The sequence below is a fragment of the Mytilus galloprovincialis genome, chromosome 1 (genome assembly GCF_965363235.1).
Source record: "Mytilus galloprovincialis chromosome 1, xbMytGall1.hap1.1, whole genome shotgun sequence".
NCBI classification, from domain to species: domain Eukaryota; kingdom Metazoa; phylum Mollusca; class Bivalvia; order Mytilida; family Mytilidae; genus Mytilus; species Mytilus galloprovincialis.
The window spans coordinates 5,158,964-5,220,791 of NC_134838.1; the positions used below are offsets into that span (position 1 = coordinate 5,158,964).

The window sequence follows — 61,828 nt, forward strand, 5'->3', positions numbered from 1 at the left end:
CAACAACATATTAGATGCTTTGGATCGGGCTGATATAGGAGCAAAAATAGGCAACATAAGCGTCGTAGCACCAACTTGCGCAGACGACATAGCGCTGCTAGCTAGTAATAAACATGAGATTCAAGCACTATTATATATTGTACATGATAGCACAAAGAGAGACCTTGTGACAATAAATCCAAATAAGTCTGATTTAGTGCCATTAACAACAAAACTTCTCTGTTCAACTTGGAAATGATATTATAGATCAAAAGTCAGAAACAAAACATCTAGGACTAGTCAGAGACTCCAAAAATAAGCTGAATATCGAGGATAGGTTGAAAACCGCAAGGAAAACTGTATACGCAATGTTAGGTCCAGGCCTTCACGCACGAAAAGGAATGTCACCTATAGTAGCACTTAAAGTATGGCAAACATATGCAATTCCAAGATGCTTGTATGGTATAGAGATAATGAATTATACAAAACCTGATATTCTAAAGCTTGAAAGACTTCAACAACAGGTCTGTAGACAAATTCAGGGATTGCCAAACAGAACAGCAAACGCCGCCACATATGTTATGCTTGGGGTGGAGCCAATACAGGCAACTGTGGATCGTCTTGTCCTTACTTTTTTCGGAGGCATTATTCAGGATAGTGCTAGCATCGAATTTATGATCATAGAAAGGCAACTATGCATGTCACTACCAAATAGTAACAACTTTATAAATAGATTAAAAGAAATTTTGGATAAATATGGTCTACCAAAGGCACAAGAAATAATGAACAGTAAACCAACAAAAGAGATTTGGAAAAGAACTGTAAAAAAGGCACTAAACATACATTGGGAAAAACAGTGGTTAGTAGAGAAAGAAAATAAAACCACTATGCAATATCTTGATATAAATCAACAGCCCATTGGAAAGCCACATCAAATCTGGCAGCTAGTACCAAATACAACTATCGAAGTGAAAAAGGTCGAAATTAAAGCAAGGTTAATCACAAGAACTTACACATTACAATCAGACAGAGAAAAATTCACAAGAGGTCGAGAAAGTGACAAATGCCTGCTATGTGAAACTAGCCGTGAAGATACACATCACTTCCTGATAACGTGTACTGCATTAAAGATGGAGAGAGATAAACATTTGTCAGTTCTTAAATCCTACTTGAAGAACAACACACCAGTTGGAACATTTGACAGAGTAGAGGAACAAGGATTGCTTGTACTATTTATTCTTAATCCATCAGCAACAAAGTTTAAAGAACTATTCAAACTGAAGAAATCAAACTGTAAAGATATTGAAGCTATTACAAGAACATTATGTTACAGTCTTCATATAAAACGTACTTTATTAAATCAGACCAAGGCTTGATTGGATTAAAAATTTATCACATATATATATATAAGAGCATTATACTTAATATCAGAATGACAATCTAAAGTGAAGGATATTTTGAAAGAATAACAAGTATCAAAGGACATTGTATATATTGAGAATGTGTCGTTATATAGTAATCAGGACATTAGAACTTGTGTACAGAGTGATGACTTTTATATGGGTAATGGTGCTACTAACAGGTCCCTGTAAATATTCATATACATGTAAATATTCATATACATGTAAATATTCATATTCTTATTCTTATCCTTCGGGAGTGCTCCTTAGATAGGAGGAACATACCAGTAACAGTAACAGATGGGATACATAAGCACAGAGTTGGGTCAAAAGGATATCTCAAAAAACAGACTTAACAGTAAAAGTAATATTAATAGAGACAAATAAAAGAATAATATAACACGTTATTAAGATGATAAACAACGTCAGTACACAAAATCTATACTTCAAGACCATTGTGTACCATTTGTGAAGTAGATACGGAATATTTATCAACAAGTTCTGGGTACCTTCCGATGAACATTTTTAGAAAAAGGACGAGACGTTCTTTGACATACCCCTGGTTCATCAACTTTCTGCTTAGACACTGGTGACGTTTTACAAAGTCTGAGTAGGAGCTGCAAGCTCTTGAATACCGAATAAGTTGGGAAATGTATATTCCATATGCAGGTGAAGTTGGTATATTGCTACTAAGGTGGGGGAAATAGATAATTTCAAAATCAAAATAGTCTCGTTTGTCATAGATTCTGGTACTAAGATGACTATGTATGTCAAATTCGAGGTATAAGTCTAAAAATGAGGCGGAGGAAGCAGTGTCTGTTGTCTCTTTAATTTCTAGTTCTGGTGGATATATTAATGGAACTCAATCAGAAAAGTTCGGATTGTTTATGGAAAGAACATCATCAATATATCTGAAAGTGAAATTAAATAATTTGGCTTCTTTGATCTTCTTGTTTTTGACAAGTGGCTGAAGGAACTCCGATTCATATGAAAATAAGAAGAGGTCAGCAAGGAGAGGCGCGCAGTTCGTTCCCATAGGAATGCCGACAATTTGTTGAAAAAGTCTACCTCCATCATGATCATGTTCATATGCATTTAGTTGTGGTACATCTTACAAAGTTTTACCGATTTATTTTGCAAAGAATTCCGCTGAAACCAGTGCTAGGGGGGCGTCCTAAACTGGCAATGATGTGAGATCTTTTTTGCTCCGTGTTGAGATGAAGAACAACAATAAAAGCGTTATTCCTTTGCTTCGTGTTTTTCTTGCTTTTTTGTGCATTTATTTGTTTTGTGTCATGGAGGGAATATCCATAGCCTTTGTCTTTTTTTATTATGTAATACTTAGCCCCGTAAATCATCCATCAATCAATCGAAATCATTAAATCAATACAATATATCATACTATTATCATGTTTGCAGAGTTAGACGTATCATGAGAGATCGAATTGAACTTGCAAATTCCCGCCATTGTGATGGTGTAGATCCGGATAATGTAGATGGGTATTCACAGAATCAAGCAGGACTTCATTTAACACCAGCAAATCAATTGGACTATAACAGATATTTAGATACAGCTAATCCATGTTTATACTTAAAGATTCCTTCTTCGTCCTTGTCGAACTGTGTTATAATATTACAACAGACTGGTGAACTATATATATGTAGTTTTAATTTCCTCTCACAATTTTTGATTCGACGTTGACTCATCATACTCTTTTAAAAGATATATACGAACTTTTTATATCAAAATTTACAGGTTGATAACAAGAAAATCCAATAACATCTGTACAAAGGTTTTTCGATTGGGCAATCTTTATTTCAGCGTCCAACTATTGTTAATCACGTGCACACAAGGTAGGATACCAAGGTAAACGAGATACGTGTTTCTTATTTAATAATTACTAGAACACACCCGCGAAATCGCGGGCATATACAGCTTGTGAACGTAGGATGATTTTTTTGTAAAATATATTATGTATGGAGAATTTCATAAATGGTATCAAAAGCCCTCTCCCTTTTTACAAAGTCCGATATTTGTTTCCTTTCTGATAAATTCAATTATTTTCGTGTGTCTGGCCTCAGACCACAATTATTCTTCTCCTTTGCTACAATGCATCTTTTGGTAAAAGTCAAATTGAATTAAAACACGCTTCAAACATGAAATAAATGTGACTGCTTATATATAATTTTATTATATTAGTCTAATAAAATATGCTTCTAGGACAATCCATCAGTGCTTTTTCTTTTGAGAGCATTAACTGCCAATGGTAAGATATGAATCTTGTCAGACTAAGACCAACTAAGGCTTATTTGAGGGGTGGTTGGAGGGGTCCTAATTCTGAAATCCCGGGCTTAAAAACATGAAATACCGAGATGCAGAATTTATATCCTGAAATCCCGAATATATTCCCGGATCCCGTAAGGATCAATCTCCAAATCTCGAGCTTAAAAACACCCGATCTCCGACATCCCGAAAAAGGTCCTGTCTCCCTCTAATCTCTACCCTACTTTCATTTTTTTCAAATCACTACTTTCACTTTCAACAATATTTTTTTTATGCCCCAATTATTGCCATTATGTTTTCTAGTCTGTGCATCCGTGCGTGCGTTCGTTCGTCCGTCCGTCTGACCCGCTTCACGTTAAAGTTTTTGGTCGAGGTAGTGTTTGATGAAGTTGAAGTCCAATCAACTTGAAACTTAGTAAATATAGTGCCGCGATGTGGCATCCGTGTACTATGCCGGGACACATTCTTGTTTCCACATGTTTTCTTTATTGTAATATATATATGAAACTGGTCTGACCCCTTAAATAGTAAACATTTCAAAGAAAACATTTACAGAATAGAGTCTCTATATGGGTCAACATTTACAATTAATTCTCCATAGGCGGTAATGATAACGTTTTCCTCCGTTGCTTAGTCCATATCGTTTACTTGAACATTTATGATGGCTCATGTCGAAGCTGATACGTTTATACATGTCTGGTTAAATTTTCGGGGTGGAAAGTGAGATTACTTTTATTGCAAATTGCTGGACCCCGGAAGATGGTGAAAAATGTCACTCTCCTCATGAAATAATCCCAAAATTCTGATCATAAAATTCAATAAAAAAAAATTGTCCTTTCTAATAATTTATTTCAGGTCAAATCTACATATTTCTTTTCTCATCACATCAGCTCTATAAAACAGTTCTTATTGTTCATTTATGTCCATTTTTAAAATCACAGCAATTGTATAGTGGACTAATATTTTTTTTTAATTACGTTATGTGAGTTTCTCATCTCAAGGTCTATTAGGAATCCTGACCCATATGTTAAAGTAGTATAATCGTAGTTTACATGTAGATAAACGCGAAAAATAATTGTCCTCTCTAAGGCTGTATAATAGTTATGGTTCTTGCGATGTAAACACCATGATATGGAGAACGCTCTGATTGGCTTATTCGTATTTCATTTTTGTTTTCTATCATATGATTGGTTGTACTTGTGCATGTTCCAAATCGGAAGTCTCATCTGACTAAAAGTCAATCTGATGACGGAATCAATATCCGGACTCCTTTTTTGTCGTTTTTCTCCAAAAATAACTCAATCTGGATAATCATAAGAATGGATGAAAAATGCGACTATGCATGTTACCTATAGAACACAGAGGCATGATGATTAATTTATGGCGGAAGGAAGAGAAGCGACACATAAAATGAGGTCTTCTCGTTTAATAGTATACCGGGACACATTCTTGTTTCCTCATGTTTTAGTTATTTTAATATATATGCGACTGGTATGACCCCTTAAACAGTAAACATTTCAAAGAAAACAGTGACAGAATACAGAGAGTCTCTATATATTAAAGTAGTATAATTTTAGTTTACATGCAGAAAAACGCGAAAAATAATTGTCCCCTCTAAGGGAGGTATACAAGTTGTGGTTCTTGCGATCTAAACACCATGATATAGAGAACGCTCTGATTGGCTTATTTATTTTTTCAGTTTTGTTATCTATCATACGATTGGTTGTACTTGTTCATGTTCCAAACCGGAAGTCTCATCTGACTAAAAGTCAGTCTGATGACGGAATTAATATCCGGACTCCTTTTTTGTCGTTTTTCTCCAAAAATAACTCAATCTGAATAATTATAAGAATGGATGACAAATGCGACTTTGCATGTTACCTATAGAACACAGAGGCATGAGGATTAATTTATCGTGGAAGGAAGAGAAGCGACACACAAAATGAGGTCTTCTCGTTTAATAGTATAGATAAAGTAAGATAGAGACAAAACGTTGTAAACCCTTAGTTAAGGAGTCCGTGTTGTTTTTGTATCCCTATTTGTGACATTTTGTTCACGCATAATTGTCAATAGAATGGAAATTGCTGCGATTATCGTACAAGTGAGAGGTTTAACGCTATAACATCAGATTGAATCCACCATGTTCTACATTTGAAAATACCTGTACCAAGTCAGGAATATGACAGTTGTTGTCGATTCGTTTGATGTGTTTATCATTTGATTTTGCCATTTGATTAAGGACTTTCCGTTTTGAATTTTCCTCTGAGTCCAGTATGTTTATGATTTTACTTTTTTTTTTTGTAAAAGAATTGCAAAATGAAACATTTAAACCGGACAGTGTGAAATTCAGTGTTTAAATACTACATCCCGATCAAACACTGAAATCTTTTCAAAGGTTTTGTTTTCAGTAAGGACTTATTTACAATAAGAATACGTTCTGATAAATAGTAACAATAAAAGCAAATGGAAATAAACTAAATATCCAAATAATTTTATCGATTACCCTATAAAAAAGAACACGAAGAGTACAGCAGACTTTAGAAGTCTTGTTTAAAATTGGTTTAGAATGTTGCTATGAGCATAAATTTTCTTAGTTTCGACTTCAATTTAGTTTACTTCTGTTTGTATACCTTTCTTAAAGGGCACTAGCTACGAGATATATAAAAAATCTAAAGTTTTTTTCTGTTCAATCAATAATGAAAGTGAAATAGTGAAATAACAATTCGCTTTTTGCAGCCAAAAAGATTCAATTTTGTCAAATTACGCTAAGAAACATTGATAATTAGTAATTCACTTGCAAGTGAATGAGTCGACCTCTTTAAATCCGTATTCCTGTGAACTTCAATTTAACCCCTAGCTAGAGATTGACAACGCATGCATTTAGGAGATAACTGTATTGTATTTTAAGCTCCGACGGCATCAATTGGGGATTTGATGGTCGCAAATTAAGTTTACTGGCGACGCGTTAGCGGAGACAGTAAACGGGTATTTGTGACCATCAAATCCCCAATTGATGCCGTCGGAGCTTAAAATACAATATTGTTATCTCCATTCTAATGAAACTGACAGAAAACAACGTTAAAACATGTATTTAAAATCTGTCATATGCCGTCTGCGTACATCCCATAGCATCAATTGTCAATTGATGCCATGTAAATAAGTGACGTTATCCAATCAAAATGAACGTTACACACGTTGTTGCATTAGAATGTACGTGTACTGGTTATTTAAAGAAAAATCCAATTGCACGTGTTGGTTTAATCTATTCATATCTTTACTTATGTTTACATCGCTTATATGGTCATCTGAGGTCAAATTGATAGGTAGTTAGATGGCCATGTGGTTTCGGGCTGGGACTTGATCACCCCAGTCGGCGCACCTCTGGAGGTTGTAGTGGACAGCGCCGAAACAGCCGAGGAAGGAGGATTCACCTGAAGACGGAACCACGCATCTTTCCAACAGGATGTATTAAGGTAATGTCATTGTCAATAATACCACATCTTCTTTTTTATAGACCTATAAAAATCCAATTGCACGTGTTGGTTTAATCTATTCATATCTTTACTTATGTTTACATCGCTTATATGGTCATCTGAGGTCAAATTGATAGGTAGTTAGATGGCCATGTGGTTTCGGGCTGGGACTTGATCACCCCAGTCGGCGCACCTCTGGAGGTTGTAGTGGACAGCGCCGAAACAGCCGAGGAAGGAGGATTCACATGAAGACGGAACCACGCATCTTTCCAACAGGATGTATTAAGGTAATGTCATTGGCAATAATACCACATCTTCTTTTTTATAGACCTATAAAAATCCAATTGCACGTGTTGGTTTAATCTATTCATATCTTTACTTATGTTTACATCGCTTATATGGTCATCTGAGGTCAAATTGATAGGTAGTTAGATGGCGTCTGGACTAAAATACACACGAAACGAACCTATATATTATCTACCCCATGCTCTGTAAACTGTTTATTTTAGACTTTTGATAGTTTGGATAAATTTTTTACATTGTTATAAATCAAATATGAGAATTTGAGTCAAATCGGTGACCACGAATTTGACAGCTAGTGCTTCTTTAAAAATGCCAATAAACCGTTTATGTATGCATATTAAGATCAGAGTAGTGTAGAAAAACAATCCATTGTTTGTAACAAAGATTAACTCTTTTCAAATTAACTTAGTAAGCTTATTCCATCGAACCTTATCCAGTAGTTCACATTGCATGCGAATACATTGTGCAGACAGCAAATACATGAACAAAATTTAATTTCTTTAATGTTATAGCCTGCTCAGACACATCATTTGAATCGTTATATTACGATAAGACAATATTTATATATTGAAAGTTTTTGCGAAAGAACAGACCGGCGCACTCGAATACTACGAGGTTGAAATGGGTTAATTGTGGGAAATTAAAACATGTAGGACTATGTGGAATACTTTGAATGCACTTTAAATATTGTTTGTACATGGGGTTTTTTCCCAATTTTTCTTATCAATAATTATATGCACATATTAAAAATTGTTAAATTTGTTTTCGTTATCACGTATTTATGAAATTAGTTTTAATAGATTTATGTAGTTCATAATAACCGATTAAATTCGTGATCACCATTTTTTGTCGAGCCCGTCAGACAGTTTTCACTTGACCTCGCCTTCATTTCATGGATCAGTGAACAAGGTTAAGTTTTGGTGGTGAAGTCCATATCTCAGATACTATAAGCAATAGGTCTAGTATATTCGGTGTATGGAAGGACTATAAGGTTTACATGTCTAACTGGAAGGTGAAATCTGACCTTGACCTCATTTGCATAATTCAGTGGTTATAGTTAAGTTTTTGTGTTTTGGTCTGTTTTTCTGATACTGTATGCAATAGGTCTACTATACTTGGTGTATTGAATGTTTGTAAGGTGAAAATGTCTAGCTTGCAGATGGCATCTGACCTTGACCTCATTTTCATGGTTCAGTGGTCAAAGTTAACTTTTTGAGTTTTGGTTTTTTTCCCTAATGTTATATGCAAAAGGTCAACTATATTTTGTGTATGGAAATATTTTATGATCTATATGTCAGTTGCACAGGTTTTATTAGACTTTGACCTCATTTTACTGGTTCATTGTTCGGTGTTAAGTTTTTGTGTTCTTAAACTATAAGAAATAGATCAACTATATTTGTTGTATGGTAGAATTGTTAGCTATACATGCCTGCCTGGCATGGTTCATCTGACCTTGACCTCGTTTTCATGGTTCATTGGTCAATGTGTAGTTTTCTTTGTTAATGTTAAGTTTATGTGACAGTTGTAGTAATCATTATATTTAGGACTATGAACATAATATCAATGATTAGTAAAGAAGGCGAGACATTTCAGCGTGTGCACTCTAGTTGTAAGCGGATAAAAAACATGGTGACGAATTGTATTGCGCTAAAAACTTATAATTTTAAGTAATTAAAGTTAATTTATAATTCTTGATTCCTTATGACATTATTAACCTTAAAATTGAGAATGGAAATGGGGAATGTGCTAAAGAGACAACAACCCGACCATAGAGCAGACAACAGCAGAAGGTTACCAATAGGTCTTCAATGCAACGAGAAATTCCCGCACCCGGAGGCGTCCTTCAGCTGGCCCCTAAACAAATATATACTAGTTCAGTGATAATGAACGCCATACTAAACTCCAAATTGTACACAAGAAACTAAAAGTTAAAATAATAAAAGACTAACAAAGCCCAGAGGCTCATGACTTGGGACAGGCGCAAAAATGCAGCTGTGTTTAATATGTTTGTGAGATCTCAACCCTTCCCCTATACCTCTAGCCAATGCAGAAAAGTAAACGCATAACAATACACACATTAAAATTTAGTTCAATTTACTTTTGTTTACGGAAATTTGTATCTATTTTGAACTATAATTATTTACTTTTTATACTTTTGACACATTGTGACTTGGATGGACGTGTTCTTACTTCTAAAATGCTTTGGGATCGACTTCTTCTTTTTATAGCCTGTTTCTCTGGGTATACTTTGAAAGTCCCATGTGATAAAACATAATACTAAAAAATAAAATCACAAAAATACTGAGCTCCAAGGAAAAGTCAAAAATAAAAGTCACAAATCAAATGGCAAACTACGTACCAGCAAACCAACCATAATACAGATAAATCATCATGTGCAGTACTGATAATGTTGTCCTGTCGATATAAAACAAGTAATACTGATAATGTTGTCCTGTCGATATAAAACAAGTAATACTATTGATTGTAGGAGAAGGCCAATACTGATAATGTTGTCCTGTCGATATAAAACAAGTAATACTATTGATTGTAAGAGAAGGCCAATACTGATAATGTTGTCCTGTAAATATAAAACAAGTAATACTGATAATAATACTGATAATGTTGTCCTGTCGATATAAAACAAGTAATACTATTGATTGTAAGAGAAGGCCAATACTGATAATGTTGTCCTGTAAATATAAAACACGTAATACTGATAATAATACTGATAATGTTGTCCTGTCGATATAAAACAAGTAATACTATTGATTGTAGGAGAAGGCCAATACTGATAATGTTGTCCTGTAAATATAAAACAAGTAATACTGATAATAATACTGATAATGTTGTCCTGTCGATATAAAACAAGTAATACTATTGATTGTAGGAGAAGGCCAATACTGATAATGTTGTCCTGTAAATATAAAACAAGTAATACTGATAATAATACTGATAATGTTGTCCTGTCGATATAAAACAAGTTTTATTAACCAACTAAGTACATTATTGCTAAAAATGACTGTTTATCAAAAATTACATATTTTCTGTAATGGCCCTGTTTTTCTGTAATGGCCCTGTTTTTTTCTGTAATGGCCCTGTTTTTCTGTAATGGCCCTGTATTAATGCCCCGTTTGTCTGTATTAAGCCCAGTTAGGGTTTTTAATAAAGTTAATAAAATTAAGTTGTAAAGAGTATAATACCTTTTTGTATTTTATTTAATTTAGTAACCAGCAACCAGCATTAAAGAACCATATAAAGGGATCACTGTTCATCCTGTTTTTCAACAGATACTTCTTTCAACTTGATATCTTGGATATTTGGTATATTTAAAGCTTTATCACGGCGAAGTACAAATTATTATTTTTCAAACTGAACTGTCATTAAAAGAGAAGGAGAGTACATCAAGTTGGCAGCAACACATACATTTTAGTTCAGTTGGTTAATAAATGTATTAAGAAATGGGTGTTTTTATAATGACCCTGTTATATGTCCTCGGTCAGTAATAATGGCCTCGGATGTCTGTAATGGCCCTCGGCGTTGCCTCGGTCATTACAGACTTCCTCAACCATTATTACTGACCTTGGACATATAACAGGGCCATTATAAAAACACCCATTCATTAATACTATAATACTATTGATTTTCGGAGAAGGCCAATACAGAAAAACCCGTATTGGCCCATGGGCAAATATGGGCCATTCACTTGCGGTTTCAATTTTCTCACGCTTAAGCTTACTAAACTTTGGATGTATCGTTATACATAAAATACATTTGCGTCATATTTTGAACTTAATATGATAAGGACAAATTCGAATGATGTTCAGGGGTTTGAAATGTCTAGAAACCGTAATATTTCCGAGCCTTTTCGAATACGACATTCGAATATTATCACTGTTTCATTTCCGTTGGTCAAACATCGAAACGCTCACGATTCATCAGAAACTGTCTGATTTACTTTTCCTACGTTATATTTTATATAAATAAGTTGGACGAGATATCAGAAATTCAATCGTGAATCCGAAAAGACAAGTTCAGATAAGATTTTCTGTAATTTCTTCATGGTAAATTACTTAGTTAAATCGCAGAATTAATAAAATTTCAAAACAGTGATTTGAACTGGCTAATTCTCAATCAGCTGCAATGGCTCTCGACTTTTCGAGTATCGGGTCCAATACAATCAACCTCGAATTTATAAAAGGACCAATACAACAACAGCCAGTTAATAACACTATAATATCATTAACTTTCAACAGAAGACGCATTAAAATTCTTCTATCCAAGTATATTTTCACTTAGTCCGAGATTACTCTGACGTCCAACGGCTGTTTTGCCAGACAAGCTGGAGCCGTGGGACGTCAGAGCTCGTTCCATATCAAAAAGTGGAAAGTTAAAATGCCAGAACCGGTGGGTCACTGTGAAAACTGTCTAAATATGAGAAAATGAAGGATGAAAGGTAGGTGAAACTTACACAAATGAAGAGATAAATGAAAAATGAACAAATTGATACCCGATTTATATAATTCCAAGGCCGTCCGTTGGCACCAGAAGCGACGAAGCAGCGCATCTATATTGGGCGGGCAAATATCAATTTTTTGATATGGGACGCGCTCTGACGTCCCACGGCCCCAGCTTGTCTGGCAAAACAGCCGTTGTACGTCAAAGTAATCTCGAACTAATTTTCAAAAGGGTTGTGCACTATGTTGTACGATTTTTAAAAATTACTTTACAGAGGCACACGGCTATGGTTTAGCTATCGGACCGAAGAACGATTTAAGCCAACTTAGTGACCTTGTAGGCGACTTTGACTTTGCAATAGACGAATCCTGTATGACCTATAACGAATGTTACCTGTACAAACCGTTTATGCTAGAAAGGTATTTTAAAAACATATTTTACCTACCTTAATAAGATACACACTTTACATATTAAAATATAATGGAAACTACACAACATAATTAAACAGTTTATTTTATAACCGAACTGTATATAGTGCGGATTCTGATTCAGTAAGAATTTTTAACATAACCATTAGTTGATTTCTACCGTCCGTTAACTATTTGTATCACTTTTAATCCAACATTTGAGGTTGAATCAAGATTGTTCAAAATTCAATAGAAACAATGATTTAGATTGTAAACAAGAAACTATAAAAACAAATGTGCCGAAAGATATCAAAGAGTCATTTAAACTCATAAGTCGAAAATAAATGAAACGTCATTGAAAAGAATTAAAAGACAAAAAATAATACACCAAACACAGCACAGATACTAAAGACTGAACAACACGAATGCAATAAGTGCATTATAATGCTTGCTTTCATATCAGCGCAGAATATATCCAAGAACGAAGACTGACACTCGACTAATTTTTAGAAGAAAAAAAACATATTGATTAAGACTGCATATGCTATATTTTCACTATCAGTAAAAGTAGACAAACTTGTCCTAATATCAAAGAAGACTGCCCTCGCAAATTGGTTTAGAATTATGAATATCTAGAAAAGTTTGGTTGAAATGAAATCGGCAAGGATTGAGTAATTTATTTCTAATTGTGGACATCAACGATACCGTTGTCAAAACGGAGCATTCCGGCACATATATCTTTAATTGGATCAAGATTTTTCATAAAGGCTTTTAATACTAGCTTATTTTGTTTTCATTTTGGGTCAGTTTATTGTTAAATAAATTAATTAATTTAGTCAATTGTGTTGAAAATCGTCAAAATTGTTCAAAACATGCAAATATTATAACAGAAGTAATCAACTGCGACGCCACCCAATAATTATGAGTGTCAAGATTATATAGATCAGGATGATTAATCTCTAGATATCAAATCAAATGTTAGTTGATAAAAAAACAAAGGATATGGGGTATCCATCCATGACACAAAACCATTACATGGACAACAAGTCACAGTGAGGTCTTCAACACGAGCAAAAAACTATGACCTCACTGCAAGTTTAAGACGGCCCGGCCCCTATCACCGGCTAGAGCGGAATTCTTTGCAAAAATTACTTGGATAGCTTTTGTAAGCTGTAACCCACCCAATCGGGCCTGGTAAAAAAGAACATAAAGAAAAATAGTATATATTTTATTGATATGGTTATATTCATATATTAACTGTTTATAAGATTTAGAATTTTTGAAATAATAAGGCTTTTCTACCCGAGGCATAGATAACTTCGCTGTATTTGGCAAAACTTTTAGGAATTTTGGTCCTTAATGCTCTTCAACTTCGTACTTTATTTGGCCTTTTTAACATTTTGGATTCGAGCGTCACTGATGATTCTTTTGTAGACGAAACGCGCGTCTGACAAAATCACAACTCTAAAATGTAACACACACAGAAACGAACTATAATAAAACAATGGCCAAGTGTCTGACTTGGTACAGAACATTTGAAGAAAAAAAAACTGTAGGTTGAGTGAGAGGTTTAGCTAGCTATATAATCAGAATTTGGTGGGGTTTGTGTTGCTTAGTCTTTAGTTTTCTATGTTATGTCTTCTGTGCTTCTATTTGTCTGTTTGTCTTTTTATTTTTAGCAATGGCGCTTTCAGTTTATGTTCAATCTATGAGTTTGACTTTCCCTCTGGTATCTTTCGTCCCTCTTTCAATCATCCATTTTCTACATAAGAAAATGCCTGTACCAAGTCAGAAATATGACAGTTGTTATTCATACGTTTTATGTGTTTGAGCTTTTGATTTGGCCTTTCGCTATATATTTTGAATATCTAACTGTCACTTTTGGCCCTTCGTAAACATAGAAGACAGGAAATGTACCCAAATTCCTTTTAGTCACGTTTGTATCTACCTGTTAACTAATTGTCGGCTTAATATTAGCCAGATTGAGAGATCAGGGGGCTTTCACCATTACCCTGTGCCCTTTGTCCTGAAATTTTGACAATTTTTACCTGAAAAGTGACAATCTTAGCTCTCCGTAGATATCGAAGATGACGTTATTCTGTGAAATCCTTTTGATACAATATTTATATATACAGAGTCTATATTCGTTAGATTTTAAGGACATTGAAAGAACAGGTGGACCTCACCGTCATTTAAGAGGTCTCAGGTAGGTTTTCACTTTATATTTCTTTTTTTGGGGCTTTCCATATATATTTCTATTTATTTTTCTAAATGTTTCTAGAATGGTCGGTTTTTGTTTTTTTTTGTTTTGTTTTAAGAAATATAAGATATAACATTACAGTTTTGATGTCGTTTTATTGATAAAAATCTATCTTACATAAAGACACATATGCAACTTACAGCCGTGATAACAACTTGAAGGGGTCATAAAACGATTTCCTACGTATCTTTTCACTCCTTTCAACTATGAAAATCATGCTTAAATGTTATTAAATATTATATTTTTTTGAATGATTTTCAACCGAATTTGAATATCGAACCGACTGGGACAAAAACATCATTATTATCAAAAATAATACATAGTTTTGCAAACAGTAAATTTTATAAAATGACTATACAATAGATATACATGATTCAACTGAAGTGGTGACCAGCTATAGAATAAAAACGAATACATTACAAACTCACAGCCGTGTTTGCCAAAGTCATTGCAGCGCCCAAAGTGTCGTCACATTTGAATTTCTAAAACGTGTTCTGAAAATTAAAAAAGAATTTTATTAATATTAATATTAATATTTAGAAGAAAAACAGATGTTGATTTGGGACTGTATATGCTTTAATTAACCTGGAGTTAAAATAGACAACCTCAACCTGATACTTAAAAAACCTGCCATCGCAAGTTTGTTTTAGGAAGCCTGCATATTAGGAAAAGTTGGGGTTGGTGTTAGTAAGAGAACTATTTGATAAATAAAGATAACAGTAATATACCACTCTTCAAAAATGATAAATCGATTGCCGAGAAAACAAATCCGGGTAACAAACTTAGGTAAACACATCAACTATAAGAGGGAAACAACGAAACAAAAGAAACACTGACGTGCAACAAAAACAAACGCCAGATAGATTTCAAATAAATAGCAGAAACAAGAAGCATTGACTTTTTATTGGATCAGAAATTTTTGTATCATTTATCACTTTGTCATCTTGGTAGGCACCGTAAGTCTTTCACATCTTTGATGTATTTCATTTTAGGCCGTATTTCTGCTTATATCATGTTTTGAACTCACGACCTCGGTGTTGACCGGCAATTGATACAGTACTTCGGCTTATTGGACTATTTGACCACAAAAAGCCCATCATATTCAAAAGAAAATTCAAGTATATAAACAAACTTAAATGTTTACATGATAATCTGGATCAAGTGAAAATGTATATATGTTACCAAGTTATAGCCTCTTTTCTCTCTTGAAACTCTTCTGTGGAGAGTCAGAATAAAGAAACAATCGTCAAGAAGAGTGAAGTAAGTGTCCATATGAATGTCCAGTGTCTTTCAAAATTAGCTCCCTATATGTTGTCAATAAAAAATCAAGCTTCTAGACGATGTCATTTTCTGATACCATTTCAGACGGGAACCCGGTTGAAATAGAATAAAAGAATCAAAGCTCTTTGTTAGAGAAGGCGATCGATGCTTACTGTAATGTTTACTATAGTAACACAAATTTTAAACGTTAATAGAAACAAATAAAATGACATTTTTGCTCAATTACGAAGTGTTTTATTTTAAAAACACCATTTGCATAAGTTTTCAATGTATCTATTACACAGTTAAGCAGAACAATTAGATATCAAGTCGACGACATGGGTATCTATCAAGTTGGATGTAGAAAATGCATAACCTCCGATTTTTTTTTTTAATTACCACGGACGGAGAACATATCAATCTATTAGTTCTATTCGTGTCTGCACTTTCATTATGTGAGTCAAGAAAAAATTCCCAAAAATGGGTAACAATTGTATCGAAAAGAGAAAATCGAGTGCACTTTTTTTATGTTAAGACCTGTTTGAGTTGAATATTTTGTCTTGAAAACGTATAAAGTAAGAGTATTTGATACATCATCTCGCTTCAGATTCTATCATTTTTATATATCAAGGCTACAGGTTGACTTTATAACATAAAAAAATCACAGTACTAGAAGATGAAAAATATGGGTCATGTGAAATAACTTTCTAATGAATCACAGAGAAGGTGTTTTCGAATAGATAGTTTTACTAAAAGTACTTGATGAGAGTCTTTTAAATAGGATGTTGAAAATGCATATCTTCGAAAAAAAATCTTTTATGTGTGATAATTAGGGTTTATAGTCTTCAACCACTGAAAATTTGTAGTGTGCCCTTCCACAAAACATTTAATTAGATTTTTTTTTAAATGTTTAGGAATTTTCGAAAATTCCACCAGACAATAGTTTTATGTTGACTAAATGCAGACAAGAACATTAACTGATGCTCATTTGCTAGTAGATACATTTGTCTTTTAAAAAACAACAGACATTTAAGGATCATAATGGTGCTATGTGGATAAATTTATCGGTTTTCGAGAGCTAAATGACAGCTCGTCATTCCTACAATTGCTTCCATTTCTACGATTGTAAATGAACTGGCGTAATAAGGAGATAATTTCGACGAAGTAGAATCCTGACTGTTTTGATTGTTTCAGATTATTTATTTTGAAGTTTGTGACTTTTAATCATATAAATATATTTCAATGGGTCATTCTTTATTTAAAAACAGAGAGGAATGATTCTTTCGGTCTGTGTTTTAGATTATAATGAGTAATTACCTGTGTAAGAGAAGTATAATATTTTTTATACTATAACATGGAAAGAGTTATTTTGTATGTACTCTAAACCATCGTGTGTGTGTTTTTTTGTTTGTTTGTTTGTATCAATAAATGATTTATATCGTTCATAGAGTAGGTTATTTCACGATAATTTGGAAGAGCTTTCATGGAGACTTAGACAAGACTTAAAGTTGTCAATAATGACCTCTATTTAAGTTTCATAGCTTCTTATCATATCACCTGTACTGCGCGTATATTATGTCATCGGCTTACTTACACTTACAAACAATATGTTAAATCACATAACGATAACTTTATTCTGAAATCTTTTGATATAAATAACTGATAAGAAAATTAAACATTGAATAAAGATACACAACAGACAAGATATCAATGCTTGGCTTAGACATGATACCGACTTTGATGATTTTTACTTTTTGCATGGCATTAGCAAATGCATCGTGGTGGCACCCACATCCGCACATGGCCTGGAATTATGTGATAGCCGAACATAATATCAAAACTGATATCCATGGAAACATGTTTGTCGTTGATTTGTTTGATGTACCTAAAAACATTATTGATGAGCTTCACAGGTATGTCATATTGTTGGTTTCAAAATCTCTATTCTTGCTAAAAAAATACTTTAGGGGGATCTGCTCGAAAAAAGGGGGAGTCAATTGATTTTGCTTCTGTTACACAAACCATTTAAAGGACGGACGACACTGCAAAATACCGACTTCCAATAATTTACTGAAAAAGCATTTCTTTTCCTGCCGTTAAACTAAACACAAGTGTAATTTCAATTTATTAGGTATCTGGTACCGACTTTTATATTTAAATTTGACTGCTTATTTTCTGTTTTGGTTTACTAATACGGAGTTGATTATATCAATGGTCAACTTTTAACATTCTAGTCTCAGCATTGTCTCGTTATGTGTTAACCGTCCATTATATCTATACTTCTATGTAATATTCATTTCTCCAAACAAACTGGAATGGGATTAAAGTTATATGCCACTTCTCTGCTGGAACGAAAGAAGATTGGCGAACTGATGCCGGCCAGTTTCCATCTGATGGACTTGGAGCATCTAATAAGAACTGGACAGATGAGACATGGGTGGACATCAGAAATATTCAGTGAGTAAATAGAATTTTTGCAACCCCTTTGATGAATGTCGCAGAATGCGAGACATAAGGATTATGATCTTGAGGCACTGCTGGCGTCTTATAATATTTGTATAAAGCGTTATATTTCCGAGGATAAAAGCCCTGTATGTTTCAAACCGTATATACAGATGCCTTATATAAAAAATGATATGTCTATCATATGTCTAGTGTCATCGAACTCATTTTAAGCGACTTGTTAAATAATAATAGTTTTTCGTTCAGTATGCGTAATATTATAGAATAACTAAATGTTACGCACGTAATAAATCTGAGATGTATTTGTCAGTTAGGAGACTTTCTGACTTTGGTCTCATGTCGTGGTTCGTTCACAAATCAAAGTTTCCTTTAACAGTTTAGTATTATATAAATAAATAATTTATTAAAAAGTAAAATAACAAAAATACAGAACTCCGAGGATCTTCTCTGACAATTGACCTAAGAGTTAGCCCGTTAAAATGAGTGAATCTGGTTAATAGTATTAATGTCCCATTATCATGCCATTTTCAGGCATATTTATTAAGATGTAGAACTCGATTTAGTTTACAAATAATTCAGCTAAAACCAGTGCTACGAGCTTTCTTACACTTTACTTTGTATGTATTTATTTTGTGTCATGGATGGTTATTTCATATCTTTTGTTTGTCTATTATGGAATACTTAGCGACAAAAGTCAATCATTCATCAACTAATTAAAATCATGAAATAAATACAATATATCATAATATTATCATGTTTACAGAGTTAGACGTATAATGAGAGAAAGGATTGAACATGCTAATCGCCGCCATTGTGATGGTGTTGATCCGGAAAATGTAAATGGATGGGAACAAAATCGAGCAGGACTTCATTTAACACCTAATGATCAATTGGACTATAACAGATATTTAGCTCAAGGTATACATGCATATACTTTTACATTTATCCTTGTTAACTTTGTAATAATGTTACGACATAGTAGTGACATATTGAGGCACTCATACCATATCTTCTTATATCTACATACATATATTGAGAGCTGTCTCATTGGCACTCATACTTATCTTATATCTATATACATATATTGAGAGTTGTCTCATTGGCACTCATACCATATCTTCTTATATCTATATACATATATTGCAAGTTGTCTCATTGGCACTCATACCATATCTTTTAATATCAAATGCGTTTTGTTTAAATATACTACTTCACTTTTTTGGTCTTTTGAAAAATGTTGTTTGTGCTGTATTTAGACCCTTCTACAACGAAATTTGTTTTACATGCACACGTATAAAAATTGCGGTTTTTATCCAACGCAATGATAGGTTTGAACGTAGTTTTCAATTTAGACTTGTTTATATTTTTTCGTTTGGGCTTGTATCATATTTTCCCTCCGGTTTATATGATCCGTTCATCCTATATTGACTTAAAATTCAAGAGTCTATCTAAAAATGAGGGTACATTTTATATGGCCTTCCAAATACCGTTCCGATCCCTAACATCACTGAAGAGACATTTGTTGTCGAAATCCGGCTCCGGGGTACAAAAAAAATATTAACACCTTATGTTTGTGGCATAACATCGTGGCCATAAGTTAATTGTTTTCTGTTTAGTATTAAATTTATATTAAGATCCATTTTGTTACATCTTGTGATCAATTTTATTTGGCAATCGCCAATGGCAGTCAGCAGGGTTAAAGAACATCAGTTGTTCGACCTGTTAGTCAAATGCGTTTTGTTTAAATATATTTCTTCACTTTTTTTGTCTTTTGGAAAATGTTGTTTGTGCTGTATTTAGACCCTTCTACAACGAAATTTGTTTTACATGCACACGTATAAAAATTGCGGTTTTTATCCAACGCAATGATAGGTTTGAACGTAGTTTTCAATTTAGACTCGTATATATATATATATATATATATATATATATATATATATATATATATATATATATATATATATATATAAATTGCAAAATCCTGTAAAAGAAATAATTAATAATGTTTCATAACATAAAAATGGTAGCATACGCTATAATTGTATCACTTTGTTATATTGTACGGCATATTTTGTTAATACTGAACAAAAAGGTAAAACATGCTACACACAGGAACGAGTCATCAGTAAGTTGTAGTTCTTATTGACAAAATATTGGTTGAACTTGGAGGTATTATCGGCATTCATATTGGAACGAACTGTGCGTCTCATATTGCCGACCATTTTTTTTTTATTTGTAAAGAGGATCAAAGAAGACAGGTCATTTAATTTCACATTCAGATATATTAATGATGTTTTTTTTAAGAATCTTTATTGGTCGTTTTCAAACTACAGTGCATATGTACCAGACCATAGGAGTATTCGGATTGTACGCGGACGGTCTAGACAGTATGTGTACTTTTTTCAAAATACGCATACGGTCATACTATACGCGTACGGTCTGCCTTATTTATAGAATAAAATTTAGAATGGAAATGGGGGATGTGTCACAGAGACAACAACACAACCATAGAATAGACAACAAGTTGGTCACATTTATTAGATATACAGATCTGTTTAATAAATTTCTATTTGTATCCATCTGATGATCTGTTTGTATGTGTTTGTCCCAGGTCAGGAGCCTGTAATTTAGTGGCTGTCGTTTGATGATTTGTTACATATTTGTTTTCGTTCATTTTTGTACATGCATTAGGCCGTTAGTTTTCTCGTTTGACTTCTTTTACATTTGTCATTTCGGGGGCTTTTATAGCTGACTATGCGATATGGGCTTTGTTTATTGTTGAAAGCCGTACGATATCCTGTAATATCTGTGTTATTTGGTCCCTTGTGGAGAGTTATCTCATTGGCAATCATACCACATATTTTTTATAGCTAGAAAATACAATTAAATATATAATTACTAACACATAAAAAACATAATTACGTCACCATATGTGGCGTTGATACATTCGTGTGACGGACAGTTAATTCGTTTTGTGTACTGTCCTAAATTGTTTTACGTATTCGTTGTTATTCTGTGGTTAACATGTCGAAATGTATTGTTATATCATTCATTTATGTTTTCCTCTGTCCTGAATGTTTTGCATTTATTTGTACTGTATTTTTGTCATATCATGTTGTCATTTTAGCGGTAGATTTAACATTGCCTTAAAAGTGCGAGGTTTAACTTGCCACAAAACCAGGTTCAACTCACCATTTTTTCTTAGAATATCCTGTACCAAGTCAGGAAAATGGCAGTTATTATCTTATAGTTCGTTTCTATGTATGTATCTATGATGAGTTTAATGTTGCATTGTCGTTTGTTTTTTGTTGCACTTGAGTGTTTCTGTTGTTTCCACGTTTTTCTCGTATTGTTGGTGTGTTTCCCTCGGTTTTAGTTTGTAACCCGGATTTGTTTTCTCTTAATCGATTTATGACTTTTGAAGAGCGGTATACTACTGCTGCCTTTATTTAACCTGTAAAACAGTATATCATTTTCTTTCAACAGAAATCGCGCTTAAGCTCATTCTGTGCAATATATATAGTTATATTGAAACGTCCACCAGCAGTGGCATCGACTCAGTGGTTTAAATAGTTATCAAACGTATCAGGATTATAATTTAGGACGTCAAACGCGCGTTTCGTCTACATAAGACTCATTAGTGACGTTCATATCAAAAATCTATAAAGCCAAACAAGTAAAAAAGTTGAACAGCATTGAGGATCCAAAATTCCAAATAGTTTTTCTTGAGTTTTGCATTTTTTTTAATCTTTTAAAAAAATATTTGCAGTGGCACATGCAAATGGTTTAGCTGTAGGACTAAAGGACGATGTAAGCCAACTTAGTCACTTGGTGGTCGATTTTGACTTCGCCATAAACGAATCATGTTTGGAAAACCACACATGTGACCTGTACGAACCCTTTTTTCGTGCAGGAAAGGTATATTAAGAATATATAATTACATTAGATGTATGTTTCATTATAATACGTTATTCTGATTGGCACTGCAATCTCGCGTTTTTCCTTAATCAACTTTATTACACAATAAAATGTATCATTCATGATGACACGAGGTCCCACTATATCGTGCACATGTAAATTGAATAACAACTTGATAAAAATCGTATGTTCATGATCCTAGCTAAACAAAAATGTAATCATAAGTATTGAATGCTTCTTTTTGTAACTTCCGCGCTTCATACTAAATGTACTTCGGGCAACGCTTTTACACCCTTATAATGATTCAATTCTTAAATAACATTTTCATTATTCAGCTACGGATCTATACAAATCAAAAATATTTGTTTTATAATGTGTGTTTTGGCAAAACTACATCAATACATATTTATAGTTTATGGTATATTGATGGTAATAAGTCCTAACATATCTATATCGAGTCATTTTCATTTAGAACGATAGGTCATTCTTTCGAAGAATCAACTAGGACGATACCATGTTTCAAGGAAATATGCCCCAAGGCATAAAATAAAGACATATGAGAGGTCATAATCTTCCTTGATAAAAATGCAAACTGTGATTTACTTCAAAATTATATTCATCGTATAGTTTTTTGTTGCCTATTGGGGAATTTAGTTTTTAAAGTTCAATCTAAGATATGTGTAAAAAATCGTCATTGCCTGCATTTTAATTTTAGAAACAAATAATATTTAGTTAATACTCTTTAGTCTCTTATGGGTTTCTTATGTAGTTTTTATCCGTTTGTTTTTTTCTTATATCCAAATTAAGACTATGTTTAAAGTAATTGGTAGTTCAATTTGAACTGATGAATATATCCAAATATCAAGTTCTTTCAAATCATCATATTCTTTTGAACTAACCATAATTAAGTGTTTTTATGTTTTATAAGGCAACTAAACATGTAATACTCATAGGCGTAAATCTGTTGGAACCCCACTAAAATTTCTTCACTATAAAGGTTTGAGAGAAAATTAATTTGTTGTACTGCTGATTTGGTATTAAAGTTATAATCCCGTGTTTTATGGAATTTCCAAAGTTGAAAAAAAAATCAAGAACTTGTTCTATAAAAGTCGAGGAGATGGAATCGAAAAGTTTTTCAAAATCAATGAAGAGTAGAATGCCTGCGATATCATTTTGTCAGTGTAGATTATTAAATCATATATCAAGCTGATATTTTCACAAAAAACTCAGTTATCAGTTATAAATCTTGTCTGGTCATCGTTAATTACCAGGATGTCAATGAGTATCGATTACATTACCAAACTGGTATTCGACTAATCGGTTTCATGTAAGAGTGATGTTGCTTTCTTAAGTTTAGACAATAAATGTTTTGATTTAGAGCACCACCCGTGAAATTATATATTATTCAAAATAAATAAATATAAAAAAACGATATATAAACATGAGCATTTTTCCACGTCTGACACTTTTAGCTAACCTAAATCACTCCCCTACCTCTGTACCGTCAGATCATATATTTTCATCAGCAGGAATGTCAGTAGTTACCTATCAATTACTTGATTAGATTATTACCACTTTACATAATTAGTACATGAAGTAAATGAGCTATTTTTTATGATATAAAATTCCCTAAACTATTATTTAGCTCTAGGTAATAATGCTAAGGGTTTTACGCTCAAAAGAAAACGAAACACAATACATAAAATGTGTATTAGTTTTTATTTTGTAAATGTTTTATCGAGCGAGTTCTCGATTATCGCTCTGTAAATCCAATTAGTAATCGATTAGTAAATCTTCACCGAGTTGACATCCCAATTTATTACAAATAATATATAAGTTAAAAAATACAAAATATATATCTTCAAATCAATAATACTAGAACACACCCGCAAAATCGCGGGCATTAGGAGCTTGGTTGAAAGTATGTAAACTGTTGATGGGAGAATTTTTGTAAAATATTTTGTGTCTAGAGAATTTCAGTAATGCCCGCGTCACACTGTCCCGATTTTTACGCCGATGGCAACACGATTATGGAAATTTTCAAAATCGGGACTGATCGTATCCAGATCGGACTATTCGTAGTGCTATCTTTAACCATCGTAGAACCATCGGCCACTTTTTCTAGCCTTCGGGGACAACTTCGGGAAGGGTTCTAAATTTTTTAACATGTTAAAAAATCCCCGAAGGTGCGTCCGATGTTGAGGGTTCGTATTGAGTTCGTATCACCATCCTCACCATCGTAATGTCACCGGGAATGCATCTTTGAACATCGTATTGCATTCGTGTTTCCATCGTTTCCATCGGGCAGTTTTGACATTACGATGTCTACACGAATGAATCACGAAGCTACCCGAAGGTCTTACGATGGCAACACGACTTCGTGAAGACCTCGTAATCCCGTCGTGATGCCATCGAATAAAAGTACGAAGGTGACAAGATGGAACTACGACGGCAATTAATCCAGCTAAATGTAAGTTAATTTTCGCGCTTAAATACATTTAAAGTGCCATGCGCGATATGCACTGGTCAGTCTAATACGACAGTTAAGAAAGACGTTCACAAAACATGGAGCTCATATCATATGATTCTATGAGAACAAGAAAGGCGACAGCGTTGTTTCTATTAATTCAAATGGAACAAGAAGAGCAGGTATTACAGGCTCAGGATTTACTTTTACAAATAAAATATTATTTTTTGTCAATTTTTCATATCAAATAACATAATGAAAATCATAAACGCGCCTCGTATACCAACACTGTAGGTACACGTATATAGGGAAACCAACTTTTTCTTCATTATTCTGATTTTTTATGTATCGTCTGAGTTGTTGTCACACGAATGTTTACTCCATAAACATTTTGTTTTCTATATGTCATATTTTGCCGCATTTGTTGCTTTCCCCACATCCTTCCTTTAGTCTATATTATTATGATATTCTCCTGGAAAGAGCTCTTTTTGAATAAAAGGGATCAACGAACCCATTACCGTACCTTTAAGATAGATCAGTAAACATGGGCATAATTATGGGTGATTATTCAGATTAGTGCAAACATTAAACAGTTCAAACAAGGCAATGCCGAGCGTGGCATCCCCTCGTATGTAACATATTGGGGACAAATATGGACACTATATTTGTATATGACACATGCAGAAAATGGTGAATACGCATATTTGATACATAAACTATTTTTTTAGAAATCAACCAAATTAGTCAGTAACTGGAAATACCCACGGTCTTCCGTCTTATGATTAAACCAAAAATTAAATGTACAATATAATGTATATTCAATATTGATCAAACAATTTAAAACGCGTGATGACTTCGGCGTATAATTTAAATGCATCGTAAGCTGTACACGACGTCTTTTAGACATCGTATGGCCATCGCGACATCATCGTAAACCATCGTGTAGCCTTCGTGATCCATCTTGTAGGCTTCGGCTGAGATATGAAGCTTAGATACCGTCTTCGGTCAACCTTCGTATGTACATCTTTTGCTATCGTATATACTTTCGGCACCCTCGTATAGACTTCGTTATTCATCGTACTTGCTTCGGTCACTTTTGGGTATTTTAACGAGATCGGGACCAACTTCGTACGAACTTACAATTTTCGCATTCGGGTGTCCATCGTATATAAAAATCGGGACAGTGTGACGCGGGCATAAAAGATTTCATGTGTTTGGAGAATTTCAGAAAGGGTATCAAAATTCATAGGTAATTGGAAACAGTTTAAGCCTCCAAAATCCAAAATCCGTTTTATTCTTTTTTTGTTAAATTCCATTTTTTTCGCGTTTCTGAGAGTTTGTATACTATGAAAATACGTATACTATAAATACAGTGTATTTCACTATTAAATATCAATCTCAAGTTTTTCTCCTAGGCGATCACTGTTACATTAGATAGAGAGTAAAATTAAGAATGGAAATGGGGAATGTGTCAAAGAGACAACAACCCGACCATAGAAAAGACAACAGCAGAAGGTCACCAACAGGTCTTCAATGTGAAATTCCCGCACCCGGAGGCGTCCTTCAGCTGGCCCCTAAACAAATATATACTTGTTCAGTGATAATGAACGCCATACTAAACTCAAAATTGTTCACAAAAAACTAAAAGTTAAAATACTACAAGACTAACGAAGGCCCGAGGCTCCTGATTGGGACAGGCGCAAAAATGCGGCGGGGTTAAACATGTTTATGAGATCTCAACCCTCCCCTATACCTCTAGCCAATGTAGAAAAGTAAACGTATAACAATACGCACATTAAAATTCAGTTCAAGAGAAATCTGAGGCTGGTGTCAGAAGATGTAACAAAAGTAAATAAATAAAATGACAATAATACATAAATAACAACAGAATACTAGCAATTAACTGACATGCCAGCTCCAGACTTCAATTAAACTGATTGAAAAATTATGATTTCAACATATGAATATCAGGCACATTCCTTCCCGTTAGGGGTTTAGTATCATACCATCATAACATATATGAGAATAACATAACCCGTGTCATGCCAACAACTGGTTTTTGAATAAATGTATTTAGTTCCGATGCAAAGACCCTTTAAGTGAATCAATATTAACGCCAAAATATGCAATCTTTAATGACCTGACAACAGTATCGTAACTATATCCCTACTTAAAAAGTATATTTAAAGGTTTTGTTAGTTTCTGAGGTGAATACTGACATTTCTGTGCTTTATAAAGAATATTTCCATAAAAAATGAATGTGAAATACCTGAACGTATAAGAAGTCTGCATGTTGATCTATATTTACGAATGATGTCCTTATACCGATGATAAAATTTAGTAAATGTTTTGACTAGTTTGTAATATCGAAAACCTTGGTGTAATGATTTTTCAGTAATACATAAATTTTTCTCGTTAAAATCTAAAACATTGTTACGTACACGAGCGAATCGTACAAGTTGAGATATATAAACACCGTAAGATGGTGACAAGGGAACGTCACCATCTAAAAATGGATAATTAACGATAGGAAATGAAAAATCATCTCTTTTATCATAAATCTTAGTATAAAGCTTTCCGTTAGTGATATAATAGATATCAAGATCGAGGAAAGTGTAGTGGTCATAGTTAGTATTAGCTTTAAAGTAAGTTCAACAGGATAACTTTCTTTAGTATACATACTGAAGTCGTCATTATTGAGAGCCAAAATATCATCCAAATATCTAAAAGTATTATTAAATTTGTTTATCAGATGTTGTTTCGATGGATCTTTGCTGATTTTTGTCATAAATTGTAACTCATAGCAATACAAAAACAAGTCAGCAATAAGTGGTGCACATTTAGTCCACATTGTAATTTCGATAACCTGACAATATTCGGAATCTCCAAAGCGAACATAAATGTTATCTAGTAAAAATTCAAGGGCAGATATAGTATCAAAGCATGTCCAATTGACAGTTTTTTTTTGTTTATTGCTACTAAAAAATGACCTATTAGAGTTTGAACATATATATTCATATTCTGACTTTTTAAGGTAGCACTACAGTCTAACAATGATTTTTTGAAGATAATTTTTTTATCACATAATTTTGAAATAAGTATTATTCTGGACAGTTTGTAAAAATCCCAAAGTCATTATCATATCACAACAGGGAGTAAATTGGTAATGAACTTATGTAAATAAAAGCACATGGTAATTAGTCTAAATATATAGGCATTTGGGAGGGGCTAATATGTCAATCATCTGTTGATACCAGTGTCCAGCTGCTAATCCCTGACCACAAGATACATATTGTAGTCTTATCTCATTGTTTTGCAACAAAAAATATTTATATAACATGGAAGTGAACAAAGAAAAAGAAAAAGACTATAGGGAAAAAATCTACCAAAAATGAAAAAAAAAAATACTATGGAAAAGAGTGGGAAATTATTTTTAAAAGCCTCTGACTGCCTGTATAAATTTCTACTCTTTGGTCTTCTTCATTTAAATACAGTTTTATGCATTTTTTAATAAATTATTTTTAGTTTATGTGTAATTTATCAGTTCCATTAAATTAAAAAAATCATGTGGGAAAGTGTATTTTCAAGAAAACGGTGGTCTTGATCTTTTTATGAACATGTTTTTTGATGCACACTTTTAATGTTCTAGCTAATTTCAGACATAGTTTATTTCTTTTTTTAAATTTAAATGAAAATCATTCTTTATATTCTGAGAATAATGATGTTAAACATTGATTAAATGCAGCTGGCCAATCATGTTATTCTCTTATCTTAGACTGTCTGGAAAGAGGCGGAGCGTTGTCTATGTTGGTCAAATCTGTGACGTCAAACTCCCGCCAAATGCCAAGTTAGTGTTGGACATTTCACATATAATGCAAAATTTACAGCATTAGAGCATCAAAGACACAAAGTGTGTGGTTCTATTGATATAGTAATGGTATCAGAACACTCCTGGGGTGTTCCCAGTGGAATGTTTGTATTTATATTGACTTTATAGGGTTCTAAGGGGGAAATTCAGTTTTTAGGTCATTTCTCAGAACAATTTTTCATGAGAATTGTAAGGAAAAAATGAAAATAGAAACTTTATGGGTACCCTCTTTGGCTTGACCTTGATATATATGATAAAAGGGTGTATTTTCTACAATACCGTGTCCCAGTTTTTGGATAATTTGTTTCTAAATGAATTGATAGGTCTCCAAAGATGAAAGGTGAAATGAGGTTTGGCACCCAGCAGTTAAATCAATATATCTTCTTACTGGAGGCATATATCAAAAATCTAAGACACGGTTTTGGAAATTGTATATGGTTGATTAAAGGGATGAAAACAAATGTTTACTACCATTTGACATGAATGTGCCATTTTCATCCAAGTTGGAAGACCACTTTTTTGGCAATTAATGAGCTATATTTTGAAATTAATCAAACCAAAAATAAATTTATATATAGATTAAGAAAGAGTTATATTTCAGCTTTAAAATGAGTTAAAGATTTTAAAAATCCATTGAGCAGTTCTGGAGAAATTAATATTTAAAGACTGTTGATTGGAGTCAGAAATTTCTGACTGTAGTGCTACCTTAAATGCCCATTTTATTAGGTGTGTGATTTTTTTTTTCTTAATGAGAATGTGAGGCAATGTGGTTTATAGGGTAGAAAAATCAAAACTTTGAACAGATTCAAAATCACCAATATAAGCATGCAATTTATCAAGTACTTCCAACGAGTTCTTGATACTCCAAAAGTAATTAATTCCACTATTTTCGAAGGCCTTATTTGAACAATTTATTATCAGGTCTATGATTGTACAAAGTGTACTGGTAATACGAATAGACAATTTAGTTGTGGAACAATGGCTTGAAGACGAAATAAATCTATATTTGTAAGGTGTTTTGTGTAGCTTCGGAAGCCAATACTTAGTTGGGACTTTCATTGTATTTGGTTCTGCTTGTAAAGCGGTAGCTAAAAGTTAATGTTTGTTACAGATGTCGTTTTCTGAAAATGAAGTCAGTTGGGATGTTGGTGAATTGGTGATTTCTTTTTCAGAACCTCAATGTAAAATTTACGTCAAACAATATTACTATTATTAACAGCTTTATCGGCCGGGACAAAAACAAATTCCTTGGCTAGTTCTTTTAGTTTTGTTTGATACGAGAAATAGGTTTATGGTGATTATTGTAAATAGTAAAATGTTCTTTAAAATGTTGAATACGTATATCAACTATGTTACTGAATTAAAAAGAGTTCAAAGATTTTTTGTCAGCTTTTTCCCGTTTTATCCATTTCAAACAGTAAGTACGGAGTGAGTCAAGGATGATAATACGACACTCATTCCAATTAATAATTGATATTTAGGTCCTTTACTGAGGAATGATTTTAACTCTCGGTCTTGAACGATGTTAAGATCTCCTGTAATAACATAGGAAATGGGTCCATAAATGTATTCGGAATTACTACAATTACATAAAGTAGGTGTATTTTCACTGATATTAACATCTTTACACAATTGGCTATAATTAAACACAAATTTCCGGGTAGATTTCTTGTAAATATAAAAAATAAGAGGGAGCTCAGTATTGACATACTTTATTTTAATAAAATGTTTTTATGATCTACAGGGCGATCAATTTTGGGAAACAGTTATCAAAATTGTCATTGAAGAATATGAGTCTGATCCATCTATTGATATTGAGACAGAGGATAAACAGTTTAATATAAGCTATCAGCTTTTATGGGATATGATTAAGATGAAAGTACGTGGAACTTCAATCTCATTTTCGTCTTTCCAGAAGAAGGAACAAAATAATAAAGAAAAAGAATTATCAAACAAGATATCAATATTAGATAAAAAAAAAAAAACTCATAGAGAATAACTTGCCATTAGTACACAAAGAAAGGGAAGGGTTGGAACTAGAATTAAAAGTAATACGAGAAAAAAATGTTAAAGGGATAATTACAAGAGCAAAGGCAAGATGTAAAGTAGAGGAGGAAAAGGGAAGTAACTATTTTTATTATTTGGAAAAAAAAACATTATACAGAAAAAATTATTCCCAAACTTATTCTGGAGGACGAATCTGAGATAACGGATCCATGTATTATTAGAAATGAACAAAAACAATTTTATAAAAAATTGTATACTAGTTCTAACCCATTGTTACTTGAAACTCACAGGAGCACATTTCTTCAGCATGACTTTCTTTTTATTACAAAACCTATCGAGGAAGAGGTAGTATCATGTGAAGGACCTTTATCAGTACAGGAATGTCTGTCTTCTCTTAAACATATGAAGAACTCTAAATCTTGGTATAGATGGATTCACTGTTGAGTTTTATAAATTTTTTTGGAATAATATTAAATTACCACTAGTAAGATGTTTAAATGAGGCTTTAGCATATGGAAAGTTCTCTATCACTCAAAGACAGGGACTCATTACCTGTATACCAAAGGAGGGTAAGTCAAAGTTTTATCTAAAGAACTGGCGACCTATCACACTGCTGTGTGTAGACTATAAGATAGCTACAGCCAGTCTAGCAAATAGATTCAAAAAGGTCTTGGTAAACATAATTAGTCAAACACAAAAAGGTTTTTTTAAAGGTAGGTATATAGGCGAATGTACTAGATTTATTTATGATCTGTTGGAAAAGATGGAAGAAGACGACATTCCTGGACTTTTACTTTTAGTCGATTTTGAAAAAGATTTCGACACAGTCTTTTATATATGAGGCTTTGCAGTTTTATGTTTTTGACCATACATTTATAAATTGGAGTAAGGCTTGCTACTGTGATGCCTCTAGTGCAGTGTTGAATAACGGTTATATTTCATTCATTAAAAGGGGGATCCGTCAAGGGAGTCCTCTGTCTCCTTACCTATTTATTTTAGTGCTAGAATTACTAAGTGCAGCTATTAAAAATGAACCTGATGTTGCGGGTGTAACAATTAATGACTCTGAATTTCTGTTGAGTCAATACGCTGATGATTCTTCCGTAGTCCTCGATGGTGACCAAAAATCCCTAAATCAGTGTTTATACTTGTTTGATAAATTTTCAGAGTGTGCTGGACTTAAGTGTATAAATGTTGACAAAACCGAAGCCGTATGGATTTGGTCAAACAAGGGTAGTATGGGAAAACTTTTGCAAGAAAAAAATCTTGTTTGGAACCATTCTGGGAGGTTTAAACTATTAGGTATATGGTTTGAGTTTGCTAAAATGGATAAAACTCTATGTAATTTTACAGCCAAGATAAACAGTATCAAGTCATTACTTAATACTTGGGCTTATAGAGAACTAACATATATTGGAAGGGTTGTAGTTATTAAGACTTTAGCTCTTCCCATTTTGGTTCAAGTTCCGACTGTCCTTGCTAACCCCAAAGAAGGGGTTTTGAAGGAGATTCAGAATATATTTTTTAACTTCTTATGGAAAGGAAAACCTGATAAAGTGAAAAGGGCAGTGATTATGTGATGGTGGTCTTAAGATGCCTAATATTTATTAGTTTTGCTATAGTGTAAAAATGTCTTGGCTGTATAAATTATTAGATCCCCAAAATTACTCTCCTTGAAAAGTCTTGCTACTTAGTTATATACAAAAATTTGGGGGGGACAAAATTTTACACTTAAGTCAAGAAGGTTTACTTTATTTAGCAGAAAAAGTTAATCCATTTTGGCATGATATCCTAGTAAATTTTTCCAAGTTAAAAAATAAGCTGAAAGCTGAAAACAAGACTGAAATTTTGACCCAGTCCATATGGCTGAATCCGAACATCAAAATGGATGGCAAGATGATTTTGAGGTTCAAATATATTGAAAATAGTATATTCTTCATTAATGATCTGATGTCAGATAATAATACATTATTCTCATATGATGAATTTAAAAAAAAGTGTATGATATCAATACTAATTTTGTAGAATTTTATAGTATTTTAAGTGCAATTCCAAAGAGATGGAAAAGTATTATAGAAAGTAGTTCAAAACTGGAAATTATTGAAATTATATTAATAGATAAAGTTAAAAAGGAACCAAAATCTTGTAATTTTTTCTATACATTATTTTTGGAGGATAATAAAGTGATATCTTTATCTTCCCGTGAAAAATGGGAAAGAGATTTAAATATGCAAATTGAGGATTGGGATGCTATTTATTCCATGCCCTTTATTATAACCAGGAACTCTTTTTTGCAAAACTTTCAATTTAAGATTGTTCATAGGATTCTACCATGTAATTCATTTTTATTGAAATGTAAATTAAAAGAAACTGAACTTTGTACTTTTTGTTCAGAAATTAAAGAAAATATTTTTCACATTTTTTGGGAATGTAATGCATCACAAAACTTGTGGCTATCCGTTATAGATTGGATTTAAACTTATGGCATTCTCCTGCCATTCAGTGCAAAAGAAGTCATTTTAGGTGTGTCTGTGGATTTTGTTAACAGTAAAACAGTTAATAATATTTTGTTGTTATTCAAATATTACATATACAAATGTAGATGTAAGAACATATCCCGCACAAAATATGGAGGAGTAGAATATTTAAAATATTGGATTAATATAGAAAAATACTCTGTATGTTTCTTAACAAAAAGTAAAAATGGATCAGAAATGGCATTTGTTAGAAGCAGCTTTTATTTAATTCATTTGTTTAATTAACGAAATCATTTGTAATATTATATCTATATCTTATTATATCCATATGACTTAATTGATCTATCAAGTATTACTTTATTTTTAAAATGTGTATCGAATACTGTAGTATGTAATTTCACATGTTTCATCATCAAAAATAAAATAATTACAAAAAACATTTTGGGAAACAGTTTAGAATAACAATATGCCATAATTATTAGAACATTTCATACTGAGGACTGATATTTGAAATTGTGTTGCAATTCTTTAAAATTTTATTTAACTTATTAACCGGTAATGAACAGAGCTTTGTTAACAGATAATGTCTGCCGTTGTTTTTTGAAATAGAAATGAGGTCCGAAATATTGGTATGATTGGTCCGAAATTTTCTTTGATTTTTCTACGACCGTGATAACGGTTTTTACGAACAGTTTTAGAAACTATATCCAAAATGTTAACCGAATCGGTCCTTGATATAATACCGATTCCCATGATATTATTATTAAGACCGAGAGGGTAGACTGTCTGTAATTTTCTAATCCAATTTGATTCAATTATTTTCCATGATCGTACAAACTTTGAATGAGATTCACCAGGCTGCTTATTTACTACTAGATATTTAATAGGATGATTGTGCTTCTTAAGGTGTTGATAAATGATACTTTTGAATTTATTGGGTCTTTTAAAACGATACAGATAATCTTGAGTCTATCAACGCGATAATTATTGTCCTGTCTGCGCGAGTACTGTTAAGAAATTTATGTGCAAGTTTAAAATCTGAAATCCTGTTTAACCTAAAAGCGAAATCGCGGGCCCTTTAGCTTGGTTGAAAGTAAATAAAGTGTATTTGCTATTAAATATCAATTGCCAGTTTCCTCTCCTAGGCGACCACTCTATATTATATACAGAGTCTCTATCAACTCGATAATTATTGTCCTGTTCCCGAGTTCAGTACTATTATGAAATTCATGATGTTCAAGTTTAAAAACGGAAGTCCTGTTTGACTTAAAAGCGAAATCGCGTGCACTTTAAATTTGGTTGAAAGAATGTTCACTATTTTAGGAAGAATTTTTGTAACAGATTTTATATCTGGAGAATTTAAAAAAATAATATCAAAAGTCGTATAGATACATGGAGACAGGACAATATTTTAAAACCCTCTCACTTTTTTCAAAGTCCGTTATTATTTTATTTTATGTCATATTCCATTATTGTCGCGTTTCTGTATACTATGACCATACGTATCTATATTATATATATATTAAAGTGTGTTTAATTTTCTATAATTTACTATTAGTTCGAAGTTTTGCCTCCATGGCGATCTCTGTTATCTTATATAGAGAGTCTTTATATGTTATTGTATTATATTAAATAAATCATAGTATACATGCAGATAAACGTGAAATAATTGTCCTGTCCCCGTCCGAGTACTTATGAAAATTATGTGCAAGTTAAGGTATAATAGTAATGGTTTTCACGATCTAAAAACCACGATTTAGACTACATTCTGATTGGCTTATTCATTTTTCATTATGCGATTGGTTCTCAATGTTAAAACGGGAAGTCATGTCCGATTTAAAAGTCGGTCTGATGACGGAATCAATATTCCGATGCTTTTTTTTTCGTTTTTCTCCCAAAATAACCCAAACTGAATAGTCATAAGAATGGATGACAAATGGGACTATGCATAATGCCTATAGGACATAGAGTCATGATGATTAATTTATTGTGGGAGGAAGAGAAGCGACACACAAAATGAGGTCTTCTCGTTTAATAGTATAGATAAGGGAAACTACCAAATATGGTATAACAGCTTATTTTATAACCGACCCGTATTTAATACGGATTTCTATTCAAGAATAATTTGTAAATTTAAAAGATCTCTTAAAAATCAACGGGTAATTCTACTTTATCTTGGAAAAAATAATCAGTTTCTGATTACTATACTCAATTAATTAACAAGTTTCACCGACAAAACTTTTTTACATCCTAACCATGAGTTGGTGTCTACCGACAATTATCCATCGGAATAACTTCCAATACACCATTTCAGGTTAAATCGAGGTTCGTTCAAATTCGATTAAACCAATGACACGAATGTTTATCATTAAACTATCAAAGAGAGACGACAGATATCAAAGGGACATTAAAAAAATGACTGTGTCATGAAAAAATGAAAAAAACAGAGACAGGTTATAGTATACAAAACACTGAAACACAACACAGAAAATAAAGGCTGAGCAACACGAAACCAAATAAAAACGTGGGTGATCTTACGTAATTCGGAGGAGAAATCAGATCTTGTTCTACATATGTCAACCCTGTTGCTCATGATAGTTCAAACCTGATGACAATTTCAATTCTGTAGGTCACATGCGGGGAAAAGAAGACAGGATACATTTATATTTACTTTACTTAACACATGATGCAGTGTGGATGTCTAAACAAAGTGCGTAATAATGCTTTCTTTCACATCCACACAAAAAATATTTTGAAGAACTCAGACTGACACCCAACTACCATTTATAACAAAAGAGACAGATTTTGATTTGAGACTGCATATGGAACATTATGTCAAGGGACACTACCATCGAAAGTGTTTTTAGGAAGTGTGCGCATTAGTAGAAGTTTTGTTTAAAAGAGGGACGAAAGATACCAAAGGGACAATCAAACTCATAAATCTTAAACAAACTGACAACGCCATGGCTAAAAATGAAAAAGACAAACAGAAAAACAATAGCACACACGACACAACATAGAAAACTAAAGAATAAACAACACGAACCCCACCAAAAACTAGGGGTGATCTCAGGTGCTCGGGAAGGGTAAGCAGGTGCTCCGGCAGGGTAAGCAGATCCTTAAATTAGGAAGAAAACCAAATAACAACGTGATATTCAAGATACAAGTACGGCTGATTTTTCCAAATCAGGTATTTTTGTATCATTTATTGTTTTGAAATCTTGGTTATCATCGTTAGTACTTTGGTTTATTTAATTTCAGCCGGTATTCCACGTCCAATACGTGAATTCTATCAGAGAAGGTCACCAAAGGAAAGAAGAGATATGCTCAAACCGACCTCCTAACATGAATACTTTAATCAAAGTTAAAATGGATAACTGGAAACTTGCTTGTTGACATTTTTGTCCAGTAAAGAGCGAGCAATTTCGCGGTGTATTTGTTTATTAATTGAAATTGTCTTATCAAACAACTATATTGTTTCTTTTTATTTGTCCAATACTGTTGAATACTTTATATGTGTCATCGTGATATGTTTTGTCCCAGATGGGGGTTGATCTATAACCTTATGCAAGCGTACTTGAGGAGAACATGAATATCATTTTAAAAAATGTATTAATTGTGTTGTCCCAGTTTGAGTAATCAGTATTACCAATGTTATGTCAACTGATTTTGCGGAGCATACATTTTAATTTGCATACGGACAGTCTATTTGCTGATTTGTGTGGTGAGGATGATTGCAGTTATTACTTTTTATTGAATTTTAGTCACCTATCAGAGTCAACAAACGGATATACAAAAGAATTGAATTTATGATATAGGACGAATAATTGGACACTGCGTTGATGAGTGTATCCTAAAACACCTGTCTATATATGGACTGGTCTTTAAAAAGCGAACCGATTAAACCCCGCCCAGTCAACGAGAAATAAACGAAGTAATAATATTTACGATAACATAATCAAAGACTGAAATCGGAAAGCATAAAATTATTAATTACTAATACTTGGACATAAACGGAACCGTTATCGACGAAGACCATTCAGGAAGAAACATATTTGATTAGTTTTTAATACTTTTCCCACCTCATTTTTGAGTCAATATGATAATGAATTAGTGCAGTAAATTTTTCAATGATATGAACATTATGACACAAAAAAAACATATGAGATGAAAATTATGACAAAGAAAATCAACTGCGATGTGACTTAGGTCCATCTTATGTTTTTGAGAGTCACGATTTATGCAAGTTGTAAAGGTTTAATTATCAAGAAGGTAAATCTAATGTTAGTTGATTAATTTGAGGAGAGATTTCTAAATACTTCTGCACTTTTCTGATGCTATCAGACGACTGAAGGCCGCAGTGACCTTTATACCCTACTCATGTAATATGCAGTAGAAAAAGGAAAAAATACAAAACTCATTGGTCAAAAATAAACTGATAATGCCACGGCAAAATTGAAAACGACAAGAAGTCAAACAACACTATACAAAACACCGCATAGAAAACTAAAAAGTGAGCAACATCAACCTCAATAAAAACGTGTTTATGTAAAATAAACGTATATTATAATCAAATATATCGACTAGTATGTCAAAATGGTATATGTACAAAAATACTTTTGAAAATTGTTAGGAAACTCTGGGATTTTCTGGATTTTTCTTTCATCTGGAACACAACAACTCCAGAATTAAAAACTACAGATGTCAATTTACTGGAATACATTCAATCTATTTTACCGAAATGTACTAAAAAATAGCAAAATCAACCTACGGGTAATTGTGCTTTGGTGAAGTGGAACCTTAGATTTTTCATAATTATCAACAAATACCAACAGATAATAAAAGAAAGGTGTGTTACTTTTGGGATGCACGTTTAAGGTTTCTTGATAATGAAATAAAGAACACAGTTAAAAGAGGAAATCGTGAGTAAAAGTTGATTCTGAAATAGGTCGTCTCTGAAACTACTGGACCAAATTTATTCAAACTTGGCAATGATCATAATTGGAGTATATAGTTTAAAAAATGTGTCCAATGACCCCAATTGTTGGCTGATATCTCTGAAACTGAATAATTTAGAACAAATCTGACATTATGTAAAAATGTTGATCAGGTTGAGATCTTCCTCCCTACAATTTTCAGACGAATCAGACTAGTTGTTTGTTAATTCAAAGGACATTTTGCAGATTTTGCTTATTACCTTGAATATTATTATAGATGGAAATAAACTATAAACAGCAAGAATGTTCAGCAAAGTACGGTATACAAATAAGACCAACATTGGTAATTGGCCCCTTAGTGACTTATTGCCCGTTATAGTAAATTTTTCGTATATGTGTGTAGTCTTTACAAAAGAGGGACGAAAGATACCCGCGGGACATTCAAACTCATAGACTGAAAATAAATTGACAAGGCCATGACCAAAAAAGAAAAGACAAATAATTGTACACAAGAAACATCATAAAAAACTAAACACAAAACAACACGAACCCATCCCAAAACTGGGGGTGATCTCAGGTGCTTCGGAAGGGTAAGCAGACCCTGCTCCACATGTGTCACTCGTCGTGTTGCTCGTGTTATCACAAACCTGGTAAATAGCCTTATTCGGTAGGTCACATTCATGAAAAGGGAAGGGGATTGTAATTACGACGTAAGGAACATATTCGATATCATCTGTGAAACGATTTCATTGATAAAAAGTTCACAAATAATGAATAATCCAATAGAACGTGGCTGCATCACAGACAGCTCATTAGGTTTATTCAGAACGAGGGGGAATTAACAACATATCCCGAGGGACGTCTTCAAAGATAGACAACCGGATTGAAAAATGGAAAGTTGTCACCGTCAATTGGAAAAGATAATTTATTGAGGTAAGTTTGGAGAGACTTTAAAATAGTCGAAATTTTTCATTTATGATCAGGAAGAATTTATTGTATTTCCCAATGCGCGTTGCATTTTACATTTACTAGTTTGCTAGTCAAAACTTATGGATCCTATGGATTAAATTTAGACAAACCAATGTAAGGGTTGACAAGGGTATATAAATATGATTATCCATGGACTTTTCCCGTCTGATAGTAAATAAAGTAAAACAGTAGTACACCGCTGTTCAAAAGTCATAAATCGATTGAGAGAAAACAATTCCGAGTTGCAAACTTAAACTGAGGGAAACACATACCATAAGAGGAAAATAACGAAACATTAGAACACTAAATTGCAACAAAAACATACAATTTTTCATCTGATGAGTTAAGTCTTTTTCAACTAATTTTTATAGTTTGTTCTTATGTTCTACTGTTATACCACTGGCTGCCCAAAGTCAGGAGCCTGTAATTCAGTGATTGTCGTTCGTTTATGTGTTACATAATTTTGTTGTTCGTTTTTGTTACATAAATTAGGCCGTTAGATTTCTCGTTTGAATTGTTTTCATTGTCATTTCGGAGCATTTAATAGCTGACTACGCGGAATGGGTTTTGCTCATTGTTGAAGGCCGTACGGTGATCTAAAGCTGTCATTTTCTGTGTCATTGTGGTCTATTGTAAAGAGTTGTCTCATTGGCAATCATACCACATCTTTTTTTTTTTTATATAAACAATGCAACAAACAAAGAAACGAACTATAAGATAACAACAACCATATTCCTGAATTGCTACAAGACATTTTAAGAAAACTAGTGGGTTAAATCTGGTTTCGGTCTAGCCAAAACTCCGCGCAATGTTAAATATACAGTTAAAATGATAAAATTGCATGACGGGAATACAGTACAAATAAATACAATACCACCAAAAACAGAGAAATATATAATTAAATAAAATAATAGTAAATTTCGACATGTTAACCACAGAATAGCAACGAATAACTAAAATTAATTTAGGACAGTACACAAAAACAGCTTAACGGTTACCTATACTTGTTATTGTCTGTGTCACTTGGTCTCTTGTGTAGGGTTGTCTCATTGATGCATGATGCATACTCAGCAACATCCGGTCAAAAGAAGAACGTTGAATTTGATATCTCATTGAGGATGAGAGAAGAAATACGGGCGATATTTTGTCGACATAATGAATTTTTTATGCGACTGTCATACAAGTGAGAGGTTTAGCTAGATAACCAGATTTAATCCACAATTTTATTACATAAGGAACTGTCTGTACCATGTCAGGAATATGGCAGCTGAGGTAATCTATTCGTTTGAGGTGTTTGAGTTTTTGATTTTGCCATTTGATTTGATTTCCGTTTTGAATTTTTTGTGATTTTCTTATTTACAGAGGAATCCGTTGGTGGACTGTTACAAGATCAACTATCTATTTCTGTCTATGTAATATAACCTCAATTTGAGTGGCAGTCTAAAAAAATGTGCATTTCGTTCCGTCTACCTTCCTTGCAGAACCTGCCTATTGTGTTTATTATGATTGTGTTTTTTGTGTGTTTGGAATATATGAATCATGACATTATGGAAGCAACAATCATCCATTCAAGTTAAGAAATTTACAGTTCCGAAATTGACAAAATAAAATCTGATTGAAAAGGTAGAGATAAGCAAATGTTTTGTAATTTTAAAGTACCTGTAGTGGTTTTGAAAAATCAGATTATAAATGGGTTAATTATAAAATATATCCCATGTGAATATAGGAATACGTGGGTACGAAGTGGGACACAGTTGTTTCTATTATGATACCGACTGTTTGTTGAAAAACATGTCTACCAAATGTTTATAGAAAAACTATGCAATCAGTATTCGTCTCAGTTTTTTATGTCAATCTTACATGTTGTTTAAATCAGAGTTTTTATTCTTATAATCTTAAAATGTTTATAAATGTATTTTATTTTGTTCGTTTCAAAACAGACGATTGAATCAACTGTAGAGATTTTTGCGAAATAAAGTTGGACCTTAAATTTTACTTTGCCTTTAGTCTATTTATACAAAATAATGGTGAGGAATACATGTGAGTAGGAAAGCAAAGTGAAATATTTGGCTTTAAATCTAAACTAAGAAATACACGTTTGACATTTTGAACTCTCCTTGTCTTTCTTTTGCAACAAAATTTGGTCAAAAATTTGGTGAGGCAGATGCCTCCCTACCTCAATTTGGCACAACTTTTTTGGAATTTTGGGTCATCAATGCTCTTTAACTTTGTACTTGTTTGGCTTTACAACTATTTTGATCTGAGCGTAACTGATGAGTCATATGTAGACAAATAAAATGCATCATAGATACCAGGATTAAACATTTTTATTAACGCCAGACGCGCGTTTCGTCCACAAAAGACCTCATCAGTGACGCTCTAATCAAAAAATATTTAAAAGGCCTAATAGAGTACGAAGTTGAAGGGCATTGAGGACCAAAAAACGCGCGTCTGGCGTATACAATTATAATCTTAATACCTTTTATAACTATCAATAGAGGCTACACAACTTGAGGGCATTAAATGATTAATTAGATGATCCCAAGAAATTCAGGTGAAAACATATAACGATGCAACATATGCAGTAATCAAAATAATACAAATAATATGACCAAAAAAAATCAATAAAACAAAACAATCAGGAGGATATTTTTTACTGAAAAAAATTAACAAGCAATTTTCCAGTTTACCGTCCCATGCTTAATTAAGGTATTCATGTCATGAGGTCGTTTTGACGATGAGCATATCTCATGTTGCTTCTGGTGACCTTCTGACGTAGAACTCACATACTGGATGTGGAACACCGGCTAAAATAATAATAACATGTAAAATGGTGACTTTACTTAAAAGAAAAAGTAATAAATGATATCAAATTTCTAAACTAATCAGGAAAATATGTGAGCAGTTGTTAGTTATGTTATTAGATTGGTGTATTGTTGACTTAAACTCCAATTAAATCTTTTATTCGTACATCCTAAAATAAACCTTCGATGGCAGCCTTGTTTGAAATTGAGTCTAAGTCATCTAAAACTTCAACGAAAGGAGAATGTGGCAATTGCAGTACCAATCAAGATTTGGTGTCTTTTCAGATATGACGTAAAAGTCACTCTCAGTTCTTGAAGACACTCTTTTTGGATTAAAATGAAAACATTATGACGAACTTCATATAGACACCACCACTGCATCATGTGGTAAGTAGAGAACACTAGAAATATTTGAATCACAAGTTGAGTGTTTATGGGAGAGTTTTTTTAATAAACAATTATTACTGAATCAAATCAGCATTACAGGTCGGCGAAAATATAAACTGTCATATTAAATAGTGTTTAAATTATGTAACTGGTTTGATTTGTAAAGGTGTCTATTTCAATAATAGTGGGAGATATCATGGAAATAATTGTGCAAATCATGATACAAGCATGAAATTTGGTATAAAGGTTGATTAAACGAAAAATTTAAAAAATCAGTTGCTGGCCATAAAAAAAAATCCATTTTTTCAAGATGGCCAACGCTTATGTTGCAAATAGCGTCATATCCTATTGGCAGCATTTTGTAAATCCTTTGAAAGCAGTGTAAAGGTATAATCCAATGTAAAAAAAAGGTAGATAATAGTTCCTAAAGTACGAATAAACAATACATAAATGATGATAAAGTGACTTCCGGTTCCACAATGGCGGCCAAAAATGTTAAAAATGTCAAATTTTCTTTTTCTTCTAATTAACAAGAGATATCACCTACCTTGCTAAAATCAAATACCTAGTATGGTTAGAAAGACAGGTTGCTTATCTTACATTCATCTGACAGTTGACAATACAGAACCCCGTACAAGGAAGGTCAGAATGGTAGAATTTACAGTTACCAACACAGCTGTATTTCTTGCATCCGCATTTCAAAACTTCCTGATATGAGTATGTAACGGCAGCCAAAGAAATCAATTTTGGTTTCCAACTGTCATTGTTTTTTCTTCATCCAAATCCAGTGTCCATGAATTGGTACGTGTACCTGTCGAATGCACAAATCCGATTGAGAACACCACGATATACTGCTTTTTTATGTGCTCCGGAAGAGAATCTGTAGTAGGCGGAATAGCATCATTAGATCGTTGCTTCCTGGCAAATAATTTAAATCGTGCCTTGTTAACAGCAAAAGTTGATATTGCCAGATACTATTAAAAAAAATGCTTCTATGATGTCCATGTCGGTGTCTTCATAAAAAATTACCTGACCTATTAACTTTTCCACCAACTGCTGACACAGAATGCATGGAAGGAAGGAAACACAGCTACATGTCATGAACAGGAAGCCATCGAAATTCTTTATCCCTTCAAAAACCTCTCCAAAATTTGTCAATATCTAATATTTCGAATTATGTCATTCCTAATACTACTACATCTGTGTCAGTACTTCTTAAAATAACTTTTATCCACCATTTTCAGCAGCAGAGTTATCATAAACAAACATCCGTATTGAAATTCCAAAGACTATTTTCACCTTGAGTAAAATTAGCATTTTTATTAGTTTCTAGAGCAGCAATTTTGTCGGTGAGAAACTTTAACAATTCCATTTTCTTGTCATCTTCACAAAGACAATTACTCCAAACCCTTTGCGTTCTACCCGAACCAACAACTTTTCGTCTAGCACCAGCACCTTGCCTTTATCTTATCCCAGACTTAAAATTCTTCATTTAGTAACCAACAAATACAATGTCTTCTCTTGAAAACTTATCGATGCAATATTTTATACAAGGCAGTATGACACCATTTGCATAGTCATCAAATATGTGTGCACGTAGTTGTCCTGGAATCCCTCAACGATAAATGCGTCAGAATTTGGATCAGTTAATGGCAAATCGCACATTTTTTCAAGTATATATTTGCTTCGATTTAATTCAACTGTTTAAAAGTGACATCCTTAGACAAAGACAGAGGATTAATTTGGTTTTCATGGATAAAGTAATCTTACAAGTCAAACTGTCTCCTTTGACAAGAAATGTAAATTCTAGAAAAGAGATGTCAATTACTTTTCATGTTCTGCAGTTTTTTTGACAAGAACATTTCCAGTTGGTTTTTTTTACATCTATAATAGTAAATTGTTCTTTTTTTTTCTATCTTGTTAGTAAATCGGGTTTTCCTTTGTTTTGCATTTGCTTCAAAAAATCTTCGTATTGTTTGGACCCAATAACTTTGAGTTTATATACATATCTTACCTACTTCAGAGTTAACAATTTCATTATATATAATTTGTTTCGAAATGGCACCGTCTTACGCCAATATTTTCATGGGCAAATTAGAAAAACAAATTATTGTAGCATCTCTATCCAAACCTCTGTCTTGGTTCCGTTTAATTGATGATGTTGACATGAATTGGATTGAATCCCAACAAAAACTGGATGATTTCATCAGACATGCAAACAACGTCAATCATTCAATAAAATTTACGTATGAAATTTCCGACTCTAAAATATCTTTCTCAGACACAACCACATCTATAAAGGACGGTGTCATATCAACAGACCTCTACTGTAAACCCACAGATAAACATCAGTACCTTTCTCCTCAAAGCTGTCACCCTAAGCACTGTACAAATAGTATCCCGTACAGTCAAGCTCTCAGAGTAAAGCGGATTTGCTCCTATGAGGAGGCTGTCACGAAACGGTTACAGGAACTTCGCGGATTTTTGCCAAACGAGGCTACAAGAAATTGGACATAGATAAGGGGTTTGCCCGCGCTAACAATAAAAGCCGCAATGACCTCTAACAGTACAAACGGAATAGGCGCAGCAAAATAGTCCCGTTTGTTCAAACATACAATCCAGCCTTTACTAACCTTTTACGTTTGATCCGTGCCAATTGGCACATTATTGCCAAACACCCTAAATTATCCAAGATCTTTCCCAATCCTCCTGTCTTAGCTTTTCGGAGACCATCAAGTCTAAAACTTATTTGTAAAAGCTGACGTCTCCTCAAATAAAAGATGTTCAATTGCAGAATGGTGCAAGTCATGTGGTAACAGACGTTGTCTGACTTGTCAACAAATACTTAATACTCAAACATTTACTTGCCACTCGACTGGGTCTGTGTACACTATAATTTGCAATGTAACTTGCAAAACCCAGAATGTTGTATACCTCCTTCAGTGTCGATGTGGCATGCTGTATGTTGGCGAGACAGAGTAACCATTCAACAAACGCATGAATGGTCATCGAAGTGACTACACTTGCAAGCCCGACCTACCCGTAAGTCGTCATTTGAGATCACCTGGGCACAAACAAGCTGATCTCAAAAACCTTACCATTACAATCATAGACCACAACGAGGGTTGGTCGAAGGTCGACAGAGTTGCTCGGAATAGATTTTGGATAAGAAAGTTGAGGACAGTTTCCTCAGAGGGCATAAATGAAAAAACATAGAATGAGTCACTCATTTTCCTGTCATCACTTGTTTCCAGTAACTCCGGCTTCCGTACTTACTTTACAGTTTGAAAATTTAAAAAAAAAAACCAGTTTAAATCACAGGGCTCCATTCTTTTGGGATGGATGTATAAGTACGTAGCCACGTTCAATTATATTACTTGATTAGATAAAACTTATTTTTCTAACCATTATTAAACTGCTATTCGTTTGGGAGGCTTTAACATGTAGTTTCTGTTGCAATTGCCCTACCGTTGTCAAATTTGCGATATTATACCAACTTGGATCGGTTTGGGCATTTTTGATTTTTTTCTTTGAGGACTGCCCTCCGTGCAGTTATAACATCTAAACTGTCACAACCTTTGGCAATTTAGAGTTGTGCCAGTTCACATCGCAAATAACTATTTTTATTTGGCATATCTTTGTAATCTTTGCGCCGTGTTTGGAAATCTTAAAATTGTACCAGCGTCTGTGGTGTCCGCTTAAATTGTATATACTTTCAAGATTTTGATAATGCTCTAATTTGAATATATTGATATGATTCATTTGACATCGTGATATTATTGAAGAAGGATATCTGTTATCCGAAATATCTAATATTTGTTCATTTTATAGTTATTTAATGGTGATGTTGTACGCTTTTTGACTTGTTATATATTATATTTTGTAGTGTTCAGAATCATATTACATGATCCATCGCCCTGTAAGATTAATCGTTGACTATTTATTCAGTCATTTTATATAGAGAATAATACATGGCAAAATCCGTATCATATGTCGTATCATCCCGAGACATCAATATTAGCCCAAGGGCCTTTGGGCCCGAGGGATGATATTGGTTGAGGGTGATACGGCATGTGATACGGATTTTGCCATGTATTATACACTTTATCATATATTTCAACAGAAGAGTATTATATTATATGAACTGTTTTCTGATCCATAGCACTGGGTTACCTTCAGTTCTACTTTTGTCTTGTTTCAAAGGCCTTAAAAGAACTGCTCAATTACTTATCCGAAGCACCTGGGTTACCTTACAATTTGCGTGCTGTTGTTTTAAAAATATTTTGTTTATTATTGTATTAATTTTTGTGTATTGTATTTTTCATAGTTGCATTTAGTGTGCCAAAAAATATGAAAACTTGACGTTCGTGACGTCACATACAATATGAAAACTCGACGTTCGTGACGTCACATACCAAACAATGACATCATTCAAAAAATTTACCTATTTTGAGGGAAATTTTTTTTAAGCAAAAAAAAACCAAAAATGACTATGTAAAAAAAAAAAAAAAAAAAAAAAAAAGTAGGGGTGTGATAAAGGGTATGCGATAAAGGGTAGGGGTGTGATAAAGGGTATGTGATAAAGGGTGAGCATCAAAGTTGCGCGATATGGATTAAACAGCAGGCTATTTATCACATATGCAAAACTACTGTATTTACTACTAAACATATGATAAATATATATATACATTGAGTTACTTAGTTATTGTCTCCATTTGTTTTTGTTGTTGTTATATGTCACAAACTGTCAAATTATTTGGCATTAAAACTTTGAATTGAATTCAATTGAATTATAAGAGTCAATTTTTACAAATCTGACGACTGTTCTAGAGATGGATTTCCAAATATGTTCATCACTTTAGACAGCCTTTGACGCTTATCGAAAGAAATCCTTTTGTGTATACGTAGAGTCTTCATGGTGTCGTTCATCCGTTGTAGAATTACTCAAACCACTAGATCTTTCAAATTCATCTACCAATTTACTGACGTCTGGTCCAGCTACCATCCATCGTTTTATAAGGATCTTCGGTTAAACCTATGACAAACATCGCCCTTCACAATTGCATTATTCTGTTTTTGTGCTTGGTCAATTGAGATATTAGAAAACAATTTGCCGGTCTTACGTAAATGAAATTACCATTTGAACATAGATCCAAATAATATGCCGTTCTATGTGTTGCAATATCTGCTTCAGTGAAAGCACATGTTCATCCATTAACGGGGTATCACTCAATATATCATCCAGAATTTCATAACAAGCCAATTCAATGTACAATCCACCAAATATGACGATTAACTTATCTTCTCCATAATAATCTGAACATTCCCACTGAATTTGATTAGCCAATACCAAAAGTGGTTGATCTGCAGCTTTAATTGATGTTTGCTTGGGGTTTAGAAAAGTTTTTTTTTTTTTACCTTATCCATCGAATGCTTGGTCATTGCAACTGAATGGATGTGTTAAAAAAAGTGACAGCATAGATGTTACACTAGCTTGAATAAATGAACATAGATTTTTTTGGGCAATGCAATGACGACCAAGATATGTTTACGAAATCCAAGTCCTCGTCTGTTAAATGAACTACGATATGTACGATTTACATCAGTGTGCCCTGGTAAAGCGTGCAAATCGGTCTTTGTGTCTATAAATAGTTTGCGCATGCGCAAAATTGATAAACGCATGTGTTTCATAACCTTTTAATACTGTTTTCAAACCAATTCATAATTTCATTAACAATCCAAAAGCAATAAGTACCGTATAGCGGGTTATTTTCGCGGGTGTAAAATTTCGCGATTTTCATTGAATAAATAATACGAAATATTTTGGCGGTTATTATTTTGGCGGATTGAAAACTTTTATCAATACCTTTGTATGTACACTTCTAATTTGGAGGGATTTATTTTGGCGATTTTGCTGTATTCGCGAAAATAAGCCAAAATGTACACCCCGCAAAAATAACCCGCTTTACGGTATATAGTGAATAGTTCAAATGTTAATGTGTGAATTTTGTTACATTTTCGGGCATGCGCAAACCCTGAAATGTCAAATATGTATTCCTAGTATATACGTCACAATTGAAGGAATGCAGCAATCAAACCTGATAATATTTTTTTAATAAAAGAAGGTCAAATAAAAAGTTTGACAGAAAAATAAGTATTTTCGAACTGGCAAAAACAGTCATGTTTAAAAAAGGCCGTGGCCATATTGAAAAAATGATTTTTTTTTATGGCCAGTATTTTTTTCTTAAAAAGTATATAAAAATGATACTTCGTGCTAATTTTCATGCTTGTATCATCATTTGCACAATTCCCTCAATTTTGCTTGCTAATATCTTCCACTATAAGGCAACTATACATTAATTTCTGTGCCATTTGGTCTCTTGTGGAGATTTTTCTCATTGACAATCATACCACATTTTCTTTTTGATATATACTTATTTATGTATACCTTCCTAGCATCAAAAAATGGTTTGTACCGGTTACACTCGTTAAAATCCATACAGGATTCGTTAATGGCGAAGTCAAAATCGCCTACAAGGTCATTAAGTTGGCTAACATCGTTCTTCAGTCCGACAGCTAAACCATTGCCGTGTGCCTCTGTAAATTTATTTTTAAAGGTCTCAGTAGAAAAATATAGTGTATAACACAAGAAAAAATTTATTGGACCGATGAATTTTAGCACACATTGTTTTATCTCTTATTTTATCAATACCTTATAAATGGTTTGTGCCATAGCAGTAACTAACTTCCCATCGAACTAGAGATAAAGGATACTACAGATACAGTAAAGTCGGCTTCATATCTTGACTTACATCTGGAAATTGACAATGAGGGTCGGTTGAAAACAAAACTTTACGACAAAAGAGATGATTTCAGCTTTCCAATTGTGAACTTTCAATTTCTAAGTAGCAACATTCCAACAGCACCTGCATACGGGGTATATATCTCCAAATTGATAAGATATTCCCGTGCTTGCATTTCCTATCATGATTTTCTTGATAGAGGGTTGCTGCTCACAAGGAAGCTATTTAACCAAGAGTTCCAAATGGTGAAGTTGAAATCATCCCTTCGTAAATTTTACGGACGCCATCACGAGTTGGTTGACCGTTATGATATAACCGTTTCACAAATGATATCGGATATGTTCCTTACGTCGTAACTACAATCCCCTTCCCTTTCATGAATGTGACCTACCGAATTAGACTATTTACCGGATTTGTCATCACATAAGCAACACGACGGGTGCCACATGTGGAGCAGGATCTGCAATATTGTGTTGTCATTTCAATGTTATATTTAACTTTGCCATTAAAGTGCGAGGTTTGGCATGCCATAAAACCAGGTTCAACCCACCACTTTTATTCCCCTTTAAAAGTGTCCTGTACCAAGTCAGGAAGATGGCCATTGTTATAATATTGTTCGTTTCTGTGTGTGTTGCATTTTAACGTTGAGTCGTTTGTGTTTTCTCTTATTTTTGAGATAAGACGTGGCACGGTACTTGTCTATCCCAAATTCATGTATTTGGTTTTGATGTTATATTTGTTATTCTCGTGGTGTTTTGTCTGTTGCTTGGTCCGTTTCTGTGTGTGTTGCGTTTCGGTGTTGTGTCGTTGTTCTCCTCTTATATTTAATGCGTTTCCCTCGGTTTTAGTTTGTTACCCCGATTTTGTTTTTTGTCCATGGATTTATGAGTTTTGAACAGCGGTATACTACTGTTGCCTTTATTTACCCTTCCGGAGCACCTGAGATCACCCCTAGTTTTTGGTGGGGTTCGTGTTGTTTATTCTTTAGTTTTCTATGTTGTGTCAGGTGTACTATTGTTTGTGTGTTCGTCTTTTTCATTTTTAGCCATAGCGTTGTCAGTGTTTTTTAGATTTATGAGTTTGACCGTCCCTTTGGTATCTTTCGTTCCTCTTTTATTCCACAAATTGGGTAGGATTAGTAAAATGCTATAAGAATTATAATGTATTTTTATAGGTTGAAAATCTAAGAAGTAAAAAATATCTTTTTTACTTATTATCTCCACAATTTTGAAGAAGATTCCTTATGTTACAAAGAATTAACTATTTACATAGGCGACAATGGTAGCCTTTTTTTGCTCCTGCGTTTTTACAATCAAAGATCCATTGAAAAAACTTTCGAATTCTGAATTATCAAATTGAAATGGTAAAACACATATTGTGCCGCAGCTTTTTTGATAGAAAAATGGTATTTTTAAGGATACTCAACGGTTCCGGAATTTTCGAAATAGTATGAACGAAGAACACCCCTTGCTAAATTTGGCACAGAAAATGTTGCTTGTTACAGAGAGTTTTCTCTAAATTTCTCGCTATTTCTATACAAATGGCCAACACCCATTTCTCACTATTTCAATTTTGATTTTATATTTTACGTTACTGTTAAACAATGGAAATCTGGTAGGGTGTATTTTATTATTTGAACCCTCCAAGTCAGCTATGACATAAGAATACTTTGGACTTTCCTTTACTGTAAATGTCTACCTCCAAACCTGTTTGAATGCTCTTCAACGTTTCATATGTCTATGCTTCCAAACTTTTGGTCTCAATTGTACTTTATGAAGGTTAATTACGAAACGATGTGTGCATAGTTATTAAAGGTACCAGTATTATAATTTAAAACGCCAGACGCACGTTTCGTCTACATAAGACTCATCAGTGACGCTCAGATCAAGATAGTTATAAATCCAAACAAGTATAAATTTAAAGAGCATTGAGGACCTACAATTCCAAAAAGTTTGTGCCAAATATGGCTAAGGTAATCTATGCCTGGGATAGGTAAACACTAAGTTTTCGAAAAAGTTAAAGTTTTGCCAATAGGAAATTTATTGAAATGACCATAATATTGATATTCATGTCAACACCGAACTGGGTCGATGCCACTGCTGGTGGAGATTTATTTCCCCGAGGGTATCACCAGCCCAGTAGTCGGCACTTTTGTGCTGACATGAATTATCATTGATATGGTCATTTTTATAAATTAACTGTTTACAAAATTTTGAATTTTTAAAATACTAAGGCTTTTCTACCTCAGGCATAGATTATCTTAGCTGTATTTGGCAAAACTTTTAGGAATTTTGGTTCTCAATACTCTTCAACTTTGTACTTTATTTGGCCTATTTAACTTTTTTTCGAGCGTCACTGATGAGTCTTATGTAGACGAAACGCGCGTCTGGCGTATATACAAAATGTTGTCCTGGTATCTATGATGAGTTTATCTACTTGGCTGGTGATACCCTCGGGGACGAAACATCCACCAGCAGTGGCATCGAACCAGTGGTGTAAATCAAAGGTACCAGGATTATTATTTAATACGCCAGACGCGCGTTTCGTCTACATAAGACTCATCAGTAAAAAAAAAGTTATAAAATTATAAAAAGTTTTAATGAATAGGTGATATCTACCTCTATATTCTGATATCAAAATTAAGTTGAACATCCTTAAATGTAACACATGAATACTTAACTTGAATGTTGAATAAAGATAAAATTGAGAATGGAAATGGGGAATGTGTCAAATCGACAACAACCCGACAGTGTATATCGTTGTTCAATAGCCCTAATTCGATAATTAAGCAAAAACAAATCTGAGTTTCGACTAACGCCAAAGGAAACACATCAACTTTGACACAGTATTGCAAATTTTAGACAAGGGTAAAAAGTGAGGAACGTCGGCAGTTGTCCTTTCGGAATATAAATCTTCATATATAAATGTATTACCTGTCGCTAAATATCTGTTAAAGTCCAATTGATCATCTGGTGTTAAATGAAGCCCTGCTTGATTCTGTGAATACCCATCGACATTATCCGGATCTACACCATCACAATGGCGTGATTTGGCGTATGCAATCCGATCCCTCATTATATGTCTTACACTGAAAAACAACGTAATGATATATAGATATAGGAAGATGTGGTGTGAGTGCCAATGAGACAACTCTCCATCCAAATAACAATTTATAAAAGTAAACCATTATAGGTCAATGTACGGTAGGAGTCCTGGCTTACACCAAACAACAAGCTATAAAGGGCCCCAAAATTACTTGTGTAAAACCATTCAAACGGGAAAACCAACGGTTTAATATATATATATATATATATATATATATATATATATATATATATATATATATATATATATATATATATATATATATATATATATATATATATATATATATATATATATATATATATATATATTATTATTTACAGATCTAACATTGTTGGGTTGATGTTTAGACGAGTTGTTTATATAGATATATATATATATACAATTCGTTGTTGGGTTAATGTTTAGACGAGTTGTATATTTTTACAAAAAACGAAAAAATTAAAAAAGCTTTTCCCTACAGAAAAATTCCTGAAAAGTAAAAGACAGCCTTTAAATCTTAAAAAGATTTTAACAAGGGCTAAGTTTTATGACCCAAATGGATTACAATACAACGTTTCAAAATGTAATGACCCTAGATGTGGTCTTTGTGAATATATGGCAACCGGCCCGCAAATAACATTGAAAAACGGCCAAACCATTGTTCCAAATGCAGACATGAATTGCAAAACGGAAAACCTTATTTACTGTATTGTATGCAGCACTTGCAAGGAATGGTACATCGGACAGACTGGTAATTCAATTTGTCAAAGAGTTCGTGTTCACAGACAACAGATACGAGATCCATCCACACGAATGCAAGATGTGAGTGAACAATTCGAAACGTGCAGTAGTGGAAAATTTACCGTATATCCGTTCTATAAAATGAACGAATCGAACAAATATAAAAGACTGGCAAAGGAAGCACACTTTATAAAGGACTTTCAGCCAAAATTAAACGAATCTACGTAAACACGTTTGATTTATCTCCCCTTACCGTTATTGTAACGTAATAAACGTTACCAACGGCAGTGTCGTCAAGGACATTGTTAAAACGTCGCCTGAAGATTGCCAGAAGGCATGAAAGCGCTAGTGACAATATTTTAACGAACTGTTATTATTTGATGTGAAATGTAGTTTGCAAATTTAAAAAAATATATATATATAACTCGTCTAAACATCAACCCAACAATGTTAGATCTGTAAATTTGCTTTCGCAAATTGTTTGTTCTTCCCTCGCTGGGATTCGAACCCATGCTACTGTGATATCGTGACACCAAATCGCCTGCACTGCAGCCGTCCCGCTAGACCACACGACCACATGGGCTCTACATAATAAAGCTTTCGGTGGCCGTGTGTTACCTTTCCTCGTCAGTTTTAATCTAGCGTCGTACTACAGTACATGATATATAAGGCATGGAGATGTTAGTGTTACAGATCAGCTCAATTATCTATAGTAAAGGATCCTACAAATTAATGTAAGATACAGTCACAGAAAATAATTATATTTAATACTAAACAGAAAACAATTAACTTGTGGCCACGATGTTATGCCACAAACATTAAGTGTTAATAATTTTTTGTACACCAGATCCGGATTTCGACAATAAATGTCTCTTCAGTGATGTTAGGGATCGAAACTGTATTTGGACGGCCATATAAATTGTACCCTCATTTTTAGATAGACTCTTGAATTTTAAGAGTCAATATAGGATGAATGGATCATATAAACCGGAGGAAAAATATGATACAAGCTCAAACGAAAAAATATAAACGAGTCTAAATTGAAAACTAACGTTCAAACCTATGATTGCGTTGGATAAAAACAGGTCGCACAACTGATGTTCTTTAACCCTGCTGACTGCCAAATAAAATTGATCACAAGATGTAACAAGATGGATCTTAATATAAAAATTTAATACTAAACTGAAAAAAATTTACTTGTGGCCACGATGTTATGCCACAAACATAAGGTGTCAATATTTTTTTAGTACACAAGATCCGGATTTCGACAATAAATGTCTCTTCAGTGATGTTAGGGATCGAAACGGTATTTGGAAGGCCATATAAAAAGTACCCTCATTTTTAGAAAAAGTACCCTCATTTTTTATATCAAAAGCACTATAATAAATGTTCTTGTGTATAGAAATATACCGGAAATGTTGGATTTATTAGTAATCTATATATATATATATATATATATACCAATGGCAGTCAGCAGGGTTAAAGAACATCAGTTGTTCGACCTGTTAGTCAAATGCGTTTTGTTTAAATATACTTTTTCACTTTTTTGGTCTTTTGGAAAATGTTGTTTGAACTGTTTTTAGACCCTTCTACAACGAAATTTGTTTACATGCACACGTATATAAATTGCGGTTTTTATCCAACGCAATCATAGGTTTGAACGTAGTTTTCAATTTAGACTCGTTTATATTTTTCGTTTGGGCTTGTATCATATTTTCCCTCCGGTTTGTATGATCCGTTCATCCTATATTGACTCTTAAAATTCAAGAGTCTATCTGAAATTAAGGGTAAATTATATGGCCTTCCAAATACCGTTTCGATCCCTAACATCACTGAAGAGACATATATTGTCGAAATCTAGATCTGGTGTACAAAAAAAATATTGACACCTTGTGTTTGTGGCATGACATATTGGTCACAAGTTTATCGTTTTCTGTTTAGTATTGAATTTATATTAAGTTCCATTTTGTTACATCTCGTGATCAATTTTATTTGGCATTCGCCAATGGCAGTCAGCAGGGTTTAAGAACATCAGTTGTTCGACCTGTTAGTCAAATGCGCTTTGTTTAAATATACTTTTTTCACTTTTTTGGTCTTTTTGAAAATGTTGTTTGTGCTGTATTTAGACCCTTCTACAACGAAATTTGTTTTACATGCACACGTATAAGAATTGCGGTTTTTATCCAACGCAATCATAGGTTTGAACGTAGTTTTCAATTTAGACTCGTATTGAAATTTGTTTTACATGCACACGTATAAGAATTGCGGTTTTTATCCAACGCAATCATAGGTTTGAACGTAGTTTTCAATTTAGACTCGTTTATATATACGAGTCTAAATTGAAAACTACGTTCAAACCTATGATTGCGTTGGATAAAAATCGCAATTCTTATACGTGTGCATGTAATACAAATTTCGTTATATACAACTCGTCTAAACATCAACCCAACAATGTTAGATTCCCTTGCCGGGATTCAAACCCAAATCGCCTGCAATGTAACCGGCACGCTAGACCGCACGACCACATGGGCTTCATGAAAATTTAATTGATCTGTAAAAATAACATCTCCATATAATTTAGCTGATCTGTAAAAATAACATCTCCATATAATTTAGCTGATCTGTAAAAATAACATCTCCATATAATTTAGCTGATCTGTACAAATAACATTTCCATGCCTTATATATCATGTACTGTAGTACGACGCTAGATTAAAACTGACGTGGAAAGGTAACAACCAGCCACCGAAAGCTTCTTTTTATGAAGCCCAGGTGATCGTGTGGTCTAGCGCGCCGGTTACAATGCAGGCGATTTGATGTCACGATATCTCAGTAGCATTGGTTCGTATCCCGGCGAGGGAAGAATAAAAAAAAATGCTTTCACAGATCTAACATTGTTGGGTTGATGTTTAGACGAGTTGTATATACAGAATGTACATTACCATGTATCACCATCACTGTTGATGATCCAATCCGATGGATAAATCTGTTGTAGATTTGTCACTGGTTCAGATGTACTTATAAAAATAATTATTTCTGTGACTGTATCTTATATTAATTTGTAGGATCCTTTACTATAGATAATTTAGCTGATCTGTAAAAATTACATTTCCATGCCTTATATATCATGTACTGTAGTACGACGCTAGATTAAAACTGACGTGGAAAGGTTACACCCGGCCACCGAAAGCTTCTTTTTTAATGAAGCCCAGGTGGTCGTGTTGCCTAGCGCGCCGGTTACAGTGCAGGCGATTTGTTGTTACGATATCTCAGTAGCATTAGTTCGTATCCCGGCGAGGGAAGAATAAAAAAAAATGCTTTCACAGATCTAACATTGTTAGGTTGATGTTTAGACGAGTTGTATATACAGAATGTACATTACCATGTATCACCATCACTGTTTGTGATCCGATGGATAAATCTGTTGTAGATTTGTCACTGGTTCAGACGTACTTATAAATATAATTATTTATGTGACTGTATCTTACATTAATTTGTAGGATTCTTTACTATAGATAATTTAGCTGATCTGTAAAAATTACATCTCCATGCCTTATATATCATGTACTGTAGTGCGACGCTAGATTAAAACTGACGTGGAAAGGTAACACCCGGCCACCGAAAGCTTCATTTTTATGAAGTCCAGGTGGTCGTGTGGTCTAGCGGGACGGCTACAGTGCAGGCGATTTTGTGTTAATAATTAGCCTATTATTCATTACCAACATAACTATCTTACTTGTTGATTTTGTAATGAATTTTTTCATTTACAGTTACTCTCTATCTACGAAAAAAGTTAGATAACAATAATCATTTAAGAGCAACACCTCTGTATTATGTCATCTAATGATTTTGCTATATGGGCTTTTTTGTGATTTTGTATGACAAACATGTTTTCCTCTTAACAATTTCTATCTATTTATTAATGTTTTGAAACAAGAAATTTAGCTAAACATTAAAAAAAAAAAGGGTAGACCTTGAAATTTTAGGATCATATTATATATGATTTCCCTTTTATTTGTAGTTTTCAAGGTGTCCGTTTTATTTTAATCCATGGCTGCAATGTTGGTTGATTGTTGAAATAAAAATAAACACGAATTTTATACTAGATTGCCCAAGGCATGTAGAGATCATTTAGGCCAACTTTGTTTAAAATTGATTCCGTAGTTCCAGAGATATTCGAATAAGTTTCCGACAACAAACGACGACAGTAGACATTTAGACTAAACATTATGTATACATACTAAATATTTCTTATGTCAACCCATGTCTCGCCTGGCCAGTCCTTATTAGGAACCCCAAGTCCATCGGACGGAAACTTGGCGGCATCATTTCGCCAATCTTCTTTCGTTCCAGCAGAAAAGTAACATATAACCTTTTTCCCTTTCCTGGATTCGGAGAAAACATATTACAAAGAAAGCTTTGATACAAAATATGAGTTGGCAAAAAACTTGTTATGTCAAATTTATGAGTTGCATCTGGGAATGTATGTTTACAAGAAATAATGACAACGTGACTGACTGTTTAGAAGACATAGAATGAATAGTAAATCAACAGTGTTGTGTTTCTGTTGTGTCGTAGTTCTCCTCTTATATTTGATGTGTTTCCCTCAGTTTTAGTTTGTAATCCGAATGTTTTTTTTCTCAATCGATTTATGATTTTAGAACAGCGGTATACTATTGTTGCCTATTTGTCGACCAAGTAACCGTGAATCAATAATGCAAACCTGCAAGAAAAATTCCAAATAAATTGTGGTATCAAATTCATTATAATTTGAAATTGCATAATGTTTGTATACTTTGCAACAGATATGATTTGCTTTTTTAGCATTATTTTGTCTTTTTCATTTCTAGATAATTCATCAAAAACCCCACCTGCCAATTTTTTTCAACAAAAATAAATATCTTGTCTGCCTGCAATAATATGACAAACCTGTGGAGATCTTCAATGATACTTGTATGCACATCATACAAATCAACGACAAACATGTCTCCATGAACATCCGTGTTGATATTATGTTCGGCTATCACATCGTTCCAGCTCATGTGCTGATGTGGACGCCACCACGCTGCTTGTAGAGAAGAAAAGCACAAAATCAAAATTACCAAAGTTGGCGACATTTTCAAACAAGTATATTCACTGTAAGGTGTCTTTGCTTAATGTTTAACTTTCATATCAGTCGGGACCTCTGGTTACATAACAGGGTTACAACCTCTCGGTAATTTTATACATAGCTAGCAGATAGGGCACGTTATGTAAGTTAAGTCATCGTTTTAGTCCAAATAATTATAAAATAGCCTTTCACGCCCTCCTTGTCATGAATATTAATTGGACTGGTATTGTGAAAATAATTGTTTAAAGTTCGAGATTGAATGTTAGTCACGTCAGCGTCGCTTTTTTGGTGTTTGTCGTTGATGGAATATGTTCTGTGATTGTGTCGACAATTAAATTATTTTTTTGTGCATTTCTCTGTGATAAGTGTACTTTTTTGTGTTTGTGTTGTATTTCTGTAACGTAATGTTGTAATTTGAGCGATATTGTTTTAACATTGTCTTTTCTAGAAATGTCATATACCATTTCAGGAATAGGCAGTTGTTATTAAAAAGTTTGTCTCTCTATATAACAAAGAAGATGTGATGTGATTGCCAATGAGACAACTCTCCGCAAGAGACCAAATGACACCGAAATTAACAACTATAGGTCACCGTACGGCCTTCAACAATGAGCAAATCCCATACCGTATAGTCAGATATATAGGCCCTGACATGATAATGTAAAACAATTAAAACGAGAAAACTAACGACCTAATTTATGTACAAGAAATGAACGAAAAACAAATATGTAACGCGTAAACAACGACAACCACTGAATTACAGGCTCCTGACTTGAAACAGGCACATACATACAGAGTATGGCGGGGTTTAACATGTTAGTGGGATTCCAGCTCTCCACCTAACCTCGGACAGTGGTGTAACAGTACAACATAAGAACAAAGTATCAAAATATGTTGAAAATCAGATGGACAAAAATACAAATACTACAAATAAAGGTGGATGTGGCCGGGTACTAGTACATCCCAACAACAAAAAGACACTTAAAACAGATCTTAAAGTACTCGATATGGTGGCATTGTTTTTGTTGCACTTCAGTGTTTCTGTTGTGTCTTTGTTTTCCTCTTATGGTTTGATATATTTCTCTCGGATTTAGTATGCAATCTGGATTTGTTTTCTTTCAATCGATTTGTGACTTTTAAACACCGGTTTACTACTGTTGCCTTTTCTTGCGGTTCATAAAATATGTGTAGTACAAGATTTCCTAAACCACTGTGTATAAACTAACCGGTCAAAAAAATGTTTGGATTCGATCGTTTCTAATATTCGGCACGGCGACGGAATATCAATAGACAGAGAAAATATAGTTTTCTGTTTATCTATTTGTTATTTTTATCATATCGAAGCATACATATACATACACAACTATTTTCTATTGGGAGATGTTATATTTTCTTCAACCGTTCTAGATTAACATACAAATAAGTAAAAATGCACGAATGGAGTTACCTTGGAGATTGCAAAAGAAGTCACTTTGAGAACCTCAATGCTTTTCTTTCTAAGTATGAAACGAAAGTAATGGGTTATGTCAAAATGGAAGCACCCGGTTTCGTCCTATATTTCATCCGACAGAACCCGGTTTTATCAAAGAAAAAATGCATAATCACATAACATAATTGAAATTCAGAAAACAACTTATTATTTATTTGAATCTATGAATACTTGAATTCCAACTTTAAAATTTACTAAACCAAAATCAATTATCGTTTTTTTATGGTTCCATCAACAATGTTCATTTTATGTGATACTTTTATTTAATTATTTATCTTAAAAACCTTTAAAATAAATGTAATAACGATTAATCCAGCAATCGCATTATATCAGTGCGTACTCTCACTCTTGTATGAATAACTCATTTATATTTTTGTTGAAGTTATTTTGCCCTGTCTGATTACCTGTTCATATGTAATCCTTAATTATGAATTGTTAAACAATTTTGTTTATTCCAGTACGATGCAATCTTGTTTTGAATTCTTGAATGGTTTTAGCTTTTAGACAATGTATACGAATAATTCGACTTGGTCGATATCCTTACAAGAACTGTTGACCTTTTTTTGCGTTTTTGCCAATAAATTACATAAACTGTTATCACAGATATATGTCTCACTTTTATGTAATTTTTATTATGCAAATGATGAAATTAAAATACTTTGACAAGTTACATAAGTGAGGCAAATATTCAAAGTCGATGAACTGACTGAAGGTACATGGTTGAACAATATCCATGGAGATGAGATGTGTCAATGTTGATACATAAAAGCAGTAGTTAACCGCTGTTCAAAACTCATAAATCCATGGACAAAAAACAAAATCGGGGCAACAAACAAAAACCAAGGGAAACAACTGCATACCAAATACCATTGACTTATTATAAGTCGTTCCCTTTAAGCAAACATAAACACAACCATTAACTTGTAAACTATATAAAAGTTTCAAAGTCAATGAACCATGATGAGGGGTTGGCTTTATAATATTCATGGAAATAAGATTTGAAAATACCAATAAATTCTATATCAAATATCATTGACTTAACATTAGCATTTTATCTAATCACAAACTAATACATACAAACTATTAAGCAACATTTTAAAGTCAATAGACCATGACTGAGGGGGTGGCACCAAATATCCTCCATGAAAATAAGATGTGCAAATGTTAATACAACTAAATACCAATTAATATTTGCTTACCACTAATGGTACCCCATAACTGATCTAATCTGATCACAAACTAATACATGTAAACTAAGCAAAATGTTCAAAGTCAATAAATCATGACTGAGAGAGGATAATAATCTCCATGGAAATGAGATATGCCAATGCTTATAAAACTGCATACTGAATATAATTGACCTACCACTAGTAATTCCTAATTAATTGACATTATTAGAAACTAATACATGTAAACTAAGCAAAAGTTTCAAAGTCATTACACCATGACCGATGGTCAGGGCCAACTAATCTCTATAAAAATGAGATGTGCCAAGGCTTATTCAACTGAATACCACACATCATTGACCTACCACTTGTGGATCACCATAAACTACACCTAATCACTAACTAATACATTGTTGATGCCGACGCCGCCGGAAACAGCATACCTACGTCATCGCTATTTGACTCCGTCAAGCGAGACAACAAATCTTTTCTTTAACAACTGCTGGTGGACGTTTCGTCCCCGAGGGTATCACCAGTCCATTAGTCAACACTTCGGTGTTGACATGAATATCAATAATGTGGTCATTTTTATAAATTTCCTGTTTACAAAACTTTGAATTTTTCGAAAAACTAAGGATTTTCTAACCCAGGCATAGATTACCTTAGCCGTATTTGGCACAACTTTCAATACACAGAAATAAAAGTATCGATGTGCTCAAAGTCCCTTGTTTTGCAATCTTCATGTCAATATCTTTCTTTCCATACCATGTGAACAAAGCAACGGGGAATTAAACAAATTCGAGGGAAGGTTCACTCAATTCGTTATTTGACGTGCATTTTTACTTATTTCTGCGTTAATCTAGAAAAGTTAAGAAAATTTATATCTCATAATAGAAAATAGTTATATACGTGTATAAATTCTTCGATATGATAAAAAGAACAAATAAATAAAAAGAAAACTATCTTTTCTCTGTCTTTTTGTGTTCCGTTACCGTGCCGGATATGAGATACCATCGAGTCTTAACCACTTTTTGCCGGGGTAGTTTATACACAGCGTAAACCAGGCTCCCAAAATTTTTAACTTTCCTTGCTAACTTTATATTACTAGGTCTAACAATTCTCCATGAAACCTCTTTTCATATTATTGCAAAAATTCGTACCCTAGGAACGATGTGAAACAGATGCAATCTAATTAAAACCGCATCTCTCATCACTCCCGTTTTCTGATATGTCATGACTTACTTATCCCGGTAACATGTTTAGCCTCGCCACATTCTGTATGTATATGCCTGTCCAAAGTCAGGAGCCTGTAAT

General features: G+C 33.4%; 2 protein-coding genes across 2 annotated transcripts; one reads left to right on the top strand and one right to left on the bottom strand.

Annotated features, from left to right (window-relative positions):
* The first annotated feature begins 17,480 nt into the window (after positions 1–17,480).
* Positions 17,481–36,490, top strand: LOC143063633 (uncharacterized). The gene is made up of 5 exons (XM_076235884.1): positions 17,481–17,733; positions 18,134–18,278; positions 19,048–19,202; positions 22,054–22,202; positions 36,283–36,490. Exons 1-5 carry the CDS (start codon positions 17,532–17,534, stop codon positions 36,415–36,417), a joined length of 786 nt encoding a protein of 261 aa, XP_076091999.1. The 5' UTR covers positions 17,481–17,531; the 3' UTR covers positions 36,418–36,490.
* A 5,074-nt stretch (positions 36,491–41,564) lies between these two features.
* LOC143063646 (uncharacterized) lies at positions 41,565–57,935 on the bottom strand. Its single transcript, XM_076235900.1, has 5 exons — positions 57,679–57,935; positions 56,991–57,134; positions 51,855–52,009; positions 48,567–48,715; positions 41,565–41,734 (listed from the first exon to the last, which is right to left on the bottom strand). The coding sequence occupies exons 1-5, from the start codon at positions 57,864–57,866 to the stop codon at positions 41,594–41,596; spliced, it is 777 nt and encodes a 258-aa protein (XP_076092015.1). The 5' UTR covers positions 57,867–57,935; the 3' UTR covers positions 41,565–41,593.
* Between the last annotated feature and the right edge of the window lie 3,893 nt (positions 57,936–61,828).

Excerpts from the sequence above, each read along its gene's own strand:
- LOC143063646 (XM_076235900.1), bottom strand. The coding sequence starts at position 57,866 with ATGTCGCCAACTTTGGTAATTTTGATTTTGTGCTTTTCTTCTCTACAA. Across the intron at positions 57,135-57,678 it reads ATCATTGAAGATCTCCACAG|GAAAGGGAAAAAGGTTATAT; the intron begins GTTTGTCATATT and ends CTCCGAATCCAG. Across the intron at positions 48,716-51,854 it reads TAACAGATATTTAGCGACAG|AGGCACACGGCAATGGTTTA; the intron begins GTAATACATTTA and ends ATAAATTTACAG.
- LOC143063633 (XM_076235884.1), top strand. The coding sequence starts at position 17,532 with ATGCTTGGCTTAGACATGATACCGACTTTGATGATTTTTACTTTTTGC. Across the intron at positions 17,734-18,133 it reads CATTATTGATGAGCTTCACA|GGAATGGGATTAAAGTTATA; the intron begins GGTATGTCATAT and ends TCCAAACAAACT. Across the intron at positions 18,279-19,047 it reads GTGGACATCAGAAATATTCA|AGTTAGACGTATAATGAGAG; the intron begins GTGAGTAAATAG and ends TCATGTTTACAG.